The sequence below is a fragment of the Anastrepha ludens genome, chromosome 2, assembly GCF_028408465.1.
Source record: "Anastrepha ludens isolate Willacy chromosome 2, idAnaLude1.1, whole genome shotgun sequence".
Classification (NCBI taxonomy): Eukaryota; Metazoa; Arthropoda; class Insecta; order Diptera; family Tephritidae; genus Anastrepha; species Anastrepha ludens.
In genome coordinates this window covers 173305022-173374842 of record NC_071498.1, presented here as the reverse complement: position 1 = coordinate 173374842, position 69821 = coordinate 173305022, and the positions used below count along the sequence as shown (strand labels likewise).

At 38.5% G+C, this 69821-nt stretch overlaps 7 protein-coding genes across 10 annotated transcripts; 4 read left to right on the top strand and 3 right to left on the bottom strand.

The window, feature by feature from the left end:
• Positions 1–12657: 12657 nt before the first annotated feature.
• On the bottom strand, positions 12658–26429 carry LOC128855841 (uncharacterized). The gene is made up of 2 exons (XM_054091050.1): positions 24287–26429; positions 12658–15038 (listed from the first exon to the last, which is right to left on the bottom strand). The coding sequence occupies exons 1-2, from the start codon at positions 26367–26369 to the stop codon at positions 12922–12924; spliced, it is 4200 nt and encodes a 1399-aa protein (XP_053947025.1). The 5' UTR covers positions 26370–26429; the 3' UTR covers positions 12658–12921.
• Positions 26430–38460: 12031 nt separating this feature from the next.
• Positions 38461–40560, top strand: LOC128855887 (probable cardiolipin synthase (CMP-forming)). The gene is made up of 5 exons (XM_054091107.1): positions 38461–38651; positions 38803–39439; positions 39511–39726; positions 39788–39923; positions 39987–40560. The coding sequence occupies exons 2-5, from the start codon at positions 38906–38908 to the stop codon at positions 40106–40108; spliced, it is 1008 nt and encodes a 335-aa protein (XP_053947082.1). The 5' UTR covers positions 38461–38651; positions 38803–38905; the 3' UTR covers positions 40109–40560.
• LOC128855888 (dehydrogenase/reductase SDR family protein 7-like) lies at positions 40509–42197 on the bottom strand. Its single transcript, XM_054091108.1, has 5 exons — positions 41898–42197; positions 41639–41782; positions 41354–41573; positions 41048–41293; positions 40509–40970 (listed from the first exon to the last, which is right to left on the bottom strand). The coding sequence occupies exons 1-5, from the start codon at positions 42069–42071 to the stop codon at positions 40750–40752; spliced, it is 1005 nt and encodes a 334-aa protein (XP_053947083.1). The 5' UTR covers positions 42072–42197; the 3' UTR covers positions 40509–40749.
• Positions 42198–42290: 93 nt separating this feature from the next.
• Positions 42291–43573, top strand: LOC128855889 (complex I intermediate-associated protein 30, mitochondrial). The gene is made up of 3 exons (XM_054091109.1): positions 42291–42905; positions 43002–43187; positions 43250–43573. Exons 1-3 carry the CDS (start codon positions 42390–42392, stop codon positions 43478–43480), a joined length of 933 nt encoding a protein of 310 aa, XP_053947084.1. The 5' UTR covers positions 42291–42389; the 3' UTR covers positions 43481–43573.
• A 4017-nt stretch (positions 43574–47590) lies between these two features.
• On the top strand, positions 47591–51888 carry LOC128855886 (probable glucosamine 6-phosphate N-acetyltransferase). Of its 2 annotated transcripts, none has more exons than XM_054091103.1 (5): positions 47591–47836; positions 48214–48424; positions 50709–50836; positions 50899–50960; positions 51037–51888. In XM_054091103.1, exons 1-5 carry the CDS (start codon positions 47738–47740, stop codon positions 51278–51280), a joined length of 744 nt encoding a protein of 247 aa, XP_053947078.1. In that variant the 5' UTR covers positions 47591–47737; the 3' UTR covers positions 51281–51888. The 2 variants fall into 2 exon arrangements, with proteins under 2 accessions (XP_053947078.1, XP_053947079.1); XM_054091104.1 differs by having other exon boundaries at positions 47591–47755; positions 51037–51884.
• Positions 51889–52005: 117 nt separating this feature from the next.
• Positions 52006–55473, bottom strand: LOC128855884 (GATOR complex protein WDR24). Of its 2 annotated transcripts, none has more exons than XM_054091101.1 (10): positions 55252–55473; positions 54747–55188; positions 54571–54682; positions 54414–54502; positions 54018–54347; positions 53461–53542; positions 53248–53400; positions 52692–53183; positions 52433–52618; positions 52006–52373 (listed from the first exon to the last, which is right to left on the bottom strand). In XM_054091101.1, the coding sequence occupies exons 1-10, from the start codon at positions 55388–55390 to the stop codon at positions 52017–52019; spliced, it is 2382 nt and encodes a 793-aa protein (XP_053947076.1). In that variant the 5' UTR covers positions 55391–55473; the 3' UTR covers positions 52006–52016. The 2 variants fall into 2 exon arrangements, with proteins under 2 accessions (XP_053947076.1, XP_053947077.1); XM_054091102.1 differs by having other exon boundaries at positions 53461–53539.
• Positions 55474–55872: 399 nt separating this feature from the next.
• LOC128855883 (N-terminal kinase-like protein) lies at positions 55873–60880 on the top strand. 2 transcript variants are annotated; one of them, XM_054091100.1, is made up of 11 exons: positions 55873–56931; positions 56997–57220; positions 57274–57600; positions 57670–57970; positions 58032–58303; positions 58375–58523; positions 58586–58750; positions 58811–58956; positions 59034–59153; positions 59271–59667; positions 59740–60880. In XM_054091100.1, the coding sequence occupies exons 1-11, from the start codon at positions 56554–56556 to the stop codon at positions 59865–59867; spliced, it is 2607 nt and encodes an 868-aa protein (XP_053947075.1). In that variant the 5' UTR covers positions 55873–56553; the 3' UTR covers positions 59868–60880. The 2 variants fall into 2 exon arrangements, with proteins under 2 accessions (XP_053947075.1, XP_053947074.1); XM_054091099.1 differs by having other exon boundaries at positions 59025–59153.
• The last annotated feature ends 8941 nt before the right edge of the window (positions 60881–69821 follow it).

The window sequence follows — 69821 nt, the reverse complement described above, 5'->3', positions numbered from 1 at the left end:
AGGCATAATTAAGGTTCTATGCCGTTAATGTGTCGAATTATCTCATCCTTTAGCTCTTGAGTTGTTGCTGGCTTATCGACGTACACCTTTTCTTTCAAATAACCTCAAAGAAAGAAGTCCAACGGTGTCAAACCACATGATCTTGGCGGTCAATTGACATCGCCGCGACGTGAGATTATTTGGCCATCAAATTTTTTGCGCAAAAGAGCAATTGTTTCGTGTGTAACAAGTGGCACCGTCCTGTTGAAACCACATATCGTCCACATCCATATCTTCCAATTCGGGCCATAAAAAATTCGTTATCATCTCACGATAGCGAACATTATTCACAGTAACTGCCTGACATGGAATGCCACCGGCCCATAAACCGCACCAAACAGTCACTCTTTGTGGGTGCATTGGTTTTTCGGCAATCCCTCTTGGATTATCATTCGCCCAAATGCGGCAATTCTGCTTATTGGCGAATCCACTGAGGTAAAAATGGGCCTCATCACTGAATCACGAAGTGCGCGATATGCATTTTGATTTCTACGCCCGTTTTAATAATAAGGCTGAATAACTTTAACGCGTTTCTCGATGGTGTATCTTTCCATGGTTCAAATTGAGTTAGACTGAAATTGAAAAATGTCAAATGAAATGCAGAAAAAAACTTAACGTTTAGGTGTGGTTCACATTTAATATCGGCCCTTGAAATTTAACCACCCTTTACATCTTTGAGATATTGAAATTAAAGGAAACACGCGCCAAGTTGAAATTTCTGACTTTTTTAAATCAATTTGAATATCTTGTATAATAAATTTTGTTTTTTAATTCTTGAAAAAATTTTGATTTACATCCTTTTTTGTCATATATGTGCATATGTATGTAATTTTAATACTCTTGGTTTGGAAATAAAATTGTTTAAACATACATCTATTAAGCACTTTTTATACTTTTCTTATAAGCGGACAAATTTGTCAGTTCCTTAGGTGTCCGCTTAAGCGAGAGTACACTGTTGGTTAGCAAGCAGTAAGAAAGTACAGGGCCGTCGAGGTAAATCCGGAATGTTGAACTTAAAAACAAAACTATTAGATATTTACTAAAAAATAATTTTATTTGCATTTAACTTTGTATAATGTGAGTACACATATCATAGTTGAAAATTATTCAATGTAACCTCCATCTCATGCAATTGCCTGCTCCAGCCGGGACCTGAAGCGCCCACATGCGCGAGCTACCTCCTCTTTGTCCATTGTTGTCATCACTTCCTCGATGGTTGTCTTCAGAGCGTCCTTAGTGTTATGAGGCTTCGCGTTAACTTTTGCTTCAACTGTGCCCCACACGTAATAATCAAGAGGATTGCAGTCTGGGCTTGAAGGTGGCCAAAAATCTGGTGACCAGTGGTAGGGTAGGTTGATCTGGAGCCAAGCCTGAGTCTTCTTTGCCTTATGAGCAGGTGCGGAGTCCTACTAAAACACATATTCTCTTCCAGCAGCCACGCGGTCCATCCAGGGTTGCGTTTTTTTGTAACCAAACCACTCAATTATCTCTTTAGGGCTTTTTCCGGCGCGAAGTGACTCTAGTATCGCAGCTCTTCTGTCCTGCTCTCGACTCATCGTTTCACTAGCACTTACTCCGGCACTCCAATGTCAATCAGGAAACAATACACTAAAAATATGTCCCTTTATCAGCGGTTTTAGGCTTAACGCTACTGCTCCAGAGTTTTCGAAATATTTTCCGGATTTACCTCGACAGCCCTGTAGTATGCATAGGCATATACATACATACATACATATATTGTTTTCTGAGCAATTACCGATCTACTTTATTGCTTATTTTGAATTTTACAACTGCTTTTTATATCTTGCATATGAAAATTTAACAGAAATCTTCACTAAAAGTATGACAAAAAAAAATCATGTAATGCAAGGTAAAGCTTTGTCGTATTTTTTCATGACACGTGACACTTCAAAAAGTGTTGAGTATCATACAAAAAAAGTGCGACATTCCACTTACAGCCTCATTGTCTATTGCGAACGAAAGGCCAGTCGAACCATTTGTCTTCAGATGATTTCGTTTACCATTGGCATTCACTACTTTATTCGCGAACGTTTACATTGCTTACTTTCTAGCAAAATGTGAGACCAAAGCATTTGTACTAAAAAAACAGTATTTTTTTTTAGTTTTATCTTTTTTAAGCTAACTTTTGAACATCCGGCAGCGCTCGTATGCACTGTTTACATACTTATTTTGTTATGCATATAATCGTTTGTTTACATAATAGTTTGGTTGTTTTCATTATTGGTGTTTTTATGCCTATGGAAATTAGTATTGATAGTGTAGATGTTGGTATCGGTGGTATAGGTCATGACGTTGTTGGTGGTTATGTTGTTGGTAGTCCGGGTTGGGCATAGTGCACTAAATAATTAAGGGACTAGGGGTAGTCAGAGGTCCGCAAAAATGATGATTTTCAATATCTTTTTTTTGCTAGTCAATTTTTTTATTTTTTTATTATTAGTATTTTCATTGGAACTAGTATAACATTACATATATACTTATACTAACGAGCAATTTTTGTGGAGTTTTGTTACAACAAATAATTTATGTTAATCCTCAGCAAAATACAATTCATACTTTTAACTGATTTTTATTTATTCATTAGTTAAAATCTAAAGGTTTTTTACGCGTGAGCCTTCGTTTCCATTTTGTGTTATCGTTGGGAATCAAAGCTTCATTGTTCACATGCTTGCTTAGTCGCTTTGCGTGTGACTTTGCAAATTTCTTTCTGGTTGCCGTAACTGAATCAATATTGAGGTCACGTTCTAGATCTTGCGTCCTATTATACCATGGAGCACAAACTGCATGCTTGAGTGCCTTAGTCTGAAATCTTTGTATAAGCGCTGTGTTACTATAGCTGGTGCATCCCCATAGCTGAATCCCATAGGTCCAGATAGGTTTGAGAATTTGTTTGTAAAGCAGTATCTTATTGTGTGCGGATAGAGCTGATTACTTACCCATTAGCCAACGCATATTTTGGAATTTTAGGTCCAGTTCTTCTCTTTTCTTTTTCACGTGCGCACTCCACCTAAGTTTCGTGTCGAGCGTCATACCTAGACACTTTGCTCTATTAGAGTATGGTACTTTAATGATGTTTATGTATTTAGGCAGGTAGTTGGTCTTTTTTTTGTAAAGTTGATGTGTACAGACTTTGTTTCGTTTAGTTTAATGTGCCATTTATCTGTCCAATTGTATATTTTATTGATAGCAAGCTGCAGTTGTGTAGTATACTCTATTTCTGTCTTTCCGACGGTAAGTATTGCAGTGTCATCTGCAAATGTTGCTGTAAAGTAATTTCTGCTGTTCGGTAGGTCGTGAGTAAAAAGTAGATAGAGAAGGGGACCAAGCACACTTCCTTGTGAAAATAGCGCCCGGAGAGGTAGGTTTTTAAGATATTAAAACATTTTGTTGGCAATACATTCTTTATTTTCCACAGCAGGCCAGCATGACATACTTTATCGAAAGCTTTAGAAACATCGAGAAATACAGCAGAACAGACATTTTTTTCTTCAAATGTGCTCTCGATGATACGAGTAATTCTGTGAATTTGGTCAATAGTAGAGTGGCGCGCGCGAAATCCAAATATGTGTGTTGGTATTATTTGTTTATTTTCTATAATCAGGCGCTTTATCAAAAATTTTTCCAACAGTTTTAATAAGATGGGCAACAGTGATATTGGTCGATATGATGCTACATCGTTTGGAGGCTTTTCTGGTTTTAGAATCATGATGACATCAGCTATTTTCCAATAGATTGGAAAGTATTGCAGCTTAAAGCAAGCATTCATTATGTTTGTTAGCTTTGTAATGATGTTTCGTGGAACTTGTTTGAGGACTACGGCAGTTATTAAATCAAACCCTGGAGATTTCTTCGACTTCAACTTTTGTATCTCGGCGCACATCTCATCTTCAGTTATAGGTACTATGTCGCCATAATTATCATTGGCTATGCCATCATTATTTAGTATTGGTGATGTGTTGCTATTGGATGTAACGATTTTTGCTAGATAATCTGAAAATATGTTTGCTTTTTCTATGTTTGTTTTCGCCAATCCATTATTGTCTAATTTGATTGGTGGATTATGGTTAGCTGGCTGTTTAAGCTTTTTAGTGAATTTCCATAGTGAGTAGTTTGTGTCTCTTTTATTATTTAATTGCTGTGCGTAGTTTGTAAATGATTGATTTTTGTATTCTTCAATTTTATGAATGAGGTCTTTCGCTGCTTTGTTCAAAGCTGCTTTATCAACAGGTGATCTTTTTTGATGCACTTGCTAGTCAATTGCTTTATTTTACAGCACAGGACTTCTATCTATCCAATTTTTGATACTGCTTGAACTGAAGTGAACTGCATTCCAGGTAAGGTTTTTTTTTCATTGATCAAAGCCAAGTGGTCGTCACAAGAGATATTGTCAGGACTATGACAGTTTTACTACAATTTTGATACCTGCATATCGGCAGTTTATTTTTTACAACACATGCACACCCTGCACTTAAATCCACCGAATTATTGAAATTGCTCACAATTCAAACTGCTTTCGTGTTTGTCAACATTGCAGCAATTGAATGCCCGCAGAGAATTTTCAAACCTCCACTCTCAACAGCTAACTCTTCATATTGCTTTAAAGACTTTCACTTTTGCAAATATACTTTGCACTTCCCAAATTTTTCCAATATTTCTTTGCAGCAACACTCACAGCATCTAAGACTGACTTTTTAAGTCCCACTGCAGTCCAAGTAAGTATACCAAAGTGAGAGCAATAGCAAAAACTAGAGTAAACTGAGCAACAACATTGTCAGTTCAGTTCAATGTTTTTGCCAATTGTAACTGTTATGTACATATATTTCACATACACTGTGCATGTACGAGCTTGTCGATTGCGAGTATTTCGACATACAACGAAACACACCCATCTGCCTCTATGATATGTAAGCGAGTTTTAGACGCATATGTACAAGTACATACAAACATATATCTGTTTAGAAGAAATAGCAGTTGTTGTTGCTGCAGTCACGCAACCATATGGGAAGCTAAACGAAAAAACAGCTTTTGGCAAACAATTGGAACAGACAACTACATGCAGCAATGGGCTGAAAAGTCCCGGGCTTAACACATACATAGATAGCACTACTTTTATTGCATTCACCTTTTTTTCAGTTAGTACTAACCTTAAAAAGACAGCTGTTAAAATTTGATGATATTCTATTGATTAGTTCCTGAGTTATTGTGCTAAGAGTGACGCTTCCTTTCGTATTTTCAAAGCAAAGCATCAAAGAGAATTTCGTGCTTTAATTTTAAACTACTCTTGATGGGTAAAATACCGTCCATGCGAAGCAATAGCTTGAAAAGTGTTATGGAGACTCCACTCCATCAGAAGCATCAATAAAACGATGGTTTGCTGACTTCAAACGTGGTCGTAGAGACACCGATGATGCACACCGCAGTGGACGTCCAAATGAGGCGATCACACCAGAAAACATTAAAAAAAATAAACAAAATCATTTTGAATGATCGAAAAGTGAAGTTGTGTGAGTTAACTGGCATTGTAAAGATATTAAAAGAAAGAATTAGCTTCATATTACATGATCATTTGACTATGAGAAAGCTATGTTCAAAATGGGTGCCGCACAGTGAGCAATGTAGACGAAAAACAAGAACGCCTTAATGATTCTCAGTAGTGGAAAAACTACAAGAATTGAACTTCGAATTGCTCCCACATCCACCGTATTCACCAGATTTGGTTCCCTGCGACTATTGCCTGTTTGCAGACCCAAAAAACAAATGCACATCGGCAAGAAATTTCACTCGAATGAAGAGGTCATCGCTGAAGCTAAGGCGTATTTTGAGGCAAAATATAAATCATTCGACAAAAGTGATATTGAAATTTGAATTGAGAAATGAATTGGACAAAAAACATGTTTTCTTTGTTAAACTCGGAACTTTTCAGCCCATGTGATATAGGCTTTCGGTCTCATTCTTAAGGAAATTGCTGAATTAAAAAGTTTTTTTCCGCTATGTTTATACACACTTTGCATTGGGGCATACAAAGTTCTTTGATGTTTTTTTATTTAATGAAGCCAGTTTCCTGTACGATAAAAACGACAAAATTCAATACAATCTCCAGTAATGCTACGGACAAAGTTAAAAGTAGGGTGTAAAAAGGGTGTGTTGAAGACTTTCTGTTTACGGTGTCTTTGGCACAGCCACTAGAGCTCGAAATAATACAGGGTTTGATTGAAAAGTAATAAGCCTTTCCGCGCGGAGCGTCTGCCAAGCGATCAACCGAATCGGCTGGTGGGGAAAAATAATCGTTGGTCCTTCCTCTTCCACTAGAAGCCGGTTACAGTTCGCTGGCCACAGCGGTGCAGTCACCATCGCTCCGCGCATGAAAGCCGTTTTAAAAGTGTGTTAGGATTTTGCAGTGGCGAAAATGCAGCGATCGTTGGAGCAACGTTACTCGATCAAATTTTGCCTAAAGCTAAACAAAACGAGTACCGAAACCCTTGGGGTACTTAAGGAGGCTTACGGGGACCAATCTCTGTCTAGTGCCCAGGTCAAACGGTGGCACAAGTCGTTCAAGGAAGGCCGGGAAGACGTTGAAGACGAACAGAGATCTGGAAGGCCTTCGTCGACGCAAACAGACGCCCGGGTTCGGCCCGACCTGGTCAACAATTGGACCCTTCATCACGACAATACCTCGACGAACACCACCTTCCTCTGCACCTTTGCATTGGCCAAGATGGGGGTTCCGGTGCTTCCCCTCCGGACTTCTTCTTGTACCCGCGCCTGAAAAGAAAGCTGAAGGGGAGGCGTTTCAACTCTATCGAGGCGATCCAAGAAACTGTGACTGCCGAATTGAACGCGATTCCGGCGGATGAGTTTAAAAAATGTTTCCTGCAGTGGAAGGACCGCTACCAGCGGTCTATTGACGCTCAAGGGTCCTATTTTGAAGAATATTAGTTGTATAAGCCAAAAGGTTTAATAAAACTGCTTAAAAAATAAGGCTCATTACTTTTGAATCAAACCCTGTATATCCACGATAGCAGAAACTTTAAACTTCCTCTATATGTCTTTTGAGTTTACTAGGAATGGGCGGGTGTTCTTTGTATTTATTTACGCGCATAACCTTAGTTTTGGAGACGCTGGTGTTGAGTCCCACATTGGATGCTAGTATCGGTATTGATTTCAATTTTTGTGCCATCGTCGTAGCGGTGCGCAAGGATGCAAATGTCATCGGCGTAATCGAGGTCATTTAAGGATCCACAAAGACCCCGTGTAATGTCACTCTGATTAACCAGAACCTGACCTAAGACTATGTCAAGGACAATGTTAAAGAAAGTTGAAGAGATCGGGGCAACCTTGTTTCACTCCAAATTTTACGCTTATTAGGGCGGTTATTTGTCCTTCATGTGGAAATCGGCAGCGCGTGTCTGCATATAAGTTTATTGTGAGGCTAATAATTTTGTAGAAACCATCGTTTATTAAATCATGGGTGGGGGTGACATGTGACTACTTTTTCTATTATCCAGGAACCTCTTTCAATTTGTGGTGTGCATCTTTATGCCCGCTGCAGAATTGCAGATGAATTTTTAGGTGGAGTCTTTTTGTGACAGAAATACACTCGAAGGTTTGCCATTGTCTGTGGAGGCTCGACCGGTATTAAGCAAACAATTTTTATGGTCTTGAATTCAGACCCTACACAATAGTAATCACGCACATTCGACTGCGATGGCCGCCTAGAAGCTGAAGATTAGCCAAAAAAGAATGCATCGTCGAAAACACTCCACACCACTCCTTGGATCGCTAGCAACTAAGTCGATATGGGTCCATGAATGTCGCAGGTAATTGTAAGAGCCTTCGACAGCACGTGATTAATCTGCCTTGCTCTTGGGAGACACTGGTGTGCGAAAAGACGAGTGTGCGAAGCAATGATCTGAGCGAGAGCTGTATGAATCGAGTTCCCACGTGAAAGCATCTCTAATATTCCTGATCTCACAAGTTGAGGAGGAGTCTAAAGCAGCCATAAAAAGAAGGGAACTAATCTTAACATCTCGCACGGACTTTGGCGAAGAGCACTTAGATTGTTGAGGCTCCCTTAACTGAACATACGTCTTTTCACGGACCTTTTTCAAACCTAGTCCCCAGGTTTGGTGCACCTCGTAACGTTTTCTGTAATCGAAGCTGTAAAAGCAAGGAAGGCACGAATAAATAAATAAAAGAGTTTCTTTCAGCCCTTCCTGTACGAATGCCCCGCACTTTCAAGGATGCGCTTCAGATTTCTGAGGCAACATTTCTTAAAGGACAGTTTAAACTGGCATTTATTGGAGAGTGTGATTTAATTTACCAAAAGATCAAACCATTTCGGGGATCATATCGCAATAAATGTACCTCTGTGAACTTTTGTTAGAGGAGTATCCCGTCTAACTTCACTTAGCTCAACTGTGGAACTGTCGTTTCTTGTTTGCTATGCATGGCAATGATAATGGTTGTACGGGTTAGGCTAAGGTCTTTATGCACAGCGACCAGATTGATCTATTGTGCGCCCCTAATTACTTATTTATAATTTTTTAGTATACCGAGTAATGGAACCAGCTCCTTAGGAGGGAGCAATTGTGGGTCATCCTCCTCTAGCAGGTACGAGTCCAGGATTCTGTGTCTCCTGTGACCTAATGCCTCACAATTTGTGATTAAGTGTTCCATAGACTCCTCTTCATCACAGCAGAACCTGCATAACCTTGTACTAGATAACCCAATTGTATTAAAGTGTTTATTTCAGGCAAAGTGACCTGTAAGTGCTCCCCACAGAGTAATCTGAGGACGTCTTTATCTTGGGTTAGAGCAGATTTTGTTCTGTTGGCATTGAAGTTCAAAAACTTTCTGGAGCGATTAAGGCCACTTGTACCGTTCCAGTGTTCCCTGATTTTAGTTTGGATCCATTTTTTAGTTTCCTGTTTTATATTATTTTTGTTAAAGCCGAAAAATGGCCCTACTGCCTCTTTTTTGGCATAAGAGTCTGCCTTCTCGTTTCCTTCGTGTCCCTCATGTTCTGGTACCCAAATCAGTGAAACCTGATTATGAGTGACCAGTTTGTTGAGTGCATTTGTACACTCTATTAGGACTTTTGACTTGAATGTGAAGCTATTCAAGGCTTTGATAGCCGATTTGCTGTCCGAAAATGTTTTAATTTTTACTTTCTCGAACCCTTTTTTGGATATGATTTCCACTGTTTCTACTACGGCGAGGAGCTCCGCATGGAAAATCGTGGTATCTGTACTTAGTGTTAGGGATTTTTCTGCTCTGGGCCCCACTATTCCTGCTCCTGCCCGCCAAATAATTTAAATTTTTTACCTGTAATTTTGAAATAAACTGGTTTTTAAACTCATTTGGTTGATCCCGTGTAACTAACACCCAAACCAGCGTCTTTAAATTTTTTGTCTGTCCATCTGTAGCAGCTAAACTCCGAAATGACTGAGCGATTATTGCTATCATCCCCCATTGGGACATAAAGGCCGTTTCACCTCATTAATTTGTTTCATCAAAATATTTCCCAATCGAGTTTTTGCCATCGCCGACAGTTTTTTCTCTGCCACAAAAAATTCATTCAGGAAAAATGTTGATAGCTTGCCTAAGAAAGTTAGTACTATTTTATTGTCAATTTAGCTAAAGTTAAGGTCTTCTTTGAGAGTATTTCGATGTATTTTGATTCGCTGGCTCATACATAGGTATGCATATTCGTACATGCATTAGCACTTACACATACCCACGAGCAAACACATACATATATGACTGCTGTGTTTAGTGCCACTGCATTTAGCGTATTTTGTGCCTTGCTCACCAAGTGCGGGTTGGGTTGCCATAGTGCACATCGTAACCACCAAAGGTCAAGGCTTCGCTGTAGGTTTATTTTTTGAATTTTGCTACTCACACACTTTTGCCTTTCTGCTTTTTGCCGAATGTGACATTTTTTTGGATGGATTTTTTATTTTATTTTATTTCTTTTTTATTTATTTTCTATCCACAAAAGTACGAAAGCTCAAAACGAGACAGACGGAAGTTGTAAGAGGGTAAAATTAAATGCATTTAAGTGAGAATTCAAAATGAAGAAAATCATTCTTATAGGGTGTAAATATTATATATGAATGGCTGTGTCAGCGTAAATATTATTTTGCGCTAGAACTTGAACCATCACAGCCTTAGGAAAAAGCTTATAATCATCAACGTCCATTCCTTTTGTCTCTAGAGCTTATAAAAGTATTTTAAAATTGTCAAGTATGTTGCAAGTATTTTTTACTATTAAAACCAAAAATAGACTTTAGCACCAAAAATGATCTTAATTTGCAGATTGAGAAGAGTTTCAAGTTGTGCGTTGCTAGTATTGGGGACATGAATGTCTTGTGGTGGCAGAATTTACTGAATTTATTACGGAAATGTAGACTATAAGTACAACTAACTAACAACAGGTTCGGTTAGGTTATACTGACTGGCCGAAGCCACGCAGAGACCATTTTGGCCCATAGCGATACCAGATCAGAGTCCTATTTAGCGAAAATATGAATCACTCAAGATGCACGTACTGTTCGCGAATTTTAGGAGAGGCTCGAGCTCCAGTTCAGGCATAGATTAACTGACAGCAAGTTCTATATTTTTTTTTGCTCGTATTTTTATATAAGCCCGCAAAATTTTCAATAAACAAAAAACCGAGTGATAAACTAAGAGGTATCAAATATTAAATTGAAACAAAACAACTAAAATTCACATTGATTATGGAAACTTTAAAAGTATACAACTCCTGTTGAAAGTAAAAAAGACCTAAAAACTAATATAAATTAACAATTTAAAAAAAAATAAAGATTAGAAAAAAATGTTAAATATGATTTTTTTTAAATAATGTAAATTTTAATTATTTCTGGATTATTATTTTGTTTTTTGTTTTTTTTTTTTTGTTTTGTAGTTTTAGCTTGATTTACTTAGGGAAAAAGAGTACATACCGGACTTTTTCCTATTGCAATGTTAAAAATTTCATATAATTTGCTTTGCCTCGCCATTCTTGGTGTCTTTCAAAAATAAATATCAAAAAAAAATGATTCGTATAAGGAAGGAAGTTCGCATATACCTATGTATAAGGCATGCGTAGGTTAGGTTAGCTTAGGTTTGGCAGCCGCATCGCACATAGAGACAACGATGCCGCTTAGACCACGAAATAGGCCCGTTGTGAGCCGCGAGGGCTGGGCTATATTTCCCTTTCCATATTAAACCAACCTGAGCTTTTGACAAAGCGTAAAAGGTTGTTGATACCTAAAGTGTATAGATTATCTATATTCGTTAAGAAGTAGGATTTTAAAAGTCGGTTCCTGCTTCTGGCTACAGCCACGCATGTGCAAAAAAGGTGTTGAATTGTTTCCAATTCCTCCTCATTTCTGCAGCTACGACAGAAATCATGCGTGTAAACGCCTAATCTCCTTGAATGATTTCCTATGAGACAATGTCCTGTGAGGGCCCCTACTAAGGTCCTGATTTGAAGGCTACTCAATTTTATAATGCTCTCTCAGACGTAAATTTAGCCTTGGCCATGTTTGCCCAGCAATTTCGCAGGTGTTAGCACTAATCCATCTCTGATTTGCATGTGTAAGGCCAATTATAACATACGGAATTGGAATTGGAGATAGGAGAGATGTACGAAATCACAGTCGCAGTAAAATCGATCCGCAAGGGAAGGAAAGCATGGAACCAGCATGTAAAGAGAATTTGCTTATGTGAAAATATACAAATATTCAATTAATTAAAACAAGAAAATGAAAAAAAAGTTAAAAAACTAATAAAAAAATAATTCGTAAAAAAAAAAAATAATTAATAAAAAAAATAATAATTAGTAAAAAAACTAATAATTAATAAAAATAAAAAAACATGAATATAAAGCCACTATAATTGAAGTTTTACTTCTGTTGGTAAAGATTGTGCTCAAAGGTGATCTAAAACTACACGACCTCCAGGAAGACCACCAAAGCCTTGGCACGAGTGTTGGACGTCTGAAACCCAATCCGGATGATACAATAATTATGTTTTATTTAAAAGAACAATAACATATTGTAATTTTTTTGTTGTTGAAGAAGCAGGACCTAGTCTTGCAATAAAGATGAAGAAGAAAGAAGAAGAAATTCTTTGCACCGACAAATGTCCAAATGGACGTTTGTATTAAAAAAAATAACCTTCATAAAAATTTGGTTAATATTATATTAATCTTCATATTAATTGAAGGCACAGCTGTTTTCCTGGTTTACTCCTCTTGGGAGCATAGGGCCTCGACAAGACTCAGTCTTGCGTTGGTTTCATTACTCTGTTTTGATTTCTGAGTAGATGGTTAGCCTGCCGCTATCAATCCTAAGGAGTGGGAATGCCCACCTGTCGTTGCTTAGGAACAACGCTTTCTAACTGTTTAGAGCGCCATCTGTGTTTCACATTTTTCTGCCAGAGGGATCACACAGATGGTTGAGGACTTCGCTAAAGTGGTGTGTCTGCGCTATTACCGCGGCTGCCCGCTTCCTCTTGCTAATATGTACAACGCTTCTAAAAAATTAATAAAAAGTAATATAAAAAAACAATAAAAAAATAAAATAAAAATAAAAATTAAAACAAAAATGTAAAAAAAGATTTATTGAAAAACTTCTTTCAAAATTTGAGCGAGCTCGAAATTAGTTTTAGAGCTATGCTCTAGGGCTCTTCATTCTTACAATTGCACACAAAAATCCCAATCTGCTAGGAACAATATCGAAACACAATTGAACCACCCTAATGTACATTTCATATATACTTAGCGTAAAGTATTTACAAATATTTCAGCTATACGTGCAACGCTTTCTCTTTCAACGCCTTCTCTTCCCCATTTACTTCCTAGTAGATGGCACACTTGAATTCCGGATCCATCGGCGCATCCTGGCTACACTTGAATACCCACGAAAATTCTTGGAAATTCGACAATGCTCCAATTACCCGATACATGCTTGGTGCATGTGAATCGGATGCGGCCACAGCTGAGCGGAAAAAGGATTGCACATCGTCACACCACAACTGCGCGAAGCCCACGAAGAACAATTGTTGATTGTCGAAATTCAACTGTGCAAAGGTTTCACGCCCTTCAATGTTCGTCGCATTGGCGGCACGCTGTGCATGCAGCCAACGTTGATAGGCCTCATAAGCCAATTTCACACCCGCATTGTCAGCGATATTCTCCGCTTGTGACACATCGTTTGGCAGCTGGTGACCGCTATAACGGTAATTATGATATTGCGCCTGGAAGCATTTGCGACGCTCCTCAAATTGGTATGTCGACTTTTCATCCCACCAGCTGTGCAAGTTGCCCGCCTTGTCGTAGTTGCGGCCATCGTCGTCGAAGCCGTGCACCATTTCGTGCGCAATCAGATAGCCGAGTGTGGCATACTTGAGTGCTTGCGGGTAGTGTGGGCCCCAAAAGTGGCGCGGCTGTAGCAAAGCAACAGGGATTTTAATATTATTCTCGAGTATATTGTAGGCCGGTGTAAACGAAAGCACTTCGGGCGCTTCCAGTGGCATGACAGGGCCGTGTAGACGTTGCAATTTCTTACGGCTCTCCATTTGCAAGATTTGTTGCACATTCTCGACGTAGTTGTTGCGCTTAATTTGCACATCTGCATATTCGGCGGTGAAGTTTTCCGACTCGTAGGAGTTGATGTACAATTGCATGGCATCCAACTTTTCCAGCGCGTACACACGCGTCGTATTCGCAATCCAATCGAGTTTGTTGCCCTGCAGCTCTGTGTGGAATGTCTCACGCACTTCTTCCCACACATCGAACACCTCCTTTTCCACAGCTGGATCTTTGTAACGCTGGTAAACCATATAATCCACATATTTGCCAAAATATTTCTTTGTACGTTCAATGCACCACTTAGCCACGTCGCCCTTCTGCACATCGACCAGATACTCCTGCAACATTTGCCAAATGATGTAGTTAGCAATCACATGCTGCGGGGTCTCTGCCACGATTTGCACTATGCTGAGCAAATATTTTTCATCATAAATGTAAACAGTCTCCGGCACCTGATCAACACCCAATGCCAACTCCAAAAACTTCTGCAAATCCAAGCTCTCATTGTAAATTTCACGCAACTTGTCGACGGGCTTAAGCGCGAGCAAGTCATGTAGTGTAAGTCCCAGCCGCGAATCGGAGCCGCCATGTACCAATGCGCGCTCAAAATTAATTAGTTCCTTGGCGATTGCCTTGGCTTTCGCGTCGTCCACGCCAAAGAAGCGTTTCATGTGCTCTACAGTGGTTAGCTCGTGGAGTAGACTAAAAATTTTCGTATTACTGCTAATCGAGAAATCCGGTGGTCCAATGTATACTTTGTTCCCTGTATTGTTTGCTATGTCTGCCATAATGTCCACAGCGAGTATGACTTGTTTGCCATATTTGTGTTGTATCTTCGCCACCAACTCCCACCAATTGAACTCCTGCTCCTTCCAGTCCTCGCCGTCCAACATTGGCATTTTTCCGAATTCCTGGTAGGCATGTTGTAGTGCCACCCTATAGCGCACATCATCTTTCTTCACCAGCTCACAGGCGTGGTAGAAATTCTTCACTTTCACTTCGAGCGCATTATCATCGCGTGGCTCTTTGAGTATTCGCTCGAGACGACGATCGAAAGCAGTTGCGATCAATTGAAACCGATCGGTCATTATGTGATTGAGCAGTTGTGCGGGATGATTGCGGTGCCAATTGCCGCAAGCGTATTGATAGAAGTCCTCACATGGATTCACTTCAGTTTTGAGCATTACATGAATTTCTGCAGCTTTGGCTTGTCGTGCAATTTGCTTTGCCCACTCTGTGTTCAAATCATCTTTCGGCACTGCAGTGGTGTTCTCCAAGGGTGCGCCATCGCTACTAAACTGTTGTAATATAAGTAAGAATGTAAATGTAAAGAGGCACTTTATTTGTGTACAACTGTTTTGAAACATTTTCTTCCGACACTCAGCTCAACGGCTGCTTTCAACCAACGGCAGTGTACGTTAAATCGAAACTAAGGCCACCATTCAAAGCTGCTGAGCACAGAGCATCGTGCACAGATTTGTGTCTTATCTCGTTGTGTGGAGATAGTTTGGTGGTAGGTCACTTAGTTATCGCTGTGAGGCACTCATAGGCGGTGTGTAATCGTGCAAGCTCAGCTGCGACAGAGGATTATCTGGCTTTGTGTTGATTGAAAGTAGAATATGAAGGGGATAAGTGAAATGTACTTGAAATTATAAGAGTAAAACGTAATATGAACCATAATTCTCATAATTCTCGTATACAAATTACGTATATATTGTATATAAATTATAAAATATATTAGGGTAATCGGATGGAAAAACAATAACATTGAATAAACCCTGCTGGAATTCATCTACGTAGTTCACCTCAAAGGGGTAGCTTAAAATTAAAAATACACAAGAAAACAAGACACTGAAGATTCCATCTTTTAACGCTATTTAATAACTGAGTTTTTAATTAGAAAAATGATAAATGGAATTACTACGAGCAATGGAATTACAGCTTTGAGAAATTTTAAGTGAGCCATAATTATGAAAACATGAATAACCCTGCAGTAAAAAACCTAATAGGCGGCCGCCGTAGTCGAATGTGGTGTGTGATAACCACCCCGAAATGAGTAGATTCGGCTCTCCGTGAACGAAACCCAAAAATGATTGAAAAAGTGTTTTCTAATAGCGGCCGCCCCTCGGCAGACAATGGCAAGCCTCCGAATTTATTTCTGTCATGAAAAAGCTCCTCATAAAAACAACATCTGCCGATTTAAAGCTGTAGATTCCTTCATTTGTAGAACAACATCAAGACATACGCCACGAAATGGAGGAGAAGCTCGGCCAAACAACCAAAAAGGGTGTATATATACAGTGACGGACATAAGTATAGGCACAATAACGACAATGGAATGAAAATCAAGTTTTTCAAATCAACAGTAATAGAAACTGTTTATGCCACATAAATTACGCGTACTCATAAATTTCATAATCAAGTCTTAATTTTTGAAAATTCACAGCGCTTAAACCATAAATCAAAATAAAAGTAAAACTACAGCAATATTTGCTGTCCAAAGTATAGGCACGGTTCTTTTATATGCTTCAAACTTAAAGATATACTTAAAATTAGTACTTCGTTGGAAGGCCTTTTTGTTTTAATACGGCTTTCAATCTATTCGGCGTTGAGTGCACTAGTTTTTTCGTAAATTCTTCCCCAATGTGAAGCCATTCTTCTTTTAATGCTGCTTTCAATTCAGGCTTAATGGAAATCGCACATTTTCTGACTCGTCATTCCGATTCCTCCCATAAGGGCTCAATAAGATTGAGGGATGGAGACTGTGGGTGGTGCGGCAGTAGATGTGCCGTGTGATAAGCAAGCCCCAGCTTTACATCATGCGCCGTGTGCTTAGGGTCATTGTCATGCTGAAATGTGAAGGAGCTTGGTAGATTCAACTGATCTGCACTTTTTTTGAGATTTTCTTTCAATTAATAAATGCTCCCCCACACTTGCAGCAGACATGCAACCCCAAACCATTAATGCTCCACCACCGTACTTCACATTTGGTGTTAGATTTTTTGCAGCGTAAACTCTGTTACGCTTCCGCCACACAGTTATGCGGCCGTCTGAATGAAAAATATTTAATTTGCTTTCATCTGAAAACAATATATTGTCCCAGTAGCTAAGAGGCTGGTTTTCAAATTGTTTTGCATATGCCATCTTTTTCTTTTGGTTGGTAGCTTTCGCCTGGCCACATGCTTTGTACCCAGCCTGATGCAGTACTCGTCTAACTATTTTGGCATGGACTTCTTTGCCAAAATCTTGTTTTAGCTCCGCCGCGATCTGGGTTGATGTAATTTTCGAATCATTTTTCACTTTTCGTGCAATTTGCGATCGCTCTCGGCGGGAAGCAACTTTCCTTTTTTATGGAACTACATTATTATTTTACGCTGTAATTATCTGGTTTCCTTTCCATTTGGACTCATTGTGACAAAAAATCTTATACAACGCACTAATTTTCATTGATCTTGCGCACAAAACTACTAAAATTTAAGTAACAGTATATTAGAACGTATGTTTTGTAAAAAAGAGTTGCCAGCTATACACAAAGTGTTAGAAATGGAAAAGTAATGAAAAATTGTGCCTATACTTTTGTCCGGCACTTTATATTTAAGCAGGCTATTTTTGACGTCACCTCACAAAACTAAGGGAATATGCGACGTTGACAGCGAGCTCAAGGCATTGAGGTAACACGGCATAGGAGACTCCGACGGGATGTCATTATCGGCATATTTTACCTGAAGAGGAAACAAAACTCAATAAAATAGGACAATACTAAACTTTATTGAGAAAGTTGGGCTCAAAGAAATGCGTCAGCTGAGTCCATGAAGAGAGTACAGTGCTAAATCCCCTCATAACAATTAGAAGTTGAATATTATTCTATACAGATTTTTCAAAAGCTATCGGTACTGTCTTGAACTTTATTCTATTACGAAAATTTGAAGGTCTATGCTTTCATTCCTCATTCTAAAATTTGATCAGAAAAAATCTCGTATATAGAAGTAGATTATCAGCCCAATTACAGATATTCCCGGGGAGTTGTATTCGAACTGATGTATTTTTTTGTTGAGAATAAAATTTTCGAATTCTAAGCTCTCGGGCAGAAGATTTTCTTCCAAAATATTGACAGTAAGAAATTCGAACTTCGAAAAAGCTGAGTTCTATATTTTTAACAGTTCTAATTGTGAATTCTAGGGAAATTTTATTACTCGAGCTCAAGCTAGGAAATTTTTGAGTAATGAGCATCGAACAGGTGTGCGACGACTACTCGTTACTCATACGCCCAGGCTGTTCGAAAATGTGCGAATAAAATCGAGAGCTGTAATATGAATATCACATATACATGCGTCCATATACTTACACATGTATTCATACATGCAGAATGTTTCATAAGTATAGGCGCACTAACGATTTTCGTTGATCTCCCTTTTGAAAATCATTCTATCAACACATATGTATGTGTGTGCTATTACATATAAGTAACACTTTCCAAGCATGCGCATACTTCCAAATGCAGATATATACTATATATGTCTGTGATCTGAGTATGTACATTAGGGCGGGTTAAATCATTTTCCCTTTTTGTTTTCGGCAAAATTTAAATAATCGGAAAAAGTCGGATGAAGATTTTTTTGCAGTCAGAAAATCCACTACACCATCTTGATAAAAAAGTTCTCGGAACAACCACCAGGTGACGCCCTAAGTCAACTCATTTGAGTTCCGTTTTTTTTTTGCCATATCTGTGATTCAAATTTCTACAAACCGAAATTTGCAAAAGCTATTCCCCCTTTCGTAAATCTGCCTATGGACGTGTTTTCGGTTTTCTACAGCTTTAAAAATGGATTTGAATTTGCAACAACGAGTTTCTATTAAATTTTGCTTGGAAAGTGGATTCAATGGTGCGAAAATAGTAGAAATGTTGGCAAACTATTTCGATACTGATACTCTAAAGAAAACAGCCTTTTACGGATCGTATGAACGATTCAGAAGAGATCGTGAGTCCATCGAGGATGAGAAACATAGTGGCAAGCCGTCGACATCGAAAACTCATGAAAGCGTTAATAAAGGAAATTTGACAAATAACCGCAAATTAACCATCAGAGAGCTGACAGAGGACTTGAAGATTACTTATGGATCTGTTTGAGACATCGTAGTTAACGATTTGAGTTTGCGCCGCGCTACTGCAAAGTTGGTCAAAAGGAGCTGAATTTCATGCAAAAAAGGGCCCACGTAATATCGCCAAAAATATGATTTTCATGCTGGATACGGCTCAACATTCATAAAGCACATCTTTACTGGAGACGAGTCGTGGGTTTTTAAGGACGATGCGCAATCCAGACATCAGAAGAGTGAGTGCAGAGCTCCAAAAAACTACGTCGTTTATGAGAAAATAACTCGTAGATTCTGCACCGTCGCAGAGTGTCATCTTTGGCCGAGAATTTTTTACCAAGAATGCGGTCATTATTAGCGAGTTGTACGGACGGATCGCCGAGGAAACCTGGTTCGAAGAAAAAACAGGAACGGCCGCGCTCTGGTTACCAAGTGGCAGTGCAGTCGCTGTCACACAGCACGGATCTGGCACCTTCATCGTAACTGGAGACCTCAAAGCTATCGAGTGGGGCGCTCTTACTACGAACACACGGGGAAGGCATCTACTAGACATGGCTGCCAGACTGCAGCTTGCAGTGGCAAACACAGACAACGCTACCACTTTCAGGAGATAGGGATGTGGTGATAGGGCACTCGCAAATTGAACATGGCATGAAGCAAATTCCATGCTGCACACAAGGAGTGACGCTGACTCCCTTGCAAGCGCTATAATGCATCGCATTGCCAAAAGTTGCGACGCATCGGTACCCCATGCGAGGCTATGCTCAAGAAGACGCCCTGTGCACTTCCTGGAGAATAGAAATCGCAGTGGTCAGACAAACCTGTTTTCGTAATAGAAGAAGGTGAAACAGAGAAGTAGAGTCGGTGAGCTGATGATTTCAGGCAATCCCGAAAAGTGCTGAAACAAGCAAACTTCGCTAGTAAGAAGGCAAAATGCAAGGAACTTCGAAGGGATCTAAATAGCAACGCTTGGGGACTGGGCTATAAACGTCAACTCCATAACCCCTCAACTACACAGTGATGCTATAAGCAAAATATTGAATACACTATTTCTCACACACCCTATGCTGTGCGGGTACCGAGATCGCCAACGAGGCGAGATGCTCCCACCATTCACTCAGGACTATCGTGTTGGGGCGCAAATGAATAGCAAAGAGTGATTGGGTCGATGTGCTAACCGGTACACGCATTAACTGATCGGCGCGTCAGACATCTACCCTTTTCGCAGCTACTTCAGAACTGAACTAGGCATAGCAAAGATTTTAAAGGCTGACACCTTTTAGAGCATATTTATATCTACCAAGACTGCCAAAGTAATGATTCGTTTGCTCCTGCAACACAGAAACCAACTACTTATTTTGTAACGCTCCCAGAGGTAGCTGGAATGCTAGTAGTTGGAGTAAAATCTAAAGCCTGCACCTCTGCTTAATGCCCTGCCATCTCTGAAGACCAGATCCCAGACGAAGTTAACCTAAACTAAATTTATATTCCTTTTTTTTAATTTTCGTTGTTATTATTTGTTATTACTTCCATTTGATAACAGGGCGTGAATACTTACAGTATTTAATTAATATGTAACACACACGCATTTTATACTTAATGTAAATCATGGCATTGAACTTGTTGATTCAAGTACGTGCACACATACACATGTATTATCATCACTTCCGCAAACCAGCACACAACAGATTAAGTATTTAATTTGTTCATCAAACCAAACTTGTATAATTACTTGTAAGTTCTAGGCGCATATATTATATATGTACAGTGACTCTCACGTGTAAATGGACACATGCAAAGTCGAATGTGAAACCATTCAATCATAAAATCATAAAATTAATACAGACATATTTTCTACTTCTACTACTATAAATAAGTAACAATAAATCAATTCACAAACCAAAAATTAAAAAAAATCTCGAAACATACAAAATACGTTCCACAAAAGTTACAAAAAGTACGATTTTGCAAGTAACGGTACTTTCGATTGTTGTGAAATTTTGTGTGACTATTCTGTTTTGAACATCAATAGTTGTCCATGAGTCTTTGAGGCAGCATCAAATAAATATGGCGCCCTTATCTACCCATACTTCTATTGAAATTCGAAAGCTAAATATTGAGAGAACACAAAAAAATATAAAAAAAATGTCTGTTATTTTGATTAAAGAAATAATTCAACGGTCGACGTTATTATTAAAAAGGGTGAGAAGGCGAATAGGGTACATAACATATGCTGGCATGGTTAAGAAAAAAAACTTACACAGGCCGAGAAGTATGACGAATTATTGAAAAAGATCCATTTTTTTCATCGGAAAGCATAAAATGTAAATTAAAAAAAGAAAAATAAAAAGAAAAAGAGAAGAGGGTCTCAGCAGAAACGATTCGTCGTACCCTCAGAAGCTTCGATTTACATGGTAGAGCAGTCGTAAAGAAACCATTCATATCCGAGAAGCATAGAAAAAAGCCTGGAATTCGCAAAATCCTATTTACAGTCTGTGTCAGAAAAAAGGAACCGCTATTATTCATGAAGTATAAAAGTTATATATTTAAATTTTTTTTACATGAAGTTATGTGCAAAACTACGAGTCGCAATTACTCAATAAACCGTGTAGTCTTCATCGTTGTCGAGTATAGCCTGGCATCTTCTCGGCTTGCTTTGAACCAGCGTTTCTGCGTAGCTCGTCCACAAAGAGGATGATTTTGCGAACTTGAGGCACGAGTTGCTTCAAATCGTGGACTGGCTTTCCGGCAAGACGCATTTTCATAAATCCCCACACATTTTAAATGGGGTTGGCATCTGAAGACTGGGAGGGCTAGTTCATTTCTGTGATGCCATTTTCTTGTATTGTTGTTTTTCAATGTGTTTTTCTTAAAGCAGTAGTTTTGATGATGTGGGCCGGTAGGATATGTTCCCCTCCTTTAGCTGACGTTCGATGGTATTGATACTCACATCTATTCCCTTTTTAGCAAGAACTGATCGTGCTTGGCGTAGCCACAAAGAAGGAACCCGCTGAAAAAGTTGGACGATCACTTTATTCTGCTTTTTTGTCGTCACTCGCTTCAAGCCGCGCTCGGAAAAGTCATCAACATTTTTGTACACCTTTATTCGACATCACAACAAACTTTTTTGATTTTTTAATTACTTTTGCAGCCGCGGCGTAAGATAATTTCGGCCCTTTCGAATGCGTGCATAAAAATACCGCCTCGAGACGTTTCGCGTACTTTTCACTCATTTTTGTTTGGTTGCGTTTACGGAAAAGTTTCGAACGACACTAACCTGAGTTAGCACTGGCATCGTAGCCCTTGAGTGGGACTATTACGCAGAAAAAAGCAGAACGAAATATATCTTGAAGTTACAAGAGAAAACCGGTTATTTTCTTCTGGCATAGACTGGTAGTAATTTAAATGCATTGCTTTGTTCACATTCCATGTTCTTTCCGCTGCGGAAGCAAATTCCACGTTTTGAATGACGACGTTTCTAAGAAGATCTTTTGCCAAAACATACCAGAGCAACACTTGATCATGGTTGTAGAGGTGTTGGTGAAAGTGTGGTCTGGCCCAAAGCAAACTAACACAAAAATTCCATTTTGATACACCACTCGTAGAACCGATGCTTTTTATTAGTCGAACCATCCTGATTTGACTATGAATCTGTTGGTTTGACTATGAATCAAGTTGAATATTGAGAATTCCCCCAACATTCTATGTCGTAGAACACCCGGACTTGGGCAGTCACACAGGTAGTGAAATACTGTTTCTTAAGATTCTTCTTCATTGCAGCTTCTGCATATATCGTTTTACGGCCACCCCATCTTCCTGGCATTGTCTCCCAAAGGCCAGTGGCCGGTTATTGTTGACGTAATTTTGAATATGTTTGCTCGTGGCTTTCTTAACAACTCGTCAGTCAGTTCTACATTTGTTGAAATTGGGCCACGTTTGTTTAGTTTTTTTGCAGGTATTGGTGCTAGTTCTTCTGTCAACGCCTGGCTTCTAGAATAGCGAGGAAATCTGCCGTTTGCGCACTCCTTGGGGTCAGCCTATTTCTAGTGCTTCGGAATCATTATAGGATGCCTCCTGTCCTGCCAGTTCATCAGCTTTCTCATTTCCTTCTATGTTCCTATGGCCAGCTATACCCAGATGGGAGTGTTGTCTGCCATGCGCTCTAATGCCTTAAGTTCCACTTTGCATTGTCTGTCGATTTTTAAGTTCGTTATAGACTTTAAAGCTAAGATAGCTGCTTGTCTAACTGAAAAATTATAGGTATACTTCCGATAGTTATTATGGATGGTTTCTAATTAACCTGCAAGCATTCCTTATCCCGAGAATGGTAGTGGATCGGTAAAGGTTTAAGGATGTGTATCGACTAAAGGAACGGGTAATTTCCATTTTGTGCAAGCTATTTGGGGTCGTATTCTATATATTGACATGTTAAAGCAAAATATAAAGCAGTCATGTCCAAGCTTTAGACTACCAAGATAATGAACCTAAGATTTCGCGAGCTTTATTGATAGATGATCGACCTCATGTATTGGATACGCCTTCCCAATCCCCATATCTCAATATAATTGAGCACTTGAGCGGCTTGAAGCGAGTCGAAAAGTGTACCAAAGGCTGTATTCAAAAACTGAGGAGCTCAGAGCATCTATTTTGGAAGAGTGGAATGCAGTTGCCACCTGAATTTTGCCAAAATCTTGTCAACTTTATACCAAAGTGACTAGAAGCGGTTATTTTTGCCTAAGGATATGCGACGAAATATTAATACATTTCTTCCCCTGCTCACTCCTCTCGGGCGCATAAGGCCTCAAAAAGACTCAGTCTTGCGTTGGTTTCGTTAATCTGTACTGATTTCTGACAGGGTAAATGATTAGCCTACCGCCACCAGTCCTAAGTAGTGGGAATGCCCACCTGTCGTTGCTGAGGAACAACGCTTTCTAACTGTTTAGAGCGCCATCTGTGTTTCACATTTTTCTGCCAGATGGTTGAGGACTCCACTAAATTTGGTGTGTCTGCGCTATTACCGCGGTCGTCCGCTTTCTCTTGCTGGCGCCACTGATGGAATGTGTAACTATGTGTTTTTTCTTTTAGCAGCCACAATGCAAATAATGCGCTAACTATTGTGCGGGGGTAAGGATGGAAAGGATAAGTTTTTGGGCTTGAGGAATGAAATTGGAGGATTTTTTTTTTTGTTTTTGTTAGAAACAAGGAAAGTAGGTAAATTTGGAAAAGTGCGAGGGATTCGAACCCGCAATTAATAAATACTAACTAAAAACATATCCGATTAGTTGTATTGAACGATTTTTGTATGTATTGAGTTTTTTTCGAATTTTTGCTCTATGAGTTGATTTATTGTTACTTTTTTGGCTTACAAGATGAAAGTAGAAAATATTTCCTTTAATTTGATAAATTTTTGTATATGATTGAATGTTTTGAAAGTCGACATTGCATGTACCCGTTCAAACGTTTGAGTCACTGTATGTACATTTTATGAAAATGGCAGGGTCTAAAGCCAACCATGATGTGTTAGTGCGATTTAATAGATTACACATTTCCGTATCGGGTGCATTCGTGCGCCCCAGCGGCATTCGAATTCCAAAGCGAATTGGTCGAAATTCGACAACATTGCAACCACGCGCACCTCCTCGGGCGCATGCACATCAGTTTCGATAATAATTTGACGCCAATTGGGATTCACATCGGTGCACCACACTTGCGCCATACTCACAAAGAACAATTGACGTGGCGTGAAATCCATATTAGGTAGTGACTCTGCCCGTAGCTGTGTGGAGTTATTACTCTGCTGTAGCAACCATTTCTGGAACGCACCATAGGCAATGCGTACACCAACATTGTCGGCAATATTCTCATCTTGTGCATTCGTTTTCGGCAATTTGCGCCCGTTGTAACGGTATTCACTATACTGTTGCTTAAAGCACTCCTTGCGCTTGACAAACTCTTCGGTGGAGTTGCGATCCCACCAGTTATTTAGGTTACCTCTGGCATCGTATTTACGTATGATGGCATCAAAGCCGTGCGCCATTTCGTGCGCCAATATGAAGCCGATGGTGGAGTACTTTAGAGTAACGGGATAGGCGTTGTCCCAAAGAAAGAGCGGCTGCATAAAAGCGACTGGTATGAGCACTTTGTTATATTCAGCCGCATAGGCAGGTGTGAAACTAAGAGTTTCTCCCTCATCCAGCTTAGGTGGTTCGAGCAAACGTAGACGGTAATTGCGCCCGCGTACCTCTAATATATTGATGACGTTATCAAAGTATTCATCCGTGCCAATAACCAAGTCACCGTAAAGTTCTTCGAAATTTTCGCGTTCATATGAATTAATCTCCATCGACATGGCAGATAACTTTTCTAGCGCTTTGTCACGTGTTGCCTCGGACATCCAGTCGCTACTCTCTGATTGCAGTAATTCACTGAAAGATTCTTTTAGTTCCAGCCATAGACTTTGCATTTCAGTATTCATGTGCTGGTTATGCGCCGCTAACTGTTGATATGTCATGTAATCTAAGTATTTGACGAAGAAGCGTTTTGTGCGCTCCACACAACGATTTTGATGTTTCTCATTTGAGTTATTCGCCTCCATACGAAAATCCTGCAATAGCTCCCACATAATATAATTGGCCACTATCTCTTTAGGCGTATCCTCGATAACTTTGCGCAAATTATCCAAATATTGTTCGACATACACATAAACTGGCAACACATAAGGATGGCCTAACCAAACGTTGACAAAGTGTGTGAAGTTAAGCGTGGGCTTATAATTCTCCGTCATTACTTCCAAGAGCGTCAATTGTGTTTTATCCTCCATGCCCAAGCCCTTGTTGGCATCCAACTTGCCCGCTGCAATTCGCTTTTCAAACTCAACAATTTCTGTTGCTGTCTTCGAGGCCAATTCTATACTCATGCCCAGCACCTCCTGCATTTCCATTTGTCGGGCTAATGCCAATGCCACATAGTAATCGGTGGCACGTGACGTCACCAGCTTATCCAATTGACCCAAATACAACCGATTCGCTTCATTATTGCTCAGGTCGGCGAGTATGTCTGCGCCAAGAACTATCTGCTTGCCATATTTGCGTAGAATAAGTGCAACCACTTCTAGCCAATCGAATTTGTCTGCCTTCCAATGGGCGCCCTTCAACGCTGGCATGCCACCAAATTCCTCCAACACGGAAAGCAATTTCTGGCGATAATTTTTGCGTAATTCTGCCTTATTCATGCACGACTCAAAAAAGTACTTCACTCGTCGATCCATTTCCGATTCGTTGGTGCGTTTGGGTTCGCGCATCAAACGCACCACACGCCGATTATAGGCCTTCTTCAGCACATTAAAGAGGCCGGTCTTGCCATCCGAAAAACGTGCCGGATTGATTTTGGGCCAGTTGCCGCACGAGTAACGGTAAAAATCAACACATGCATCCACTTGAGGCTGCATATAATTGCGCATTTCTGCAGATTTAGAAAGGCGTAAAACTTCGCGCGCCACATCCGTATGAAAGTCGGGATAGATGGATCGCGCCGCGGTCGCAAATTTGACATAGGAATTAAAGTAAATTAGTAAAACTAAGAGCGGCAAATGAAGCCAAAGCTGCTGTCTGGCTAAATACATTTTCCTAACGACTACCGATTTCAGACTGATGTTGAAAAACGTTTTGCACTTCGCGCTTAGAAAGTGCGACTGTTTTGATTCATTTTTTGTTGATTTACCAACACACAAAAGTCTAGAAAGTAGCTGTACCGTTCGAATTGAATTCGGAAATAGCCAGAGGTTATCAGAACAAATTTTAAGTACAAGATTTTAATTACGGACTCACTTATGGAGCATCCACACCTACATGGGTACATACACACATCGGCACTTAATTTTTATAGTAATACTCACTTACGTAAATGTATCTGTATGTGTATGCGCGTTTACGACATTGTTTAATAAACAAAAACGAAATTCCGGAGAATTGTTTACTTTCGCGTGTGACTAATAATAAACCTAATGTAAAACCTTCTACCCATTAATTGGAAGTGCGAAGCTGGAGAGGAAGTAAAGCAGGACCGCTGCTGAGAAAATATTAAATTTAATTACAAACACCTGTACTCAAAATGATGCTAGGGTGTTGAGGATTTTAAAACATTCCCAGACCAACCTTGATTGGAATAAGAAGTTATCCAGCGATTTTAGAGCTGCTTGACTGTCAGAGAGAGTCGTTAATATTGGCACCGCTCGTGCCTCTCCGTAGACATTCTCTGGCACACAGCTCTAAGACGTGCACCTCCGCATGGAATTTAAGAATATTTAATTGATTTTCCACGTTGAGCGGTCCCTAATGACCACTTTGAATTTCTTGGAGAATTCTAGTTTCCTTTCCATCTAGTCATAGACTGTCAGGCACGGAGAATTCAGGATTGAACCCAGAATCCTTACATGTCCTGTAAGCTTGCCTTCTTTGAGATGGAATAGATTATGAAGCCATAGATTTGCACTGATTGCCGTCTCTCTGGCTGCAAGATATAGTGGAATGAGTCCAGTGACCATTCCTAAAGCCGCTGTGTGGCATCGTTGGTTGGTTAAAGTGGTGATTCTTCCAGAATCCAACTAGCGCTTCCGCACCATTTTGTTGCCACATCCTCGTTACCAACTTGTTTAACGGTTATTTTGAGCATGACTATATCCAGTCCGTGCGGTTTAAGAACCTTATTACGTTGTTGACGTCTCAGCCAGACAGTTGTTCGAGATTCTCGTCTGGTCTCTCCATCTACAATCTGCGATTCGAAGGTATTTTAGGAAAATTGCATTCTTGACTGCACCTAATGGTGTGAATACCGGTACTGCAAGAACGTTATTCATGGCAGATCCCCCTCCTGCCAGTTCATCGGCTTTTTCTTTACCTTCTATGTTCCGGTGTCCCGGGACCCAATTTAAGGTCACTTTATGGTTTTCACTCAAGGTGGTGAGGCTATTCCTGCTTTGCTCCCCCACTTTAGAGGTTGTTGTAGCTGAGTACAGTGCATGGATTGCAGCTTGGCTATCCGATAGAATAGCGATACTGTCCTTAAAAGAGAAATTCGTGATTAGTAGCCTACAAACTTCCCCAATTGCCAGTACTTCCGCCTGGAAGACACTGTTGGTATTAGGGAGACGCACAGATTTTTCAATTCCAAGTCTATAAGAATATATACCAGCTCCAACACCCCAATCCATTTTACTGCCATCTGTATAGACTGTAGTGTCGAAGTTATTTAGAGAGAGTCCCTTATTCCATTCTTCCTTAGATGGAAAGAGAGTGGCAAGATTCCTGTTGAAAGTTACAGTCGGGACGATGTAGTCAGTCCTCTCCGAGGTTAACTGAGTTTGTCGCAATAATAGACTAGCATGACCATACGTTTTTTCTCTTCTGTCTTCTTAATATGAAGGTCTATTGAAATAACGTGTGTCAGTGCATTGAGAGCCTCTCTAGGACATGATCTGATTGCACCGACCGTTATTGCACAGGCTGATCTTTTTATTCTGCTGAGTAATTTGGTATTGTACTCTCTCCCTAGAGCTTTCCACCAAACTACCGAGCCATACGATAAAATAGGTCGTATAACCGCCTTATACAGCCATAATGTATGCTTAGGTTGAAGACCCCATCTTCTGCCAAGCATACTTTTACAGGCATATAAAGCAATTGCTGCCTTCCTTACTAGTTCTTCAACATTTAATTTCCAACTTAGTTTCGAGTCCAGAAATACCCCTAAGTACTTTGCGCTGGGTGATAGTGAGAGAGTTTGTCCGTGGTGCATGATCGCATTGCTCCCGTTCAGATAGGATATTCTGTATACCTTTTTAAGTGTTATCTGAATCTTAGTTTGGTCTACTTTTGGCCAACATACAGAGGCATAGGTGATCCTTGGCACTATTATTGTTTCCATGCCATCATCTTTGGCCGCTGACCCCATGTCTTACGGTAAATCCGTCGGCATATGCACATTGCTCTCAAGGCTGTATTTGTGATGTACTAGAAGTGGTTTTTCCAGGTCAAGGTTTTATCAAGGAATACTCCCAGATATTTCATGTCCCCAGATAGAGTTAAGTCGACGTCCCCTAGTTTAAGGGTCTCTAGACTTAATTTCCTTCTTCGGGTGAAAGGTGCCACACATGTTTTTTTCGGATTTAACGAAAGCCCTTTCTCCCGACACCAGTTTTGCGTAATGTAGAGTAGAGTCAAATTTGCCTCTACCCATGATGACTAAATCGTCAGTAAAGCCCTGAACTTCGTATCCGAGATCATCGAGAGTCTGTAGGAGCTCGTCAATGATCGATAGCCAAAGGAGCGGTGATAAAACGCCCCACCTTTTGTTGACTTAACACATAAAATTTTTGGCCCAGTTTCAAAGATTGTCGTTATACTCCTCAGCATATTGAGAGCCCACGTTATGATTAGTCTGTCTATTTGATCGGTTGCCTTGGCACTATTCAAGAGCTGACGGGCTTTCCTCTGAAGAACTTTTAACTCCTTACTCGACCAAGGACCATTCCTGGCATGCTTTTTCGTAACCAGTTCGCAACTGTTTTCAAAGGCTGCCGCTATTGCGTTCTCCAGTTTGTTAACTTCAAGATTAATTTCTTGAGAGTTAGTGATTCTTCCGCTTAGAGTCCCTATATTTTGCTCCAAGTGGAATTCATATAACGACGAATTACCAAATTGTAACTATTTTAATTATAATCCGATCCAGCTCCAGTTTAAGGCGTGATGACCTGCTGATCGGATGCATTCGAGAGTGTACAAGAATTTACCTATCTGGGTATCAAAATATCAGCCAATAAGAGTACATCATTGACAATAAATGATCGAGTTTTAGCATCAAAAAAGTATTCCTTTTCTTATGTGAAGCTGCTTAAGACTAAATTATTATCTCGCGACCAATAGTTAAGGATATACGAGGGAGGTTCAATAAGTACCCGCGTTAGAAATGAACACACCATTTTTTTTTCAAAAAATTGTGTTTATTTTTCAACTTAGTCCCCTTTTATAAAGATACACTTCTCCCAATGGTCCGGCAATTCTTTTAACCCCTCCAAAAAATAGGATTGGTCGAACTCTCCAAAATACGCATCTGTTTTGGCGATGACCTCCTCGTTTGAACTATATTTTTCCCCCGCGAGCCATTTCTTCATATTATGGAACAAGAAAAAGTCGCAGGGAGCCAGATCGAGTGAGCAGGGGTCGTACGGCAGCAATACATAACACAATTCACGCAGTATGGCAACTCCGGATGAATGGGCTTGTGCTTTATCGTCGTGAAACAGCACCTTCTTTACGGCCAAATGCGGCTATGTCTCCCTCAATTTTTTGTGAAAGCGGTTCACGCCGTTCACATCCCAAAAAATCGTCGCCATGAACTTTCCGGCCGATGGGACTGTCTTCGCCTTCTTTGGAGCAAATTTACCGGGAGAAATCCATTGTTTTGATTGTTGCTTGATTTCTGGTGTGTAAGATTTCCTCAATGGAGACAACTCGACGCAAAAATTTCTTCGGATCTCCCTTAAATTGCTCCAAACACTGCTTCGAAGCTAACAGCCGCATCCGCTTGTTGTTGCTTACGAACGATAATGCTCTTTTTCCATCTGACCGACAATCACGAAACACGTCTTACTCGAACAGCTACCAAATCCAAACTGACCTAACAATCAGTCGAAAATTTGTTTTGCTGTTTAGATTCCAGTACACGATGCTAATACCAACTTTGCTTTGAAGCGCCCTCTGTCATCAAACACGGGTTCTTTTTGAATCACCCTCGTACAAAACCTTGATCTGCCCCATGCTTATCTTGGTTGCGAACTATGGACGCTAAAAACTGACATTAATCAGCTAATCGTATTTGAAAGAAAAATATAACGAAAAATATATGGATCTGAAAACTGCCAGATGGTACCTATCGAGGTAGATATAATCATGAGCTGGAACTTTTAGCAAAACACGAAACTGTGATAAGATTTATAAAATCTCAAAGGATAAGATGACTTGGACACGTGTTTAGAATACCCAAGGAGAGAATAACTCGAAAAGCAGTTGAATTACGCCCTGTTGGAGCCCGAAGAAGAGGACGCCCCAGAAAGAGATGGCTCAAAGGCGTGGAAGTTGAACTTGAAAAGCTAAACGTGCGGCGCTGGAAGGAGTTAGTCCTAGATAGAGACAGATGGTGAAAGATTGTGAATCCAGCAATGGTTCACCAAGGACGGTGAAGGTAAGAAGAAAAAAAATTGGCTACATTTGAGTTTAGCCCTCCCATCAAAAATTTCTTGACATTTCGCACCCTAAATACAAAAGGGTCACAACTCAAAATGTACCTTCTGCTCAAATATGAACGAGACGTTATCAATAAAACGGTACGCGGATGACATATGGCAAAAATAAATTTTTTGTTTTTTGGCAGTACTGTTATAAGCTTACATGGCAAATTTCAGCGTGATATGTCACATAGTTTGTTTTCTGTGCTACTGTAAACAAGTCAAGCTCGAGTGTGGAAAATTTTGAGTTGTGACCCTTTTGTATTTAGGGTGCGATTTGTAAAAGTCTCGCCGTCTTGAGTTAATCTACCTCTGCATGCGTTTTCGGTCTTTTACGGTTTTAAAAATGGATGAGTTTGCAGCAACGAGTTTGTATTTAATATTCCGTTAAAAATGGGTTCAATGATGCAAGAATATGAGAAATATTCGAAATTGTAGCGGAAAAAATTAAGGCGTTAGAAGAGATCAAGAGTCCTTCTAAGATGGCAAACGTAGTGGCCTGAGATCAAAAGATATGTGAGCCGCCAAGTTGGTAGATTTTAATAAAATGGTTTTGAAGATGTAAACATTTGCTGAAGAGTGAACGGTGCAATGGTCATTCTCCAAAATTTTTAAATACGTATTGCTTATTAGCTGCAAAGGTGTCATAATCCAAAAAAAAAAAGTTGGATAAGTATGCAGAAATGACTGCCAGCTCTTCTTGAAAATACACAGTCATTAGTCGAAAATATTTCATCATTTTTACTTAGAGAGGCACAGTTAATTAACATTTGGATCAAGACACTCTTGCAAAAAACTAGCGATGTAAAGTTTTTCGTCTTCTTTTATCTTGAATAGTCGCAAATTTTGTTCTTCTTGATTAATGCAGTAGCCCCCTAAGCGATTTTGACTGATTTCAACAAAGTGCGTCAGCCATTTTTTTCACGCCACTCCCCGTCAATTTATAAATTTTAAGGGCAGATCATTTGACTTCTTCTCCACTTGGTCTTCCCAACGCATAGGCAACCACCCACTTCCTTAACTGCCGCCAGCAGGTAACACATCGAATCCTCCCTGAGCTATAACTTTAATATGCATTCTTAAGACTTGGCCTAGCCAACAGAGCTAAAGATTATCGGCCAAGCTCTGCACCATACATAAGGACGCTCATGATAAAGAACTTAAATTGTAGATTTTGTTCATAGAGGGAAGACTTTACTGCTCTCTGCTCGGCCTACTAAAACCAAAGTAGCACTTGTTGAGAAGAAGGATCCTTGTATAGTATTCATATATTAATTCTTCTTCTTAATTGGCGCTATAACCGCTTACGCGATTTTGGCCGAGTTTAACAAAGCGCGCCAGTCGTTTCTTTCTCGTGCTAACCGGCGCCAGTTGGACACACCAAGTCCTTCTCCACCTGATCTTTCCAACGCAGAGGAGGCCGCCCTCTTCCTCTGCTACCACCAGCTGGTACCGCATCGAATACTTTCAAAGCCGGAGCGTTTGTATCCATTCGGATGACATGACCCAGCCAACGAAGCCGCTGGATCTTTATTCGCTGCGCTATGTCTATGTCGTCGTAAAGCTCATACAGCTCATCGTTCCATCGTCTGCGATATTCGCTGTTGCCAACGTGCAAAGGTCCAAAAATCTTACGCAGAATCTTTCTCTCGAATACTCCAAGCGTCGCTTCATCGGATGTTGTCATCGTCCAAGCTTCTGCGCCATACGTTAGGACGGGCATGATGAGAGTCTTGTAGAGTGTTAGTTTTGCTCGTCGAGAGAGGACTTGGCTGCTCAGTTGCCTACTTAGTCCAAAGTAGCACTTGTTGGCAAGAGAGATTCTACGTTGGATTTCAAGGCTGACATTGTTAATGCTGGTTCCTAAATAGACGAAGTCTTTTACAACCTCGAAATTATAACTGTCTACAGTGGCGTGGGTGCCGATACGCGAGTGCGCCGACTGTTTGTTTGAAGACAGGAGGTACTTCTTTTGTGCTCGTTCACCACCAAACCCATTCGCTTTGCCTCTTTATCCAGTTTGGAGAAGGCAGAACTAACAGCGCGGTTGTTAAGACCGATGATAACAATTGTACGCTCTTATAAAATATTCTGCCTGAGCGATTAAGTTCTGCGGCTCGTACGTTGCTCTCCAACATCAGGTTAAAGAAGTCACACGACAGCGAGTCACCCTGTCTGAAACCTCGTTTGGTATCAAACGGCTCGGAAAGGTCCATCCCAATTCTGACGGCGCTGCTGGTGTTGAGCAACGTCATCTTGCAAAGCCGTATTAGTTTTGTGGGGATACCAAATTCAGACATCGCGGCATACAGATAACTCCTCTTCGTACTGTCGAATGCAGCTTTGAAATCGACGAAAAGATGGTGTGTGTCGATTCTCCTTTCGTGGGTCTTTTCCAAGATTTGGCGTATTGTAAATATTTGGGCGATGGTAAACTTTCCAGGTCTAAAGCCACACTGATAAGGTCCAATCAGTTGGTTGACGGTGGGCTTCAGCCTTTCACACAATACGCTCGCTAGAACCTTATAGGCGATATTTAGAAGACTAATCCCACGGTAATTGGCACAGATTGCAGGATCGCCATTCTTATGGATTGGGCAGAGCACACTTAAATTCCAATCGGCAGGCATGCTTTCATCCGACCATATTTTGCATAGGAGCTGATGCATGCACCTTATCAGCTCCTCGCCGCCATGTTTGAATAGCTCAGCCGGCAGTCCGTCGGCGCCCGCGGCTTTGTTGTTCTTTAGCCGCGATATTGCTATTTTCACCTCGTCATGGTCGGGTAGCGGAACGACAATTCCGTCATCAACGATTGGGGTATCGGGATCTTCACATTCTCTGTGACATGCGCAGCTGTCACTGTTTAACAGGTTCGAGAAGTGTTCCCTCCATAATTTAAGATTGCTCTGTACGTCAGTCACCAGTTCGCCCCGGTCTTAAAACCTTCTGTAAGGCGCCGAACTTTCTGCTAGAATTTTAGGGCGTTGTTCCTGTTGGCCAGCATCTCAAGCTCTTCGCACTCACGTATTTCGGCCTCTCGTTTCTTATTTCGTTTCTCTCTTCCTTTTTTAGCTCTCTGTAGTGATCCCACATGGCTCGCGTTGCGCCCGATCAGCGTGGCTCTATAGGCGGCATCCTTTCTTTCTGAGGCAGCATGACATTCCTCGTCGTACCAATTGTTTTTTCGGGCTCGCCGGAATCCGATTTCTTCTTCGGCGGCGGTACGTAGAGAACGAGAAATGTTGCTCCATTGTTCGTGGATGCCGGTTTGTTGGGCAGTACTCTCTGAGAGCAGGAGTGAGAGTCGAGTGGCGAATCTTCTGGCTGTCTGTTGTGATTGCAGCTTTTCGATGTCGAACATTCTTTGCGTAGGTAGATGCACGTTTTTTGCTGCACAGAGGCGTGTGCGCAGTTTGGCTGCAACAAGGTAGTGATCCGCGTCGATGTTGGGTCCTCGGATCGTACGTACATCTAATACACTAGAAGCGTGTCTTCCATCTATCACAACATGATCGATCTGGTTTCGTGTTTTTCGATCAGAAGACAGCCAGGTGGCTTGGTGAATCTTCTTATGCTGGAATCTGGTGCTGCAGACTACCATGTTTCGGGCCCCGGCGAAGTCGATCAGCCTCTGTCCGTTACCGGATGTTTCGTTGTGCAGGCTGAATTTTCCGACTGTGGGACCAAAAATTCCCTCCTTGCCCACCCTCGCGTTGAAGTCGCCAAGCACGATTTTTATGTCGTGGCGGGGGCAGCGCTCATAGGAACGTTCCAGGCGCTCATAGAAAGAATCTTTGGTCGCATCGTCCTTCTCTTCCGTCGGGGCGTGGGCGCAAATTAGCGATATGTTAAAAAAACGGGTTTTGATGCGGATTGTTGCGAGACGCTCGTCCACCGGAGTGAACGACAGTACTTGGCGACGAAGTCTCTCTCCCACAACAAATCCGACACCGAATTTGCGCTCCTTTACATGGCAGCTGTAGTAGACGTCGCAAGGTTCTATGGTTTTCTTTCCTTGCCCCGTCCATCGCATCTCTTGGATGGCAGTGATGTCAGCCTTTACTCTCACGAGGACATCAACCAGCCGGGCAGAGGCACCTTCCCCATTAAGGGACCGGACATTCCAGGTGCATGCCCTCAAATCATAGTCCTTAGTTCGTTTGCAGGGGTCGTCATCAGTATAGGGAGGTCTCATCGGAGGCTTTTTTAAAGTTTTCTTTGGGGGGGATTTTTAAGTGGCGGGTCCCAAACCCAACGCACAACCAGCTATCCTGGAATGTTTCGCCTTCTCACGTTAGCTCACTCCCGAACGGGTGTTCGGAAGCTACCCAGAGGATACGTGGGCTAATCCCGGCCGTTGTGAGCTGCTTGAACCATATGCAGAAGAATCGTCCTGGCCATTCCCAAGTGAATGGCGATCAGTAACTTTCCCCACTTGCGTGGACTTCTACACATGGAACCATCCTCCATTAATTAATAGCTCCTCCTGCATATTAATTAATAGCTTCATATATTACATTGACGGTATTAATACTGGTTCCATGGTTGCCACCTAAGTCAAGAGAGTTTTAGCGTGATTACCATTCGGTAGGTCAGGTCTAAAATCCCGCTGTGGACATGCAACATCAAATGATAGAGAAAGTATTTTTCCACCGACAACAGCCGTCGCCCACCGTAGACAATGACAAATCTTGGAATATATTTCTGCCTTGAAAGAGTTTAAGATAAAAACCAGATTTTCTCATTGACTCTCGATGAATGCCATTGGTTGGATGTCGATAGTTTGTTTACCAATGTAGCCTCTGTATTGCCATGGCAACAGAAATAGCTTGCAAAGCATTCTATTATGCTCTGTGGCAGGATATAAAAAGGCCCCACTGTGGAGGTGGTTTTGAAGTATCAGAATGGTCGGCTTTACCTTTTCAAAAACTGTTATTTTAGCAACATAACCTTGTTTAGATCGGCGAATCTGATGTGGGCCAACTAAATACTTAAAAATAACAGTTTCTAGGTTTGAGTAATTGCGTGATTTGCGTGATTACCATTCGGAATTCACAGAGAGAACGTTGGTTCGAATCTCTGTGAAACCAAAATTAATAAAAAAAAAAAACACATTTTTCTAATAGCGGTCGCCCATCGGCAGGCTATGGCAAATCTCCGAGTGTATTTCTGCCATCAAAAAGCTTCGTTATATATACACTTGTGGACAAAATAATAGGTGTAACAAAGTTTTTTTTAATAACATTCAAAAAATTGTAAAGACAAGAGTTTTTTTTATTGTTTTAGTGAAATTGAAATTCATTTTACTTTTTACAATCACTACCATTGGTCAAAATAATAGGTGTGAAGTATTATATGACAAAAAAACAAAAAGACAGATCAGCAGGTTTCTAAAGGCGTAGCATCCCATATTTCCTTGGTTTTCTGCCACAATTGCTCCTTGTTTTGGAATGCAAAGTCTGCCAGTCTCCTCTTCAAATCACTCCACAAGTTCTCAAGATTGAGATCGGTTGATTGACTTGGCCATTGCATACAACTTATGTTTGCATTTCTTAGCCACTCCGACACCAACCTCGAGGTATGTTTGGGGTCATTATCTTGCTGATAACACCATCTCAAAGGCATGTTTTCTTCTGCATATGGAAGCATAACATTTTGCAAAATATCCCTATAATCAACCGCGGTCATTGTGTCTTTTATCCAAAATAAAGGACAAACACCCTGCCAAGAGAAACATCCCCACACCAATATGTTTCCGCCTCCATGCTTAATGGTCTTTTTGATATACTAAGACGCAAATTATTTGCCTTTCGGGTGGCGTACACTTCTTTTATCATTACCGTATAAATTCATCTTTACTTCGTCACTAAATAAAATATTTCGCCATTTTTTTTCTCCAGTAGAACCACACCAATTTCTGTGCTCATTAGCAAATGCTTTTCTTCTCTGTATGTGCACCTTTCGTAGAAGTAGAACTCTTCTAGCTTTTCGTCCTGGTAGATTAGCGTCCACTACGCGTCGTCGTATTGTCCGCGAGCTTATATTCAATCCCATTTCTGCTGCGATTTGTCGCGAAGACACAAAAGGATTATTTTTGGTCATAAGAACTATACGGAGATCCTCTGTCGGGCCCGTCAATCTTGGCCGTCCACGATTTTCTTTCTCACACATCTTTTTTAAAGAGTTCGTAGCAAAGTTTTCCGACCGTCCCAATGTATTGGCAATGTAGCGATACGTTTTCACTTCCGCACGAAGTTTCTTCACCAATTGGCGCTCTACTTCGGTGCATTGGCTTTTACGACCCAGTCTAAATAATTATTGAACCAGTCAAAATAATACAAATTGAACAATGCAGCAAAACATACTTGATAACACTTCAAATAACAAGGTATTTTCGAAAAAATGCTGATATAGCTATTTTTATGGCCAAGCGAATTCAATCAAACAATCATTACTTTCCAATAACACGCAAAATTACCAATGGAGTCGCAAAAATGTTTTTTACTTACGTTCTAGTTTCCCTTTTGTTTCATTAAAATGTAGCGGTATCAAAAATAAATATCAATTATTACACTATTGGGCATAAAATCAGTACAGATTCAGCACACACCTATTATTTTGTCCACAAGTGTATATAATTTTTGTATTGTATGCAGACTTTTGTCAACACTGTTTTTGGCTTTCCGACCATAGCTTTGTTATTATTATGTTATATAACGAATTTTGTTCAGTTTATTGTGACTAAAAAAATGTTTTCAAATAAAACCAAGGCGAATCTATAAAAGGTTGTGTTGGTAGCTGATTTGTTTTTTTTTTTTTTTCGCCGTGTCCATGTGGCTGTCAGCCGATAATGAAGCGAGGCGAATTCATTTTTTTTTTCTACATTGACAATCAAACGTACAAAATATTATTGTTGTTCTAGTGCCCCCACCTTTAATGAATGCGCCTTGAATAAAACTGTTAGAACACACATTTTTTCAATAAAATTTTGGGCATTTGTATTACGCAATTTTTTATCGGTGGTGTTTTTTATTATATCAAATTAAATACAAAAAAAATAAATGGGGTACCATATTCTATTCATCTTCCGCTTCAATAAGCTCCAATTTTATAATAGATTTCGCAACGAAAAAACCTCTGTATACACAACGACTTGCTTAATTTTTGCTTTCACGACACGACCATCTATTTTTGTTGTTTATATACGGCATTTCAGTATATCTAATCAAAATACCTAAAATCTTCCGTTATTATATACATAATATAATCGGTTTTTTTTTTAATTATACATTGCAGTTGTTATGGGTATATATGTCCATAACTGCAAGAAAAAGCTATTGTATCCAAAGCAACCCTGTAGCGAATTCTATTAAAGGAAATGTCGAATTACGCAAAGATCGCGAAAGGTTGTATGAAGGAGATACAGATTATCATCCATATCATATTGACAGCATAGATAATATTGGCAGTGCCGTTGAGCTGTCGAAAACTGTAAGTTTTCGGCATTTTTTGTTTGTTTGTTTTGTAGCAGCAGATAAATTAGGAAACACGCAAAAAATTAAACAATTTCCTTTTGAAATTTTGTCTTCGTGCAATAGCGCCAAGCAACATTAACCAATGGTAAGCGCACACAATCGCAAGCAGTGTGGCTGTGGTCAGTGTACGTGCCGGGCGCAACGCCACATTGCTGCCAAAAGAAAATTTGTTTTTAATCGCAAACAATTTAGTGAGCAGTTGCAATATTTATTTATGTTTATATGCCTTCAATTAGTGCAATCAACGTTAATTGGGTCTACTAATTGGCTGCATACACAACTTTGGCACACAACCTGCAGTAACGCAACAAACGAATATACTATCCGAAATCCAATAAGATGCTACCTGCCACAATATTTCGCCAGGTGCAATGCACGCGCAATAGGCTAAGTAAAAATCTTACAGATTTAATCGGCCTGAGTACCGCCGGACAGCCTGCGCATGGTGTCAATTGCTTGAATCGGTATGCGGCTGCTACTGGTTTCATACGCATCTCGTTTCTAGACTTCAACCAGCACCGAAATTGGGATATAGCGAGGTTACGTCAATATGCTGATGCCAAAAAGAAGTCGTTGCATTTGCGAACGTTGCAGGGCCGACACCTACTACAAGATGTGATAGACAAGAAGCGCGAAAGTTTTATAGAACGCAAAAATGTGCTGGTGGAAGATATACGTGGAGCGCGTGACAAGGTACAAGAACGCGTACGTGAAAGAATGGAAGAGGTCATTGAGCATGAAAATATATTGACCATACCGAATTTGTTGACTGTAGGAAGAGCGTTTTTGTCACCATACATTGGGTATGTCATAGTGCAGCAGGATTATGGGCTAGCAATGGGATTACTGGTGGTGGCTGGCGTGACAGATTTGGTAAACACAAATGCAATTTTATATACATAGATGAATAGATAAAAATATACATACAAATTTTCTATTTAAAGTTGGATGGGCAGATCGCTAGAAGGTGGCCTAATCAAGCGAGTAAGGCGGGTTCGTTCCTAGATCCAATGGCAGATAAACTACTCATTGGATCGTTAGTCATATCAATGGGTTTTGGCGAATTGCTGCCATGGTGGCTGGCGGGCACGGTGCTCTTTCGTGATGTCTTCCTACTAGCTGCTGGTTTTGTCATACGTTATATCAGCTTGCCACCACCAGTTAGTTATTCTCTTTTCATAAGTGAAAATATTCGTACTAAATGTTATGTTTATGTTGTAGAAAACCTTCACGCGCTACTTTGATGCAACATATGCGACTGCACAGTTGGAGCCCACATTTATTAGTAAGGTCAATACTGGCGTGCAATTATCAACGATTGGCATAAGCTTAGGTGCTCCTATATGGAATTATATCGGTAAGATCGATTTTAAATGCTAAAAAAATGCGTTGCTCAATTGGGAAAACTCTTCCATTGCAGATCATACTATGCTGCACGGGATGTGGTATTTGACTGGTGCTACAACTGTAGCCGCTGCTTTAAGTTATATATTAAACAAAAATACATTTAAGATAATCAGAAAGAAAACGCATGATTCGTAGAAGTATTGGCATTGTCGGGCAGTTGAAGTTGTACATATTTGTATATACTCGTAATTTTTTATGATCAAAACCAAAAAATACCAGAATTAAACGAAAAGTTTTGCTGCCATGGCTGCAACGCCTTATAAACATAACAAGAAAACAAAAATTTTAGCTGTAAGATTCATTACAACTGAGTTGACAAAATCGTTGTGTTGCTATTAATTTGAATTGGTAAGCTTTCAATGATGTTAAACATATTTTATTTTTCGATTATGCTACTTAGTTCACTTCTGTTTATCTAGTTTTCGGGGAAATGCTTTTATTTAGTTTCTTAAGAAAAATGAAGCTCTTGAAATGCTGGGCTAACGGCCAGTCCCAAGTGCTTTACATAACTGCTTACCAATAATTCAAATTTCAGTTATATTTTATTTAATTTATTGAATAAAGTTGCAAATTATTTTTTTCAAAGACTTGCTGGCATTATTTTTTTTTTTAATTCATTCTACAACTAAAATCTGAAAGAGGTATTTTGAAGAAACAGATTTCAAATAAATACATATATTTTGTGGTAGGCAAAAGTAGGATAATAATATATTAAGAGCTTTAACTGCGGGTGCGTTAATATACTCGTATGTAGGTTTCCTTTCTGCTCAAATTTATTACTCTTTCTTGTGTTCAGCAGCTTCTGCTCTTTCCAATTTCCTTGCGCGGTTACTAATTATCCAAAAGTACAATGGTGGGCATAAATAGCGCACATAATATGCAAGTTTTGCTTGTATATCTGAGATCATTACATCCTTTTCTTGGGCAACAATAGCATTTAAAATGCGATCGGCTACTTTTTCCGGCAGCATACCTGAAGCGGTAGTTTTATCCATTTCTGGAATTAAAAAATAAAAAACAGAAAAAAATGTGTTGCCCCACCGAGATGTTGTTGTATGATTTGTTTTTCCTTACTTCCATAAGTTTTTCCACTGCCTGTAAGCGCATTCACCGACAGTTGAGTGCGAATATATCCCGGGCTAATGCATGTCACCTGTACACCTTTGTCAGCTATCTCGGAACGCAACGAGTCGGTAAATGCTTGTAAGGCATGCTTCGAAGCTGAATACGCCGAGCGATAGGGCAAAGCAAATTTTCCTTGCACGGAACTTATGAAACAAATATGTCCATTCTTTTGTTTCAACATCGAAGGCAATATTGCTATATATTAATACACACACATAAGTGGCAAAACAACAAACACTACCTCAAATAGGTTACCTTTAGTAAGAGCCACTGAGCCGAAGTAATTAACTACCATCACCTTCAAATCAACATCCACAGCAGAAGAAATGGCCGTTGCACGCACACTAATACCACCATTGTTGATAAGTATGTCGATTTTATTATATACGCTAAGCGCGTTTCGTCCAAAGTCTGGTATTTCTTTTAACTCGGCTAAATCCAATGGTAAGACGACCGGTGGATATGTCACTGCGCTCTGTTGTAAAGTGTGAACGAAAAATATTTAGAAGCAAACTTACAAGTGCAAAAAAAATCAATTACCGCATCTAATGCTAACAAGTCCCGTTTTACGCGCTCCAATTCTTCCACGCGTCGTGCAGCCAGTATTACTTTGCATCCAGATTTGTAGAATGTGTGGGCCAAAGCTTCGCCCAAGCCAGAGCTAGCGCCTGTTATTAAGACAACCTATTGAAGGCAGCGCAAAAACCAAAACAAAAAACACAAATATTTATTTCTAGTTTTATACATAGATATACATACGTATCATCAATGATAGGTAACTAGAACGTGGATATATTACCTTCCCTGCCAGTTCATTGCGATACTTTTTGACTCTCAGGCGGTAATAGCATTCGAAGACGACGAAAGGCAGCGCCACCGGCATCAAAACAGCGCCTAGAATGAAATACAACGAACTCCAGTCACTACCACTGGCTCCTGGTGCTGCACATTTTCCCTCAACATCCAGAGTCATCGCTTTGCTATTTTCACCGACTTGTTCAACTTCTAATTATCTAATGTACTTTGCTCTCCACCTTAATAAATGCAGTACCTGGTTCTGCACACATTGATTTAGCATATCTATTGCCGATTTCTTTTCGTCCGCTTTCAAGTAAAATTCGCGTCTATTTTGTTAGCAATCTGTTTTGAAGTGTCATTCGCGTTCCTCTAGTTCGTTGTACAGCAGCTGATTTTGACATTTTGGGGGGAGAAAATTGACTGTGGTTATGCAGAGTATTTGGAAAATTTTCTCGACGAAAGTGTGTGGTTTGGAAGGCAGATACCAGAAAAAATGAGTATTCTACTGCGCTGTACACACCGATGTATTGGTAGCGCAGTCGGCTCCGTATATCAATCAGCGCTTCAATTTCAAAATCTTGCTCAAAGTCCCCACTTCATACACACAAGTGCAGTCCGTGCAACATTCTGGGAGAGAGAGAAGAAATCTGGTTATAAAACCCAACTGCCACTACCTTCCAAGAAGGAACTGATCGTCGAAGGCCTTCGTGAACTAAAAGAAGAAATAAAATTATGGAAGGAAGAAATGAAAGAGAAGCTCGAGACTGATCCGATATTAGTATATCGGCCAGGCGAAATCGATGTAGTGTTCAATTTCAAAGCGGAGAATGCGCTAGACAAATGGGTGGTCACGACGGATGCTGATCATCGGGAGGGCAAAAGTACAGCGTCGCTAGAACTGAGTGAAGCTGGTGCTGGACTCTTCCATGGAAATGTAAACTCGGAGCAAGTGAAGGATGGTATTGTGAAACGAACCGGCTATGCGAATATGCGTACAAAACGAGTGCGGGTAATGAAATGTTTTTAAATAAATATTTTATATAAACATACGTAATTATAACTGTAAAAATGCATATATGTATAACTTAAGATTTTTCCACTTTAGCGCTCTTTCAAGCGTGAGTCAACATACGACTGGACACAGTACAATACCTTAGTTATGAAAGTACGTGGAGATGGACGTAGTTATCTTATTAATCTTCACACCGAAGGCTACTTCGACCTGATGTGGAATGATGTATATCATTACGTGCTATATACGCGTGGTGGGCCACATTGGCAATTCGTAAAGGTAATAAGCTCATACTCTATATTTATTTATTGAGAATTGCATATAAGAAAACATCGTTTTAGATCCCCTTTTCTAAGTTCTTTCTATCATCGAAAGGACGCATACAAGATCGACAAGGCCCGATTCGTTTAGATCATGTTACGCATTTCGGGTTTTCAGTGGCCGCGAAAAACAATATGGATGGTGTTTTTAGACTAGAAATCGACTATGTTGGATTGGAATACGACCCAGATCATCGGGAAGAATTTGCCTATGAAATGTATAAAACCGATAAATACATTGTAGCGACCTAAGGACACAACAACAAACAATGCTAGGGAATAATTATATGTTATTATATAATTTATTTAGATAAATTTGCAATAAAGTTTTTGTTTGTTATACAATTACTTTGCGTAATATTATCCTATGTGCCATTTTTTCGAAATTGAACTTTTGGAGCAAATTTATTCTAGATTCAACGACGCATTACCTGGTACAATAAATTAAAAGGAGATCCTTATAGTTATGACAAAGCATTAGTGTTTATTTTATCACATGTAACGGTGCGAATTTTCTTGTGGGCGAAATTATCCAAAGTGCCATAAACAAAAAAAATATTTTAATTTAGTACACACAGTATGAGTTACAAACGCTCCGGCTCTGAATGTATTCGATACGGTACCAGCTGGTGGTGGCAGAGGAAGAAGAAGGCCTCCTCTGCGTTGGAAAGATCAGGTGAAGAAGTACTTGGCTTCACTTGGTGTGGTCAACTTGCGCCGGTTAGCATGAGAAAGAATCGACTGGCGCGCTTTGTTAAATTCGGCCAAAATCGCGTAAGCGTTTATCGCGCCAATGAAGAAGAGAAGAAGTATGATTTTTAAACCCGAGTGCAGTACAATGTTAATGTTGTCTGAGTACTGTACTTTCTAGTCCCGACAAAAAAATAAAAGAATTTTGAATTTAAAAATAAATTTAATTCAATAGCAATCTTCATTTATCTTTGACTTTTTTTTGTACCTATTCATATTTATTCACAACATTTAAAGGGAATTAATAAAAAAAACTTAAATTTCTTTGGAAAAACAACAATCAAAGCAACAAAAACAAATAACTCACTATTTCGGTTGTATTGCGCGATTAACTTCGATTTACCGTTATCTCTGCTTTTGCTATTGAAATCGAAAAATTGAATTTATGTTCTATGTCAAAAATCATTCTTGACTTACTGTATATATTTTTCAGATTAGAAGTAGAATGTGAAGAAACCTTGATTTCAAAATAACTATAATTATAATATAAATGTATGTCTAACTAAATTTATGTCTAGCGGCAGGCTAATCACCTACCCTGTCAGAAATCAAAATAGATTAATGAAGCCAACGCAAGATTGAGTCTTGTCGAGACTCTATGCTCCCGAGTGGAGTGAACAAGGAAAAAAAATGTATGTCTAACTAAACTAAAATATTGAGCTCAATAGTACAGAAAAGTCTTTCTTTGAAAGTGATGTAAGAATTCAAGATCTTAGTAAAATCACGAAGTGCACGCTCACTAGGAGCATTATGTACGTGCATAATTTGTATTGATCTTATTTATATACAAAGGAAGAGCGTTGTGAAAAATACTTGGAAATATAAAAAAATTAATACTTTGGAGCAGAAACGTATTAACACGGGTATTTTTTCCAAACTACAAAAAACATTCGTACATAGAAAAAACAAACATAAAAACTTAGCACAAAAAACAATATAATCAATATTTAGTCGGCTAGCCTTTATTTTTTCTCACTGCATTCAGTAATCTTGGCATGGATTCGACCAGCTTCTTGCATGTTAAAGGGTCTATTTTCCCCCACTCTTCCATATTATCACCTTCTAGATCTGTCTTGTTCCTAATAACATGCTTTTTCAGTTGGTATTCCAAATGAGCCCACAGATGTTCAATTACATTGCTTTCTGGAGATTGTGGAGGTGTTTCGAGTACTTTAGGGCAGTTGTACTTAAGCCATAGACGGCCCTCAAGTGTTTTATTCTTGGGATCAATGTGTTGATAGTACTAGAAATTGTTTTAAATTCTCAACTTTTCAGGACTTTGGACCAAATTTTAGGTATTGTTAGGTATCGTTTGTGGTCCATATTGCCGATTTCTTTATTGAACCACTGCATATATTTAATTAGCGTACACCCGTTTTGAATGTTTGGCCGTGCTCCCCCTCCTATTTGTGGTGTGCGCCTTGATGTTATTCCGATATATACCAATATTTTTATAACGCCTGCGAACGACAGATGGTTTTTTATGAGCAGCGTTTTCATGGCAGAGATATACTTGGAGATTTGCCATTGCCTGCCGAGGTGTGACCGCTATTAGAAAAAACTTTTTCTATCATTTTGGCGTTTCACCCACGGAGATTCGAAACTATGCACTTCAGAATGATAGCTACACACCACCGCATTCGGCTACGACGACCGCCTTGGCACAATTACGTTCTGGATATTGTAGTAGGTTAAACTCCTACCTATCCAGATTCGACCCCGATATACTAAACATATGTCCGGCATGTGAAGGCACCTGACACCACAATAACTATCTTTTCACATGCCCCATCAAACCTACTCATCTAGCATCCCACCTGTCGAAACAACAACTTTTCTGGGTCTACCGTTAGATGAACTAGAAGAAGACGACCGCTGACTACACTACACTGACAGGGCAAAGTTATTGCTACAACATCAACAACAACCGCCATTTCCACTAGCCCATTTAAAAAGCGTTGTGAGCGAAATGCAATGTACCAAAAAATTTAAAATTTTTCCAAGGAAAAACGTTTAGTTTTGTTAGCTAATTATCTAAGCTTATGGAAAATGTGTATTTCATATTGTAAGCTAAATCACAAAAGAGTAAAGTAAACGCCCTCGAGGGAAATTTGGTTTTTGGCACATACGATAATTTTGCAAAGATGATTTATGTGATAAATATTCCCTAAAAGTTACAATATTAACCCGACTTAACGGTAATATGTTATATTACGTGCCATTCAATGCAGCCCTGTTTATTTGTTTACATTTTCAATTTTTGCATTACATTAAAATTCTCATTTGTCGGCGACTTGTTTTCAATTTTCGAATTGCTTTCAATTGTGCAAAGGTGTGATAAATATTTGCTCAACAATATAAAAATAAATCATTCAGTTGTTCCGTGGCAATTGTGGGTTGTTTGTGGTAACTTTTTCTAGTCGTAATAAAGTGAAGGCCACGTGGAATATTTAACGTAGCAGCATCAAAAAGAGTCGACATGGTAAGTTATCACATATATGCAGACGCACATATACATATATACACCTTGTATGCAAACCGAATTGTGTAAAATGTATCCTTAACAAGAGGCAAAAGCGAGTTTAAACCATTGAAAGGAAAAGTTATTGCGCAAACCTTGAAAATTATTTATAAGCACGATGCTAAAAGCTTTGGAATGTTGAAGGCGATTTCGAAATCAATAAAGTGCAATATCGATATTTTAACTACAGTCGGGGTGAACAGTCTGTTGCAACAATGCTGTTTACGGTTTGTTGCCGCATTTAAATTGTGGATTTCAAAATTCAGTTGATGTGCGTTGCCGGTCAAGGTTGATATTTTTCTATTATGCTTGGGTACATCCCAAAGCGAGTGTGAACAAAGTTTTCGTTAAAAACAACTTATTTTATAACAAACTTATAACAATAAGCGCGGTAGCAGCATAAACATTACCCATATACATATGTACGGGGAATGCTGCTGAAGTGACAGTCTTTGGCCGGTTATAAATCCGGGTCGTTTCGGTAACGTAGAACCGACTGTGTGTAAACACGGTTGTTGTTGTTGTAGCAGTAACTTTAAACACGGTTGACCTCATCTGCTTTTATTTGTTAATGCTGCTAATTTCCTTACATTGCCACCTAATGTAACATCTTGCTGTTGTGCTAACAGCATTCAACACTCCAATAAAATTTACAGAATGTTGCTGTAGTGATAGCATCAGATAGCACTTGCATTTCTGTTGACAACCTGTTGGGCCAACTAATTGCCATATTTGAATACCACAGCAAAGTGTTTTTTGTTTTCGACTTCGTTCTCTGCTTAAGAGTGAAAACCGGTTGCATTTCTTAAGGCGAAATTGATACTAGTATGGTCGGTCGGCATTCAGAAGTTCAACCAATATGGTTTAACTATTTAACAGTATACTGTTTTTTTTTTGCCTAAAGCACACACATACAGAGGCGTGCAAGCAGGAAAACTTGAATGTGGTTCGATTAAACCGAAAACGGGAAATGAAACCTGATTTAACGCAGTTCACCTTTTCATCCCAATCAAGCAGCGAAAACTATTGGGCGCTGTTATATTCATTCTCAACATAAAATGATTTTTTACATTCCACAACAATTTTGTCACCTACAGTCTTTCATTTGCCTTTCACCCTTTGCTGCGTTGGCAGCTTCAACTAAATTAAACAAAAATTAATAAGCAATTCGCGAACTTCGAAGAAAAAATTATCTTTTAAAGTTTTGTGGAAGCTGTTTTAAACGAGTTTGCGACAGAATGGTGCGCTGGAGTGAGGTAGGAGTAAATATCAAGGGAATGCTCAAAGTAAAAGTTCGCTTAAAGCATAATAATAAATATAAAAAACGGAAAATTAAGGTACAATACTGTCTTAAGTTAAAACTAATAAAACATAAACAAATTAGTTTGTTCAAAAAGTTAAGTAAAATAAAATAAACACATGTGCAAATAATACTCGCATATGTATGCATATGGGGGTATACGTATGACACTCTACAGGCTATAGTTATTAGGAAATTAGTGCGTGTATTAGGTTTCATGTGGCAATGTCGAGAATTCATTATGATAAAAAGCAACTAGATAAGATGATTGAGAGTACAAATAAGACAAATACCTAAGTACATTTACTGGTGTAGTACAGTCAGGCAGAAATGAAATGAAAAATGTTTATATTCTCTGAAACATGTAACCTTAAACTTGAAAAATTTGGTAGTAATTTAGTGATTTCATTTCAGGAAGAAACTTACCTCTACGATCCCAACATTTTGCTGCAATTGAACTTCCATCAAAGTCCGGCCAAATTCGAGCCATTCATTTCGGCCGCATACCCTGGCGAAAACTGGCTTAAGGTGCGTCCACTAAAGGACGGTGACTATGATCGTGGCTTCCTCAAACTGCTCTCACAACTCACCGAGGTGGGACATGTGACACGCACGCAATTTTTAAGTATGTAAAATATTATAAAATTTTAAAATAACAAACATTTAGTAGCTAACACTAAACTGAGTAGCATTGAAGGCGCCAAACCATTTTTGTTTAAATAGAAAATTTAAAATAATTTATTTACTGGCACCAAAAACCATCAAAAATTGGAGTTGAAATTGCAAGGATGATAGATGCCAGGTTTGCTTGTTGTTGTTGTTGTAGCAGCAGAATGCTGCTGGAGTGACGGTCTTTGGCCGGATAAAAATCCGGGTCGTTCCAGTAACGTAGAACCGACTGACATGTGTATGGTGACGAAAAAAAAAAATTTTGGGGAACTTTGGATTCCACGACATTCATTTTCTGTTTCACTAAGCTAAAGCTAAATTTTGTGAAACACAAAACGAGTGACGTCAAATTCGCTCAAAGCCGAAAAACGGTCTGCTAGGTAGTATACCTCTAAAAATCTTTTCACCATAATGAATTTGCACTTGTTTTGTTGTTGTAGCAGCATAAACATTCCCTTCCCATACATATATACATATAGGGAATGGTGCTGAAGTGACAGGCCTTGGCCGAATATAAATTCGGGTCATTCCGGTTAAGTAGAACCGACTGTCGTGGGTACAACACTTGTTTTGTTGTTGTTGTTGTAGCAGCAAAAACATTCCCCATTAATGTGCGGGGAGTGCTGCTGGAGTGACAGTCCTTGGCCGACACTTGTTTTCATAATATAGTCGACTCTCGTTAATTCAAAACAGCGATATTTCGAACCTCTCATTAATTCAAAGTTATCACGAGCCCCCTACAAAATCTCTTTATATTTCGAATTATGTCCATACATTTTTATGCACTCGGTGCACGGCTTCGTTGGTATGCAGTTAAAAATTTGTATTAAATATGAGTCCTAAAAAGTATAAATGTTTGACGATTGCTGAGAAGAAGAAGCAAATAATTATGGATGATGAAAAACCATCAATGATACCAGTAGTTGACATCAACGGTGTGAGTTTTTCTGACTAAGTTCAAGTGGAGTGAAGATGTTGCTGTCTCAGTATCACTAACCGATGACGAAATTTTATCTGCGTTAAATACGAATGAAAAGAGCAACGATGAAGATGAAGACGATACATCAGAACCTTTGGCAGAGGTGTCAGTTAAGATAGCAAGAGCCTCATTCGATAACTGACAAAGCTTTTGTCTACAAAACGAAACTGTTGAAACAGAATATCAGGCACTTTTTCTTCTTAAAAATGTTATTGAAAAGTCTGAGCACTAGTAATGTGCTTCGAAGCAAACCCATACAGGGTTTGATTGAAAAGTAATGAGCCTTATTTTTTTTAAGCAGTTTTATTAAACCTTTTGGCTTATACAACTAATATTTTTCAAAATACGACCCTTAAGCGTCAATACACCGCTGGTAGCGGTCCTTCCACTGCAGGAAATATTTTTTAAACTCATCCGCCGAAATTGCGTTCAATTCGGCTATCAGTTTTTTGGATCGCCTCCCCGGAGTCGAAACGCCTCCCCTTCAGCTTTCTTTTCAGGCGCGGGAACAAGAAGAAGTCCGGAGGGGAAAGTTCTGGGCTGTAGGGAGGGTGGGGAAGCACCGGAACCCCCATCTTGGCCAATGCAGAGGTGAAGAGAAAGGCGGTGTCCGTCGACGCATTGTCGTGATGAAAGGTCCAATTGTTGACGAGGTCGGACCGAACCCGGGCGACGCGGTTTTTCAGTCGAAGGAGCACTTCTTTGTAAAATGCCGCGTTTACAGTGCTTCCTGGAGGTACACACTCGTTTTGTTTAGCTTTACGCAAAATTAGATCGAGTAACGTTGCTCCAACGATCGCTGCATTTTCGCCACTGCAAAATCCTAACAAACTTTTCAAACAGCTTTTACGCGCGGAGCAATGTTGACTGCACTGCTGTTGCCAGCGAACTGGGACCGGTTTCTAGTGGAAGGGGAAGGTCGATTCGGTTGATCGCTTGGCAGACGCTCCGCGCGGGAAAGCTCATTACTTTTCAATCAAACCCTGTATAAATGAGTTCTTTTCAAAGATTAATTAATACACATTATAAATATGTACAAACATTAGCATATTTACATAAATAAAAACGCTTGATAATGCGAAGTTTTATTTATTTTCTCTCAAAAAGTTCGAACCATTTAATATTTCAAACACTCGATAATTCGTAATATTTTAAGAGTCCCTCGAATTTCGAATTAACGAGTGTCGACTGTATTCGCTTTAACGTTTTTCCATACATTTTTACTATGTTTTAGTACCATTCAATTTCTTCTCTCCTTCAGCTCGTTTCTCGCAGATGAAGGCCAGCGGCGATTACTATGTAACTGTGATCGAGGATACGCGCAAAGATGAGATAATCGGTGCCGCTTCACTTATTGTCGAACGAAAATTCATACACAATTGTGCTGTTGTAAGTTAAAAGACCAATTCTGGCATACATTTTTTAATTTTCGTTACTTCCTCAATTTGCAGCGTGGCCGCCTAGAAGATGTGGTTGTCAATGATACTTACCGCGGCAAGCAGTTGGGTAAACTGTGAGTAGCTAATATTTCATCCGCTTAGCTCTAAGTTTTTGGCTTCGACTTTCTTTATTTCTTGTTTGCCATTTAGTATTGTGGTAACTGTCAGCCTGCTGGCTCAGCAACTGGGTTGTTATAAAATGTCACTAGACTGCAAGGATAAGCTGATTAAATTCTACGAGTCACTAGGCTATGTACTCATTCCCGGAAATTCGAATTCAATGACAATACGCTATGATGAGGGTCCAGCTGCAGTGCGGCACAATAACACAGCGCTAGTTGGTGGCGATGCTAACAACACCAGTCAAACTGTGAGCCTCGATTTTGCTTCCTGACAATTAGCCACCAGTAGCGCCACTAAATCGAAATTATAAATGTATGCAACGTCAATTTATGAGAAGAGGAACAAATCTGTTGTAATTTAAAGGGGTAGTGTTTTTCACACAAATTCATTTTATGGTTCTTGTTCTTGGTTCTTGTTTTCGTTGCAAACATTTTAAATTTCGGTTCAATGACAAAGCGCTCTATAGTAAAAAAATTAAAAAAAAAATACTTAACTCCATAAATGATCATTACCTGGAGCGCTTTGTAGAGCGGCGGTGCTGGTAGGCGGTGGTGCCTTGCAACTGATGTTTATGTCAATTGCTTTTATTTAAAAAAAAATCATCAATAACATCAGTTGAGGCATACAATAAAAAAAATAATTTATTTTTATTTGTATTTCTTGTACTTATACTTTTTTAAGTATACGTCTTTATGCGTACAATGCATATTAAGTTTAACCGTATGATTTGATTTTGATTTTTTACTTGCAAACGCGGCTGGCACAAAAAGGTAGTAGTCATATTACCATTTAAAAGTACGTTCATAAAATAGCTAACTGTAAACCGAAAATAGCTAAACCTTTTTTAGTTTTGCTGCTGTTGAAATATTATTATGTAGATGCATATAAAAATATATTTTACAAACTGTATAAATTTGAGATTCGTTTATGTTCACGAACTTGTAAGTACTCCAAGCAACACTTTTTTAACCTAAGCGTACGGAACTAAAATTTATAAACGAAATAATCTAATTATATTCACACAAGTGACCGCATTTCGGACATTTAAAGTGATTGGCGAAATAGTCCATAATATGTTCCAAGTGACCACCGTGCGAGCAGCCTTGGCACCAGGCATAAAGGCCGCGCACAATCAGACCACAAACACAACATTTTGACGACTGCATCGATTTGCATTTTTGGCAGTACCAACCCACACTGCCGCCCAACGGACGCCCACATTCACCGCAATTCGTATGCACTGAGGTGGATTGTTGATTCAGCTCGCGCACTGAACGCAGCCACGTAAGATTGACCACTTTGCAAGCCTCATTCCACAGCTGGTAGCGGTGCAACTGGTCAATGTATGCCTGGAACCACGTCTCCTAAAGTATAATAACATTTTGTGTATTATTTGCCCACAAGCCGCGTGCAGTTTACTTACAATTAGTGCGTCATCGATTTGTAGTAGTTTGCGCGCCTCACCCATAGCGATGAGTATTGAAATGGCAGTTTGCACATCGCCCACATCGCCTTGCAGCATTATGGATTCGGCAACGAATTGGTGTGGCTCCCAAATGGGAATGGCAGGCGTCGTTGTCACCTTTAGCACACTCGGCATATTGGGTGGCTGTGTGTGTGTGAATAAACAAGCAATTCAAATGTGATTATTTAAAAATGCATTTTTATTAGCATTCGCATACCGGTGAAATCTCTTTGCATTCAGCCTTTAAGTCTAATTGAGGGCGTGCCGCTTGCACGTCATGATGTAATAGTGTTTCTTGATGTGAATGCACTTTGGAAAAGTCTGGTGGTCCCACGTATATGAAACCTTCACGTAAAAGATCAAAATTGTCGAATGTTATCTCATTAAGTATTTGCGTTTCGGAGATTATCACAGAACCGAAGGGTGGATAATTTTGTTTACCGCTCCCCACACCGACGCCAACAACGCCACTAGACGCGTCGATATCCAGTTGCACGTCCACATCGACTATGTTATCGTTGCTACTATTGCCATTGTGTTCGTTACGATCCCACTGTAGCACTTCGTGCGCGTTCGTTATTTGTGTGGGGCGGCGTGAGGATTGCACACTTTTCTGATTCGAAAAGGAGTTGCGATGTATCTCGTACTTTTGCTTACTGAATTCGCTGGTACCATACAGCACCTTAATAAAATTCCATAAAGTGGTTGCCTGTGGCGAAATTGTTTGTGAAGTGAATAAAAATAATCATTGTTAAAAATAAAGAAATACTTGCATTGTGTTTGCCGTATTTTTTTGTTACACTACCGTTGTGCTCACAGATGTCTGATAATTTCCTACCAGTCAAAATAAGCTCCTTCGCGCAGCCAATAAAGCATTCGTGCTCTTTCAAATGCGTAACTTCAACCTTAGCTGAATATCCGGTGTACTGAAGCAAGAAACGGATGGAATAAGTGCAGATACCAGTTATTATTATTGTTGTACTTACCGATGGTTTGAGAAAGAACTGGCACACATCGGACTGTGCCAAATGAAATTGCTCTTCGGTGTTCGTGGAACGTTGACGACTGCTGCAAGGAAAATAGTTACGAGCATTTAAACATGGTTTTCTGATATAAAGGGTGGTTAAATTTCAAGGACTGATGTTGAATGTGAACCACATCTAAACGTCGACACCGTTGGACTTCTTTCTTTGGGGTTATTTGAAAGAAAGTGTGTACGTCGATAAGCCAGCAACAATTCAAGAGCTAAAGGATGAGATAATTCGGCACATTAACGGCATAGAACCTCAATTATGCCTTAGCATCATCGAAAATTTGGACCATCGGATGGAGATGTGCCGCCGAGGCCGCGACTGCCATTTGGCCGATATTTAGTTCCATACGTAATTGAGCCATACCAATATTATCATAGTAAAGAGAAATGACAATAATTTCCTAAAAAAATTGTTTTTTATTCAAAATCAACACCGGCCCTTGAAACTTAGCCACCCTTTAAATAAAAACATATATTAAGCGTATGAGCATCGTTAAAAATACCACTTACGTTAGTGAATTCATTTTAGAGCTTTGTGCAGCCGACTCTGCATGAATAGCTTTGATTTTTCGCGCAAAAGAAATATCTCCGCGATATCCCAAACTAGCACCTTGCGCATTTGCTTTTAATGCTGGACGCACGGCATCCCTAAATGCGTGCCTATAAATAGTCGAGTCTTTGCTGGTGGAAAGTAAAAGCTGAGAATTGTCACCCTTCCAAGCGATACCTGTGGTGACATTTGTGTGATCATTGAACGAAGCAAATGGTATATAGGGTCGACGTATATCCCAGACATGGATGCTATAATCGACTACTAGTGCGCAGCTGGCTATATGATAGCTGAATTTTGCAAATAAAATAAGTTAAAAAAAAGTTATTTACAGCTAACAAATAGTTATTTCTTACGTTCGATCTGGCCGCCATTTTACTCTGCCCACCACTGCGATCGTATGTATAGTGTGCTCCAGTGAGGCCTTTCCATCCATATTCCAAACCTGCAACGAGTTAATTTAGTGTATTAAATGTATGTTAACAGTAGAAAAAATTCGTAATGCATGTTTACTTTTATTTGCTTATCGCGACTGCCGGTGGCCAGCCAGTTTTTGGACGGGTGCCAGTCACACGTATAAATAGGTCCACTGTGCGCTGTAAACTGCAAAATACTTTTGTCGCCTCTGAAAATATGTATTACATTAGCAATTAACTCAAAATGATTATAGCACAGAGTTTTGTTCGTACTTTCGTAAATCCCACAGTTGGACGGTACCATTTTCTGAAACCGCTGATATCACATATTGCGTATGTGGACTAAATTTAACATCACGCACAGACTCTGAATTACTATAGTAGGTATATGATGATTTCTCGTTGCGTATATCGAATTGCTTGATGGTACCATCTTGTGAACCCGACACGAGTATATGGGGATCGTGAATGTCGAAGGCAACTGTATGTGCAGTGCGCTCATGCTCATTATAAACATGCAGTTGTTTCTTCTGACCGAAGCGACTAAGATCCCATACCGAAACGACACCGTTCGTTGCAGCTGTGGCCAATATGTTGCTGTCCAATGAGCTCCACGCCACATCGTTCGACGAATAGCTAAGATTTTGATTTTTACCACCGCGCATGTTACACACTTCCGTAAAGCCATCGCTATAAATCGCGAAGACCTTTAAGACTATCGAAATAGAAGTAATTTTAATACAAATATTGTGCATTGGAACAAGCAGATTGTACTTACGACTTCTGCCCGCAACAGCAATTTGGTTACATTCCTTATTTAATGCCAACGCATTCGCGTGCCCCTCCTGGCAGATACGCATCGAAATAGTACTTGCATCCTCGACCCCGCGATCGCGAGAGTCCTGAAATTTCTGCATTCTTATAGAATGGAATCCTATTAAACTTTTTCAAAGTCGACAACTCAGCTGGATAAGAACAACAATTGAGAAAATTTAATCAAAACAGATGCGTAAATGTCAAATGCACAGTTTTTGACGTTTCTTATCAGTTACACACATACATATGCTACATATGATGTACCGTAATTATTGTTGTCTCTCAGTGCTAACTACCTTTGTTCATAGCATTTGTACCCGTATAGGTGCGTTGTACCGGTGACGGCTATTATTAACCTTCCTTAATAATTTATCGTTGATTATGTTGGCCAGAGTACGTTAATGTGCCATGTATTGGCTTTTCATTCGTTACTGCCGCATAGTTATTACACAGAAAGTAATAATTGACGTTTACGTGGTACAAAAGTTGACTGTGAAATATATTGCGCAATATTTACTCGCTGAATTTTTCCAATTGAACCTTCAAACAATACAACTCTGTAAATTGCGAATAGGAAACGTCAACAGATAACTTTTGCAGTAAAAATATATTAAAACGAAATTAAAATCATATCGCTACGTCAGGAGAAAAATTAAAAGTCGGTTTAAAGTGCTTAAAATACACATAAAATTTCCAATGACTAGATAAAATTTGTGAAAAAACTATTAAGGAGTAGTTAGAGTTATTGTAAAACTAAAAATATTTGCGAAAATTTGTGATCTTGGCTAGAAAGTGTGTTGGAAAATTGTTGCTGATCTGCAGATTCGTGTTGCTGTGTGTAGAACGAAAGCAGAACGTGAAAGAAAAATAAGTCTGAGCTGTGGCATTCCGAGAAGTGGGCAAAGAGTGAAAAGTGGCAGGGAAAATTGTTGGACATACTTGATTAAACGACACAGGAAAAGTGTCGGTGGGGTGGTATGTGTGTGTGTGTTGGTAAAGAAACAAATTTTGCCGTTTATTGTTAAGGCGTGCAAGGTGGTGAAACGAGTAAAAAATTTTCAACGGGCATTGCAAGCAGACATCTGGCACATAAAATATCGCATTGAGCGTTAAAAATTCGCATGAAATATCTTTGGAGTTGTGTTTAAATACATATTTCGATTGCTACTCAGCAGCTGCGTGCTATTCCCAACTTCTTCATTTTTTTTTTGTGTGACACACTGTACGCGACAACATCAACAAAATATTCAGCCGTCGATCGAAAATGTGGTCGTTCTTCTCGCGCGACTCAAGCAAAGACTTTCCTTATGACATTGGTGAACAGGTGCCCGGCTTTGAGTCACGCTCCATTTGGACATTGCACAAAGCGAAACGTAAGGGCACACAAGAAGAAGTCTCGGTATTTGTATATGATATACGAAGTGGTTCGGATGCAAAATGTGAGTTGGCAAAGGCAGCGTTGAAGCGGCTAAAAACGTTAAGGCACCCGAGTATTCTACAGTACCTGGATTCGTTAGAAACTGAAAAAACCCTTTATGTGGCTACCGAAGCGGTTGAACCGTTGGGCACTCACATCGATAAGTTGGCATCTGATGGACCGCAAAAGGATCTATATTTGGCTTGGGGTGTCTTTCAAATCACAGTAAGCTAACAAATTATGATGACTTATATGAAAACATAGATAAAATATAATTTCTTTACATACAGCGTGCACTTTCATTCCTGAACAATGACGGTAACCTTAGACATAACAATGTGTGCGTGTGGTCCGTATTTGTGAATTCATCTGGCGAATGGAAACTTGGCAGTCTCGAATACGTCTCACCTGCGGACGGGAATCCTTTGCCTCCACTTAAAGTGCCACCGGCATTGGAGGTCTACGATCCGCCAGAGAAAAACGACCAGAGCAAACTGAAAGCGGCTACAAAATGGTATGCGAATTAATAACGGAAATTTTCTATAAATGCTTACGCTTGCTTTTCAGCTCGGTAGACATGTGGGGTTTAGGTTGTTTAGTGTGGGAGTCATTCAATGGACCATTAAAAACGCGTTCAAATTTGAAAGACATTGATAACATACCAAAATCTTTGCAATCTCTATATTGCGAATTGGTAGGTGCATCGCCCTCGAATCGCCCCAACCCAGCTGATATCATAACCAGGTGTCGCAAGCCGGGTGGTTTCTTCAAAAACGACCTTGTGGATACGCTGCTATTTCTCGAAGAGATACAAATCAAAGACAAGGCGGAGAAAAATCGATTTTTTAGCGGTTTAACTTTACATTTGGATAATTTTCCTGATAACGTGTGCAAGTATGTGTTTAATCGAATCAAATGCAATAACTAAGTTCTGACATGGATATGTTTTGAAAAACCCTATAGGCATAAAATATTACCGCAACTAATAACTGCATATGAGTATGGGGATGCAGGCTCGGCTGTGCTGGCACCCATGTTTAAGCTTGGCAAATTACTGGATGAAGCGGAATACCAGAAACGAATTGTGCCCTGTGTGGTGAAACTATTCGCTTCCACGGATCGTGTGACGCGTTCACGCTTACTACAGCAATTAGATTTGTTTATAGCGCACCTGCAACCGCAAGTGGTGAATGATCAGATCTTTCCGCAAGTGGCGCATGGATTCTTGGATACCAACGCCACTATACGCGAGCAAACAGTCAAGGTGAGAGCGAGATTTTGTATACCCAAAAACAAGAATTAAGCACTAATTTCTTTATTTTTAGTCCATTATCCACTTAGCGCCGAAGCTTAACTACAACAACCTGAACGTCGAGGTATTGCGGCATTTTGCGCGTTTGCAAGCACGCGACGATCAGGGTGGCATACGCACCAACACCACAGTGTGCTTGGGCAAAATCGCGCCTCACTTGCATCCACAGGTACGGCAACGCGTGCTAGTTTCCGCTTTTATACGCGCGATGCGTGATCCCTTTCCCCCAGCACGGGTGGCCGGTGTGCTTGCATTGGCTGCGACACAACAATACTTCCTGCTGAGGTACTTTCACATGCATATTTCAACGAGAATACATTTTTTTTTAACTGTTATCAATGTTTCGCTTTACTTAGTGAAGTGGCAAATCGAGTGCTCCCATCTTTGTGTTCGCTCTCCGTTGACCCCGAGAAGACGGTGCGTGATCCTGCTTTCAAAACGATACGTGGGTTTCTGGGCAAATTAGAAAAAGTCTCCGAAGACCCAAGTCTGCGAGAAACAATGGGTTAGTCATTATTCAAATGCGTAGTTGTACGATTTATTTACACATCGTTTGTAAATTTGCAGAAGCTGATGTGCACACTGCTACGCCGTCGATCGGAAACGCCGCTGCCACGTGGGCGGGTTGGGCCGTCACAGCAGTCACAGCGAAATTTTATCGCAGCCAAAGCGATTCCTCACGGCCGCGGCCACCTCTAACTGGGCGAAATCTTTCGAAACCGGCATCTCTGGGTAAGTAGTTCAGATTAGTTTTGCACCATCGTTGCACTACATTGTTATGCTACTTTCCAGAGCAACCCTCGAGTAGTAGCTTGTCGACGACGACGTCAAGCGTTACATCTATGACGTCGCTGGAGCACGAGAGCAACGATACATCGGCGTCTGCTTCGGACTACGGCAATAACGATTGGGATAACGAAAATTGGGGCGAAATGGACGTAAGCAACCATAGCTGCAAACTGTTTGCGAATAGTTACTAATTATGTATTAACTTACTTTCGGCTAGACATCACAGGACCCCAGTAGTCCAATGGCTGGCACCTCAAATAATGGTCAAATGAATGCGGCGAATGCGCTCAATGAAGTACGCGACGGTTGGGATAACGAGGAGTGGGGCAGTTTGGAAGAGGAGCCGGTAAGTAGTACGCGTAGCACAGCAAGGTGCGCAAGAATCGGCGCTGCTGTCAGCGACGAATTAAAGGTTGCGCAACAAATCAAAGTACAAGAACATTTTTTGTTTGCATTTCTTTAGGGTGAAGAGGAAGAAGAACAAGAGGAACAATCACAACCAACGCACTCAAGACAATCACCGCACTCGCCGCATGCGCCGTTGGGCACGCCAACAACGCGTCCCCACCAGCAGCAATTGCAGCAACATCAACTGAATGAACTTATCGAGCCGCTGTCGAAACTAAACACCCACACGGCGACTTCGCCATCAAAAGGTCATAATCAACAAGCGCCTAATTTACGACCAAAGGAGCTCACAAATATAGCCATCACTCAAACGACAACAACAACAACGGTATTGACGAATTGCAACAACGTCAGTCCGCCGCATATAAATAACTCAACGAATTCGAATGCCAATTGGAATAGCGATTCTTGGGCTGATGGCGAATTTGAGCCGGTCGATGAACCATTGACGGGTAAATAAAATGGGATATTTTAAAAAGGAGGAGACAATTTTAGCTAAAGTGTGTGTGTAATGAATTTTTCAGGGAATCCTAAACTGGATGAGGCACGCCGAAAACGAGAAGAGAAAAAGTTGCAGCGTCAACGTGAATTGGAGGCGCGACGTGCGCAACGCAGTAGTGGTCCAATGAAATTGGGTGCTAAAAAGCTTTAAGATGTGAATACATTTTTTTGTTCACTAAATGGATGTACGTTTAATAATATCCATACTTATTTGCATGTATTGTATTATCGATTGACATACCAGCCATATGCATAGGTATGTATAATATACAAGTGTACATTAAAACTATGTGTGGCATAGCGTGACGGAATGTTTAAGGCAAAAAGTATGTGCTAGGCGTCAAACCAAATATTATGTAATTGTCGAGGCGCAAGTTTAAATTGTAATTTTATAGGCACGCCCAAGATATTGACAGATTCTTTTTATATATTAAATATCAGAAAATCAGAAAAAATGCTGTAAAATATAAACACAAAAAAATTTCATATGTATTTTTGATTTAAAATCTAAAAATAAAAAAAAAAACTATCATAAAGAAGTAATACAAGAAGTGAAACATATAGACGTAGCCGTATTATTTAAGATCAGATAGAAACTTGAAAATGCTTCTCGCGATACGAACTCTTAATAACTCAACAACACACATGCATACAAACGCCTCACACATACACAAGAACCAACACACACTAATCTTTGTGTATTTATAATAAAACACTTTTATTTAATTTTACGTGCACCAAACCTCAACTGTGAGTACATATTTTTACTACTATATTTGAGAACTAATAACTGCAAATCGAAATAAAAATAAAAGTAGCTAGATACGAATTTCAAATTAAAATACATTAGTACTTCATCACAACAATAGAGCAGAGCTATCGTATAACCATTGCGTTATTAATTGCAGCCATTGCTGTGGAAAAGAACTACTTTATCTTCTTGTAGTTAATAGAATTTTCTAAATAATTAATTGTACATACAATTTTATGTTCATTTGTGGTGGGACCTAAGTTGTAAATTCGTACACACACACATGTGCATACGTGTGTTTGTATGAACTGATAATTTATAAATTGTAACAGAATCCATCACTTAGCATTCTCCTATACAACAACAGCAGAGAATGTTAATGTTAATAAAGTCTGCTATACAACAACAGAGAACGTTAATGTTAATAAAGTCTGCTATACAACAACAAAGAACGTTAATGTTAATAAAGTCTGCTATACAACAACAGAGAATGCTAATGTTAATAAAGTCTGCTATACAACAACAAAGAATGTTAATGTTAATAAAGTCTGCTATACAACAAGAGAGATATTAACATTAATGTGTTACATTTAACGTTCTCTGCAACAACTTATCAAAAGAGTGGAAACTGAGCGCGCAAAGTGTGTGAATATTTACAGTAAAAAATCAGCAAGAAAAATAGCTGATCGTGGTGAAAGAGGAATTATGCATACAGCCGAAACTGTTTTTGTGTGGGCTTTTTGCATGCGGTTTTTTGTGCGCTTGTTTCTTTATGCGATTTTTTATGCAATTTTTTTTGTGCGTTTTTTTGTTTACGCGTTTTTTGTATGCATTTTTTTATGCGACTTGTTTCAGCGATTTTTTGTTGATTACTTTCGTTTAGTGCGATCTTCCTTTTGCTTGTATATGAATATCAGAGGCTCCGTTAAATAAAAAAACAGAGTTGGCATCGTTTTTGTAAATACAGACGCATTGTGCATTACCTAATTTCAATTTTTTTCTACCAAATAACTTTTAAATAAATTATCGACTTTCGCAGTGTCTAAATGCATATCCTTAAAAAATAAAGGTAGGATTACTTTTATAGTGAAAGGGAAAATATATTAGTTACTTTTTCATCTGATTTAGTTGCCTATGATTTTTAGTTTACTTTAAAAAATCGAAACAAAAGAAAAAAGAAAAATGGTGATGAACTGCTTTTCCTCATTTAACTTCTTAGAATACATTTGTTTTATATTTTTTTGTTTTAAAAATATTTTTTTTTTAATTTTTTGTTTAGAATACATTTTTTTTGTTGTTTAGAATATTTGTTTTTGTTTTAGCATATATTTTTTTGTTTGTAGAATATTTTTTTTGTTTGTAGAATATTTTTTTTGTTATTTAGAATATTTTTGACGTGATAACGTCTTATAATTCGATTTAGCCGTCTTCACATTCGTCGTTATCTTGCTCATGCGTCGTTACCTTGCTTGAACTGCAAGCGAAAGCGCAAAACGAATGACAAAGAGGCACAATCGGCCCCCGCGTTCGGCAACGTTCGACATCTGGCTCTCTCCTACTTGAGTGAGCTTACATAAATATGTATGTATATGCGCATGTGTACCATATATAAATTCACATATTTGTATTTGCATATGCCTTCTTCCTGTGTGCATGGTAATGAACCACTTCTCTGTTGAGAATAGGACGATGAGAGGAAAAGTAGGAAATATGAAAGGGAGTGTTTCGAGTGTAATGTGTCTTGAAAAAGTCAAATCGATGATGGTGCCTCTTCGTGTTGTTGACTTATTAACGTCTGATGCACAATCGAAATTGAAGATATCTTTCATGAATTTGATAAATGTTTCGTCATTTTTCACGTTTGTGTAAATTTAACTTGACCTATTCCATTGCGATTCCATTTACCTCCTCCTCTATATCCATACAAAATATCTATCAAACAAATAAAATTAAAATTTTGTTTTGAAAATTGCAACCATTACACCAGTATTTTCTTATGACGTTGTCACGTTAAACTATCGTCAGTAAACCGACTTTACAGACAACCTCTTTTTTTTAATCTTAAAATTGATACAAAAGACAAAAAACTCCCAAAACAAAAAAAAAAAAATGACGTATGGCGATAATATGCTTTTTCTCGTTTATCTTCTCTGAGAATAGAAAAGAAAATTTTTTTTATTATTTCTAAAAATATTTGTTTTAGTTTTAGAATATTTTTTTTTGTTTTAGAATATTTTTTTTTGTTTTTTAGAATATTTGTTTTTGTTTTAGAATATTTTTTTTTGTTTTAAGAAAATTTTTTTTGTTTTTAGAATATTTTTTTAGTATATTATTTTTTTTGGTTTTTAGAATTTTTTTGTTTTTGGCTTTTAAAATATTTTTTTTTTTAATTTTTTAGAATATTTTTGTTTTAAATACTTTTGTTTTTGTTTTTTAGAATGATTTTGCTTTTTGTCTTTTAGAATACTTTTTTTTTAATTTTTTTTTTAATTTCTTAGAATATTTTGTTTTATTTTTTAAAATAGGTTTTTGTTTTAGAAAATTTTTTTTGTTTTTTTTTAGAATATTTCTTTTTGTTATACAATGTTTTTTTTGGTTTGTAGAATATTTTTTTCGTTATTTAGAATATTTGTTGTTTTTAGAATACAAGTATATATTACGTATGTTTTTTTAAGAATATTTTGTTATTAGAATATTTTTTTTAATCTTAAAATTGATACAAAAGACAAAAAACTATCAAAAAAGAAAAACCAACGACGTATGGCGATGATATGCGTTTTCCCGTTTATCTTCTCTGAGAATAGAAAAGAAAATTTTTGTTTATTTGTTTTTGTTTGAGAATATTTTTTTTTGTTTAAAAAATATTTTTTTTTTGTTTTTTAGAATATTTTTTTAGTATATTATGTTTTTTTAGAATTTTTTTGTTTTTGGCTATTAAAATATTTTTTTTTAATTTTTTTTATATTTCTTTTGTTTTAAGAATATTTTGTTTTTTGTGTTTTAGAATAATTTTTTTTTATAATACTTTGTTTTGTGTTTTAGAAATTTTTTTTTAATTTTTTAGAATATTTTTTTTGTTCTTTAAAATATGTGTTTTTTTGTAAATCTTAAAATCGAACCAAAATATAAAAAGGTAAAACAAGACCAAAAACAAAACGACTCATCTTATGTTTTTTTTGTTTCTTAGAATATATATTTTCTCGTAGGCTATGTCTATGTTGTTGATTATGCATGCTTTGTTTACCAGCTCCATCCTGAGTTTAATAAGGGAGCTGGATCTGGATGGATACTGTGACGAACAGAGGACACAAGTAACCATGAAGTCGAAATGCAAGCCTCGTAGAAAATCTATCTGTCTATCTCTTTTAAGTTTAAAATTAGGAATTAAAATTTTGTTTAATGTTTTTTATTTTGTTTGAACATCTCGGTTTTATATTTTATAAGTAGAATTCAAAATTAATTTTTTTTAATTTTCTAGGTTTTGGCATAACGCGATTGCATACCTCCTTTTTTTGTGTTTTTGTAGAAATTAATTAATTTTGGCAAACATTTTCCTTTTTTTTGTGCTATTATTTAAATAGCGGGATAAAAATCCTCAAATTGCCAGTTTATTCCACTTAATTTTTATTTTTTTTAGCAACAAACAATACTTTTCTCACATTACTTCTCTGTCCGTTATTACGGTAGCTTTTACTAACTTTACTCTTGTCTGTTATAACGGCAGTTCCTTATTAATCTTATTGAATCTTCAAAATGCCGGGTAGGTGCGTACGCCATACCTGACTGTTGCTTCCCGACTGATATTGCAGTTTATTATTTTTTTTAATTAAGCTTTCTTTAGGCACGACTTGGAGTTTAAATTCATTTTAACATGAAACTTTTTTAAAAATCTTACGCAGAATCTTTCTCTCGAACGTTAGGACGGGCATGATGAGAGTCTTGTAGAGTGTTAGTTTTGTTCGTCGAGAGAGGACTTTACTGCTCAGTTGCCTACTTAGTCCAAAGTAGCACTTGTTGGCAAGAGAGATTCTACGTTGGATTTCAAGACTGACATTGTTATCGGTGTTAATGCTGGTTCCTAAATAAACGAAGTCTTTTACAACCTCGAAATTATAACTCTACAGTGACGTGGGTGCCGTTAGGCGAGTGCGCCGATTGTTTGTTTGAAGAGAGGAGCTACTTCGTTTTGTCCTCGTTCACCACCAGACCCATTCGCTTTGCCTCTTTATCCAGTTTGGAGAAGGCAGAACTAACAGCGCGGTTGTTAAGACCGATGATATCGATATCATCGGCATACGCCAACAATTGTACGCTCTTATAAAATATTGTGCCTGAGCGATTAAGTTCTGCGGCTCGTACGTTGCTCTCCAACATTAGGTTAAAGAAGTCACACGACAGCGAGTCACCCTGTCTGAAACCTCGTTTGGTATCAAACGGCTCGGAAAGGTCCATCCCAATTCTGACGGCGCTGCTGGTGTTGAGCAACGTCATCTTGCAAAGCCGTATTAGTTTTGTGGGGATACCAAATTCAGACATCGCGGCATACAGATAACTCCTCTTCGTACTGTCGAATGCAGCTTTGAAATCGACGAAAAGATGGTGTGTGTCGATTCTCCTTTCGTGGGTCTTTTCCAAGATTTGGCGTATTGTAAATATTTGGGCGATGGTAAACTTTCCAGGTCTAAAGCCACACTGATAAGGTCCAATCAGTTGGTTGACGGTGGGCTTCAGCCTTTCACACAATACGCTCGCTAGAACCTTATAGGCGATATTTAGAAGACTAATCCCACGGTAATTGGCACAAATTGCAGGATCGCCCTTCTTATGGATTGGGCAGAGCACACTTAAATTCCAATCGGCAGGCATGCTTTCATCCGACCATATTTTGCATAGGAGCTGATGCATGCACCTTACCAGCTCCTCGCCGCCATGTTTGAATAGCTCAGCCGGCAGTCCGTCGGCGCCCGCGGCTTTGTTGTTCTTTAGCCGCGATATTGCTATTTTCACCTCGTCATGGTCGGGTAGCGGAACGACAATTCCGTCGTCAACGATTGGGGTATCGGGATCTTCACATTCTCTGTGACATGCGCAGCTGTCACTGTTTAACAGGTTCGAGAAGTGTTCCCTCCATAATTTAAGATTGCTCTGTACGTCAGTCACCAGTTCGCCCCGGTCTTAAAACCTTCTGTAAGCCGCCGAACTTTCTGCTAGAATTTTAGGGCGTTGTTCCTGTTGGCCAGCATCTCAAGCTCTTCGCACTCACGTATTTCGGCCTCTCGTTTCTTATTTCGTTTCTCTCTTCCTTTTTTAGCTCTCTGTAGTGATCCCACATGGCTCGCGTCGCGCCCGATCGCAGCGTGGCTCTATAGGCGGCATCCTTTCTTTCAGCGGCAGCATGACATTCCTCGTCGTGCCAACTGTTTTTTCGGACTCGCCGATATCCGATTTCTTCTTCTGCCTATCCATTGGTGGTCATAATTATTAATTAAAAAAAAAATTATTTTGTTAAAATTTTAAAAATTTAAAAAAAATATTTGTTTTCTTAAAGTTGACAAATATTAAGAGACAATTTTTTTTTTAATTTTTTTTCGTATAATTTTTTTTTCTAAAATTTTTTTTCTTAAAATTTATTTTCTTAAAATTTATTTTTAATATTTTTCAATTTTTTTTTATATATTCTTAAATTTTTTTCTTAAATTTTGAGTTTTTAATTACAGGTATGCTTTGTTTTATAAAACTACATACCATATCAACTCCTCGAATTGTTACCCATTGCTGCATGTTGGAGGTTAAATTTATTAATTAAAAAAATATTATTTTTTTTTTAATTAAAACTTGTTAATAATTAAAAAAAGGTAATTTTTTCTAAACTTTTTTTACAAAAGTATGTTTTATTCTATAATACTATAATATTATCTTCTACTCGAACTGCCTATCCATTGCGAGATGTTGGTGGTCATATTTAATACAATAATTAAAAAAAAATTCTTTTGTTAAAATTTTAAAAGATTAAAAAAAAATTCTTAAAATTGAAAAATTAAAAACAAAATGTTTTTTTTCTTAAATTTTTTTTTCCTTCATTTTTTTTTTTTAATATTTTTGAACTTTGTTTCTTCAATTTTTTTTTAATAAAAATTATGCTTTATTCATAAATCTATCTTTTCCTCGAACAGCCCATTCATTGCTGAATGTTGGTGGTCAAATTTATTAATTGAAAAATATATATTTTTGTTAAAATTTTTTTAATAAATACTTTTAGTAATTTCAAAAATATATTTTTTTTTCTTAAAATTATTTTTTATAAAAAGTATGTTTCATTCTATAAAATTACCTTCTTCTCGAACTGTCTATCTATTGCTGGATGCTGATGGTCATATTGATTAATTAAAAAAAAAAATTTTTTTTTCTTAAAATTTTTTTTTTATAAAAGTAAGTTTTATTCTATAAAATTGCCTTCTTCTCGAACTGTCTACCCATTGCTGGAAGCTGATGGTTATATTTAATAATTAAAAAAGATATCTATTTTTTTCTTAAAATTGTTTTTTATAAAAAGTATTTTATATTCTATAAAATTACCTTCTTCTTGAACTGTCTATCCATTGCTGGATGCTGGCGGTCATATTTATTACTTAAAAAAAATAAATTTTTTTTTCTTACATTTTTTTTTAGTAAAAATTGTGCTCTGTTCATAAAACTATATTTCACTCGAACTGCCCATTCATTGCTGAATGTTAATGGTCAAATTTATTAATTGAAAAATATATTTTTTTGTAAAATATTTTTAATAAATACTTTTAGTAATTTCAAAAATATATTTATTTTTCTTAAACATTTTTTTTATAAAAAGTATGTTTTATTCTATAAAATTACCTTCTTCTCGAACTGTCTATCTATTGCTGGATATTATATTTATGAAGTTCGGTCGTTCTCGAATAATGTGAAATGCTTCATTTCATAATTTTGTTGTTGCTTTTATATAATAATCACGCAATTATAGCAATAACAACCATACTAAGAGTGATTGCCATTATTTATATTGATAAATTAATGCTATTATTTTTATTATTTATTTTTGTTACCTCCATTTGCTCTGTAGTTCTTGCATAAGAATATACATCCATGCATTTGTATGCGTGACTTGCTAAAAGTCATTTCGATTTTGTGAATAATCGTAACCCATAAAAAATGCCTTCTCGGACTCACAATTTGAATTTACTGTATAGAGGAGAGAATGAAATACAATGCAGACCAGTCTCGAAAAAAACCCCATGTAATAAGTAGACATTTTTCAGCGAATATAAAACTTTTAAACAGCAAACACACATACATACACGCAAAATAAGCATACACACACACACTCCCACACACATTTACACGTACACATGTATGTACATTAGTATGTACATATGTATGTATGTATGTAGAGCAAGTAACTAAAACTAAATGAACCAAAAACCAAAACAAAACGTATTTTTTCGAAACCATTTTGAATTTTAACTGTATTTTTATAAAAGAAAGAAATTTTGCCATTTCTAGACAAATGGAAAACCTTCAAAGGTGCAATAGTTGAAACTCCATATAAAAATGAAATTGCTCAGCCAAAGAAGCGTTGCTGGTCAAATATGAACTAAGAAATGTAGATGACAGACAAACCAACTCATTAAAACACTACCTTATATACATTTTTATAAAGTGGACTTGCCATTTAAGGTGGTCCTATCAAATTTCATAAAATTGTTAAAATTTAAACTTCAAATTGCTTGTTCTAGAAGTTTGGATTTTTGAAAAGCGCACCATTTTCGAAATAATTTGCTTATGTATTAACTTCAATTCAAAATATTGCGTTTTTTACCAATTTAAACTTACTACATACATAAGTGCACCGGAAATGGAATGAAGGAGTAACAAATTCAAAGTACGAAAAAAACCAAAACAGAGCAAATATAGTTGAAAATCCAACAACAAACTTTTGAACATTTTTCCATTATACCTATACACATTTACATACATTTTTTAAAGATGATATATGTATATTGTTAATTCCAGTCAGCAATCTCTTCAGTGTACATTTTTCCATTATTCAGTAATAGGGAAAAAGATAAAAAATAAATAATAAACAATAAATAAAATATAAAAATAAAAAGCAAAACAAAAAAATCATAAGCAACGCAAAAAAATCTAAAATTGAAGTATGAAAGTATGTAATTGTTAACGATTTCATCAAATCTCCGTGTCCAATTATAGAAAAGGATTCCTTTTTTATTCGAAAACTAAATTGCATACTTAGAATATTTCGACATTGTAAGCAAATCCTCGCTGTACCGATACATAAAAACAATACAAACAAACACGATTTCCAATAGAATTTATCAGCATAACAATTGCATATTTATCGGCGCATTTTGCTTTAAGGGGAAAGAAGACATGGCTTATTTTCTTGTTATCGCAACACGATTTGATTGGAATCGTGGAATATACCACGAATTTTTATATAGAGAATTTAATACTGTTGGCTGGTAAATAAAGGTTAATTGCAACTTCTGAAACTAATTTCGATTATATGTACACCTACAAAAGTATATATAGTGCATATGTATGTACATACATAAGCATTTGAGATGCAAAGTACGTCTCCGCAAAGGCATATGAAAATTTCACTGCAATTGAAATGATTTATGATTATAAGACTTTAAGTTAATTTTTATACATTTTGTTTGTAAAAAATGGAGATTGAAAGCAAAATTATTTAAAATATTATTTTTATCTAATCTCATCTAACTTCTATGCCAGTTATGCGTATATTAAAAAAAAAGTGTGGAACTAAAACTGCTAAAATCATGACTTGGTTTTAGTAACCCGAATATCAGAATATAGGAACGCAAAAATTGCTAAAATATATACTTTTGTTTAGTAACCTGAAAATCAAAAATTTGAAAACTATGATTTTTCTTTTCTTCGCGTGAATTATTAAATAATAATTTTCCGACTCATTTAATCGTTTTAATGGCAAAGAAGAAACAAGTTCTGCCTTTCATATACAGCATGGCGAAAAAGTATTTTCAAATGAGAAAATAGTGTATTTGAAGTTTTCTATTGTTAAACCTAAACTTAAACCTAAACTAAAATTTTATAGACTAAAATTTTATAGTCTAAGAATTTGTGTTTTAGAAATTTTTATTACAATTTTTTATTATTACAATTTTATGTAGTAGCGTCAGGCTGATCACCTACCCTGTCAGAAATCAAATAGTTTAACGTAACCAGCGCAAGTCAAATGTCTTGTCGAGGCCCTATGCTCCCGAGAGGAGTGAAAAAGGGGGAAAAACTATTACAATTATCTATATTATTTATAGA

Bases quoted from the DNA above. Each gene is read 5' to 3' on its own strand.
- LOC128855841 (XM_054091050.1), bottom strand. From the start codon at position 26,369: ATGTATTTAGCCAGACAGCAGCTTTGGCTTCATTTGCCGCTCTTAGTT. The intron at 15,039-24,286 runs TCTATTAAATCG...GCAGCCGTTGAG, and splicing joins CCCGATACGGAAATGTGTAA to CTGAGTGTCGGAAGAAAATG.
- LOC128855887 (XM_054091107.1), top strand. From the start codon at position 38,906: ATGCTACCTGCCACAATATTTCGCCAGGTGCAATGCACGCGCAATAGG. The intron at 39,440-39,510 runs GTAAACACAAAT...TTCTATTTAAAG, and splicing joins TGGCTGGCGTGACAGATTTG to TTGGATGGGCAGATCGCTAG. The intron at 39,727-39,787 runs GTTAGTTATTCT...TTTATGTTGTAG, and splicing joins ATATCAGCTTGCCACCACCA to AAAACCTTCACGCGCTACTT.
- LOC128855888 (XM_054091108.1), bottom strand. From the start codon at position 42,071: ATGACTCTGGATGTTGAGGGAAAATGTGCAGCACCAGGAGCCAGTGGT. The intron at 41,574-41,638 runs GTAATTGATTTT...ACTTTACAACAG, and splicing joins ACTTGTTAGCATTAGATGCG to AGCGCAGTGACATATCCACC. The intron at 40,971-41,047 runs GTAAGGAAAAAC...TTTTAATTCCAG, and splicing joins CAGTGGAAAAACTTATGGAA to AAATGGATAAAACTACCGCT.
- LOC128855889 (XM_054091109.1), top strand. From the start codon at position 42,390: ATGAGTATTCTACTGCGCTGTACACACCGATGTATTGGTAGCGCAGTC. The intron at 42,906-43,001 runs GTAATGAAATGT...TTTCCACTTTAG, and splicing joins TGCGTACAAAACGAGTGCGG to CGCTCTTTCAAGCGTGAGTC. The intron at 43,188-43,249 runs GTAATAAGCTCA...ACATCGTTTTAG, and splicing joins CACATTGGCAATTCGTAAAG to ATCCCCTTTTCTAAGTTCTT.
- LOC128855886 (XM_054091103.1), top strand. From the start codon at position 47,738: ATGGTGCGCTGGAGTGAGGTAGGAGTAAATATCAAGGGAATGCTCAAA. The intron at 48,425-50,708 runs GTATGTAAAATA...TCTCTCCTTCAG, and splicing joins GACACGCACGCAATTTTTAA to CTCGTTTCTCGCAGATGAAG. The intron at 50,837-50,898 runs GTAAGTTAAAAG...CTCAATTTGCAG, and splicing joins TCATACACAATTGTGCTGTT to CGTGGCCGCCTAGAAGATGT.
- LOC128855884 (XM_054091101.1), bottom strand. From the start codon at position 55,390: ATGCAGAAATTTCAGGACTCTCGCGATCGCGGGGTCGAGGATGCAAGT. The intron at 53,543-54,017 runs GTAAGTGGTATT...TTTTCCTTGCAG, and splicing joins TCTAAAATGAATTCACTAAC to CAGTCGTCAACGTTCCACGA. The intron at 53,184-53,247 runs GCAAGTATTTCT...ATTTCGCCACAG, and splicing joins AAAAATACGGCAAACACAAT to GCAACCACTTTATGGAATTT.
- LOC128855883 (XM_054091099.1), top strand. From the start codon at position 56,554: ATGTGGTCGTTCTTCTCGCGCGACTCAAGCAAAGACTTTCCTTATGAC. The intron at 56,932-56,996 runs GTAAGCTAACAA...CTTTACATACAG, and splicing joins GGGGTGTCTTTCAAATCACA to CGTGCACTTTCATTCCTGAA. The intron at 59,668-59,739 runs GTAAATAAAATG...TGAATTTTTCAG, and splicing joins GGTCGATGAACCATTGACGG to GGAATCCTAAACTGGATGAG.